At 58.6% G+C, this 68,906-nt stretch overlaps 2 protein-coding genes and 1 non-coding gene across 6 annotated transcripts; 1 reads left to right on the forward strand and 2 right to left on the reverse strand.

The window, feature by feature from the left end:
- Positions 1 to 4,985: 4,985 nt before the first annotated feature.
- UQCR11 (ubiquinol-cytochrome c reductase, complex III subunit XI) lies at positions 4,986 to 8,024 on the reverse strand. Its single transcript, XM_065875089.1, has 2 exons — positions 7,975 to 8,024; positions 4,986 to 5,106 (listed from the first exon to the last, which is right to left on the reverse strand). The coding sequence occupies exons 1-2, from the start codon at positions 8,022 to 8,024 to the stop codon at positions 4,986 to 4,988; spliced, it is 171 nt and encodes a 56-aa protein (XP_065731161.1).
- Positions 8,025 to 14,913: 6,889 nt separating this feature from the next.
- On the reverse strand, positions 14,914 to 49,018 carry TCF3 (transcription factor 3). Of its 4 annotated transcripts, XM_065873106.1 has the most exons (19): positions 48,778 to 49,018; positions 46,744 to 46,875; positions 43,730 to 43,802; positions 29,825 to 29,898; positions 29,587 to 29,665; positions 26,798 to 26,870; positions 25,383 to 25,507; positions 24,654 to 24,703; positions 23,337 to 23,439; positions 23,085 to 23,254; positions 22,862 to 22,994; positions 22,394 to 22,452; positions 22,214 to 22,292; positions 21,354 to 21,427; positions 20,836 to 20,997; positions 20,659 to 20,761; positions 17,973 to 18,102; positions 15,508 to 15,734; positions 14,914 to 15,292 (listed from the first exon to the last, which is right to left on the reverse strand). In XM_065873106.1, exons 2-19 carry the CDS (start codon positions 46,813 to 46,815, stop codon positions 15,150 to 15,152), a joined length of 1,929 nt encoding a protein of 642 aa, XP_065729178.1. In that variant the 5' UTR covers positions 46,816 to 46,875; positions 48,778 to 49,018; the 3' UTR covers positions 14,914 to 15,149. The 4 variants fall into 4 exon arrangements, with proteins under 4 accessions (XP_065729178.1, XP_065729175.1, XP_065729177.1 ...); XM_065873103.1 differs by lacking the exons at positions 15,508 to 15,734; positions 48,778 to 49,018 and adding an exon at positions 17,574 to 17,809 and having other exon boundaries at positions 15,150 to 15,292; positions 20,836 to 20,994; positions 25,383 to 25,512; positions 26,803 to 26,870; positions 46,744 to 46,815; XM_065873105.1 differs by lacking the exon at positions 48,778 to 49,018 and having other exon boundaries at positions 15,150 to 15,292; positions 25,383 to 25,512; positions 26,803 to 26,870; positions 46,744 to 46,815.
- An 18,178-nt stretch (positions 49,019 to 67,196) lies between these two features.
- On the forward strand, positions 67,197 to 67,303 carry LOC136121810 (U6 spliceosomal RNA). Its single transcript, XR_010655812.1, has one exon. It is a non-coding gene; the product is annotated as a U6 spliceosomal RNA (small nuclear RNA).
- Positions 67,304 to 68,906: the final 1,603 nt, after the last annotated feature.

The raw sequence follows: 68,906 nt of genomic DNA on the forward strand, positions 1-68,906 counted from the left end.
ATCTTTTCATATGCCTGTTGCCCTGTGTTTAATTTTTTGAGGAACTGCCAGACTGTTGTCCACTGTGGCTGCCCCATTTCCCATTCCCACTAGCAGCGAACAAAGGCTCTGATTTCTCCACATCCTCCATTGTTATTTCCTGGGTTTTGACAGTCGTATACCCATGGACATGTGGTGTTGGATTTGACCTCATGGTTGGATGATGGAAATGCAACGCCTCCACCTCAAGAACCAGCCCCGCCGGTCTCACTTGCTTCTCAGGGAATCTGAACCCCTCGGGTCCAGGCTGACCCCAGAGCATAGACAGTGGGTCTCTGGGAGTTACTTGGCCCGAGCCAAGGACTGTCCTCAAGGGACTGGTCCAGAGGCCTGACCGGGAGGGTGGCCGTGACCCAGGGTGCTGGCGGCAGACGCAGAGATGAGAGGCCAGGAGGCCTGAATGGGAGGGACGGGGGCTGCCCAGCTCCTCTCCCGTTGGGCTGGGCGCTGCTCCTTTGAAATAAACTCTTTGCCTAGGCCTGCTGGCCCAGTCCCCAAGCAGACGCCTTCTCCTGCCTGTCTCCACAAGGTGAAAGATAGAAATTAAACCAGGAGGGGCCATGTGAGGACCTTGAAAAGACTTTCGGAGGCAGGGTCTCTCTGCCCTGCAACTGCTGCTATCGGGGCCAGTGCATTCTCTGTGGGGTCATCCTGGGCACTGCGGGGTGTGGAGCAGCATCCCTGGCCCCGCCCACTCATGCCAGGAGACCCCCCCCCTCCCCCAGTCGTGACAACCACAGCTGTCCCCAGCCAAGCATTCCTGCAAGCTAATATGAGGCATTCATGGCACTTACCTTGGGCAGAAAATTTAGTGGGCGCCAAAAACTTCAAGATTAATGGCAGTTAATGCAATATTTTAACAATCCGAAATGAATGCAAACAATCCATGATGAACAAAATGTCAAAAAATTTTTAAATTTTATTGAAGTATAGTTGATTTACAATGTTGTGTTTAATTTCCGCTACACAGCAAAGTGACTCAGTCATACATACATATTTTTTTCATATTCTTTTCCATTATGGTTTATCACAGGATATTGAATGTATTTCCCTGTGCTATATAGTAGGAACTTGCTATTTATCCATTCTATATATAATAGTTTGCATCTGCTAATCCCAAACTCCCACTCCATCCCTCCCCACCCTTGGCAATCACAAGTTTTTTCCTCTGTGTCTGTTTTTCTTTTGTAGATATGTTCATTTGTGTTGTATTTTAGATTCCACATATAAGTGGTATCATATGGTATTTTTCTTTCTCTTTCTGACTTACGTAGTATGACAGTCTCTAGTTGCATCCCTGTTGGCTTCAAATGGCATTATTCTTTTTGATGGCTGAGTAGTATTCCATTGTATATGTACCACAATTTCTTTATCCATTCATCTGTCGATGGACATTTATGTTGCTTCCATGTCTTGGCAATTGTATATAATGCTGCTATGAACATTGGGGTGCTTGTAACTTTTCAAATGATAGTTTTGTCTGGTATATGCCCAGGAGTGGGATTGCTGGATCATATGACAATTCTATTTTTTGTTTTTGTTTGGCCACACCATGCGGCTTGTGGGATCTTAGGTCCCCGACCAGGGATTGAACCGGGGCCCTCGGCAGTAAAAGCACGGAGTCCTAACCAGTGGACTGCCAGGAAGGTCCCTATTTTTAGTTTTTTAAGGAATCTCCATACTGTTCTCCATAGTGGCTGCACCAATTTACATTCACACCAACAGTGTAGGAGGGTTCCCTTTTCTCCACACCCTCTCCAGCATTTATTATTTGTAGACTTTTTAATGATGGCCATTCTGACTGGTGTGAGGTGGTAACTCACTGTGGTTTTGATTTTCATTTCTCTAATAATTAGCGATGTTAGGCATCTTTTCGTGTGCCTATTGGCCATCTTTGGAGAAATATCTATTTAGGTCTTCTGCCCATTTTTCGATTGGATTTTTTTTTGTTATTGAATTGTAGGAGCTATTTGTATACAAAATGTAAAAAATTTAAATACAGATTGAACAGTACTGTGCTATTTTAAAGTGAGACAAAATGAGGAAGATATGCCCTTTATACATTTTTAAAGCAATATTTACTGAACACCAACCTAGTACAAGACATTGTAGGAAGATATTTTATTTAGTTAGTTATTTTTTAATTTAATTTAATTTAATTTTAATTTATCTTATTTTTTGGCTGCTCTGCGTAGCATGTGGGATCTTAGTTCCCCGACCAGGGATCGAACCCACACCCCCTGCATTGGAAGCACAGTCTTAACCACTGGACCACCAGGGAAGTCCCCCTTTATACAATATGTTTTTATGTAGTTTTTTTTTTTAATAAGTTTATTTATTTTTGGCTGCGTTGGGTCTTTGTTGCTTCGTGCGGGCTTTCTCTAGTTGCAGTGAGCAGGGGCTACTCTTTGTTGCGGTGCGTGGGCTTCTCATTGCGGTGTCTTCTCTTGTTGCAGAGCACGGGCTCTAGGCACGCAGGCTTCAGTAGTTGTGGCTCGCGGGCTCTAGAGCACAGGCTCAGTAGTTGTGGCGCATGGGCTTAGTTGCTCCGCGGCATGTGGGATCTTCCCGGACCAGGGCTCAAACCCGTGTCCCCTGCATTGGCAGGCGGATTCTTAACCACTGTGCCACCAGGGAAGCCCTCCATGTATCTTTTTGAATTAGTTTTCATCTTTTCCAGATATATGCCTAAGAGTGGAATCACTGTATCATATGGTAATTCTATTTTTAGTTTTTAAAGGAACCTCCAAACTGTTCTCCATAGTGTCTGCACCAGTTTACATTCCTACCAATTGGTATAGTGTTAGGAGGGTTCCCTTTTCTCCACACCCTCTCCAGCATTTGTTTGCAGACTTTTTAAAAATATTTATTTGGCTGCTTTGGGTCTTAGTTGTGGCACGCAGGATCTTTCGTTGCAGGCTTCTGGTTGGGGCACACAGGCTTAGTTGTCCCACAGCATGTGGGATCTTAGTTCCCCGAACTAAGATCGAACCTGCAACCCCTGCACTGCAAGGTGGATTCTTAACCACTGGACCACCAGGGAAATCCCTTATTTGTAGACTTTTTCATGATGCTTTGTGCTTTCCAAAGTGGCATGGCTTCCAGGAAATAAGCCATAGGTGTAAAATGTTTGTGCAGAAAAGTGTGTAGAACATGCCACTACTTGTGTTAAAATATACAAAGCTGCTGTGGACTGAAAGTGTCTCCCTGAAATGTATATGCTGACACCCTAACCCCCAGTGTGGCTGTATGTGGAGATGCCCCCCCCCAGAAACAATTAAGGTTAAATGAGGTCAGAAGGGTGTGGCCCTGGTCCCCTAGAATTAGCATGTCCTCAGAGTCCCTGGAGAGATCACTTGCTCACATCAAGGAGAGGCCACGTGAGGATGCAGTGAGAAGGGGGCTGTCTGCAGGCCAGGAGGCGGGCCCTCGCCAGGAACCAACCCTGCCAGAACTGAGCTCAGACTTCCAGCCTCCAGAACTGTGAGACGTTCATTCTGTAGCTTAAGCTGCCTGGCCTGTGTTTTGTTGTGGCAGCCCAAACAGACTAATAAAATAGCTCTTCTTCACAAATAGAACGTTTCTAGAATTTTCCAGAACTTGGCAGGAGTTGGAGGGAACTGCCTGTATGCAGTATATCCTCGTGTACCCGCTCATTTTTGTATCCCCGGTGATGGTTTAACACGTCTACAGGTTCTGATGTTCCTCCTTCAAGGCACAGAGCCTAATTCTCCTCCCGAATAAGGTGTGGAGCAGGAGATGGCCTGAGAGTCCTGAGTAGGTCATAAAAGGCACAGAGGCTCTTCCCTGCCTGCTCTCGGGCCGCTGTGTAGTAGAGAGGCTCAAGCAGCGTCTGGGAGGCCCACGTGGGGAGGAGCCATGTGAGGGGGCCTCCTGGAAGCCCCGACTCCCCACCCCACCCTGGTGCCACCCTTCATCATGCAGCCGATGCCACTACTGCAACCTCATGAGGGACCCTCAGCCAAGAACCCCCCAGACAGATCACTCCCAAATTCTCACTGAGAGATAATGAATGTGTGTCTTGAGCCCCTAGGTCAAGGGTAACTTTTTAAGGCAGCGATCGATAAAAACCCCGTGCAGATATTATCCACTAAACATCTGAAGTAATCAAACCATGTCTGCCAGCCGCTGGGAAACTGCAGATTTGCAGTTTTGGAGTTGAAAGGCTCCCCGGGTCATCTGGGCCCCTGGGCCTGCAGTCAACATAACCAAGCCCCAGCATGAGCACACGCAGGCCAGCAGGTTTCAGGGTGAGGTTTAATGCCATGTGTGTTCACACACCAAGGTTATTTCCACCAGCGTCGGAAACCTAACTCGCGCCGTGTATTTCCTCGAGGTCAATCCCAAGAGCCTGGGCCGTTCCAGATGCAGATGGAAGGGGGCAGCACCACCAGACACCTGGAGGGGGAATGAAGCAGGGTGAGCAGCAGAGGCTGAGCGCCCAGTAAGAGCACTGACGCCGCCGACAGGCTCTAACACCAGATCTGGCTGTGCCACTTAGGAGTCTGTGAAATGGGGATGCGTGTGCACTCTGGGCTGTCAGGTGGGCAGCACAGCGCCGGGCTCGTCAGTGCTCACAGCAGCCCGCCCAGGGAGGCCAGCCTCCACTTTCCTGTCTGTAAAATGGGGCATCCCTCCGCCCCACCCAGGGTGCAGGCTCAGCCTCCAGGACTGAGCCCCGAGGGGCAGCACCCACTCCCCAGCCCCACAAACCGAGGCTGCTGGCTGGCAGCTCTGCGCCACCAGGCAGGAGGCTAGTGCAGGGCTCCGCCCTCAGGCAGGGTTCTCCAGGTGTGCCCCCAACACCTGCCGGCCCAGCCCTGGACCTGCGGGGAACACTGCTCCTCTGCTGCTCAGGAATCCCGGGCTACACCAGCCGACAGCTGCTGAAACTTACCGGAGGGGTCCGAGGGTGATGGGTTTAATTAATCGTCCTTCTTGAACTTGCCGTTGATGTAGGGCACCCAGTCCAGAATCAGCCGCCAGTCAGTGGCCCACACCAGCCCCATGGCTCCCACGGTGCCCCACATGCCCACTGTGGGTAACCTGCAAGAACGGGGGTCAGGCCTCACCCTCCCGGTAGCGTGGCCGGATCCCCCCCCATCCCAAGCTGCCATTTATCAGGTGCCCACACCACCCCCACACACCTGGCCCTGCCCAGCTTTGTGGACACATCCTGCTGATGACCCCGAGGGCAGGCACCAGGCAGGTGACCCTAAGGCAACTCCATTCCCATCTGCTTTCATATTAGGATATGCATGGGGGGTTTTTTTTGTTTGTTTTTTTAGTAAATTTATTTATTTATTTTTGGCTGCACTGGGTCTTCGTTGCTGCACACGGGCTTCTCATCGCGGTGGCTTCTCGTTGCGGAGCACGGGCTGTGAGCGTGCGGGCTTCAGCAGTTGTATCACGTGGGCTCAGTAGTTGTGGCTCGCGGGCTCTAGAGCGCAGGCCCAGTAGTTGTGGCACACGGGCTTTGTTGCTCCGTGGCATGTGGGATCTTCCTGGACCAGGGCTCGAACCCGTGGTACCCTGCACTGGGAGGCAGACTCTTAACCACTGCGCCACCAGGGAAGTCCCTGATTAAGGTTTTATTTGAGGAATTCCACTAAAAAAAAAAAAAAAAGCCCAAGCTTGTAAAGCATAAGGATATCTAAACTTTGCAGGTAGGCACGTTAATGTGGTTTGCAGCAGCTCGATCCCTGAGACAGCCGATGGACTGAGGGAGGTGTGAGTTATCAGGGTCCCTGTCTCACAGATGAGACCAAGGCACAGAGAGGGCAAGCCATGCCCCCGAGACACACAGCCCACCGGGTGCAGAGCCGAGGCAGGGACTCCAAGACCACCACACTCCACATTTACGTCCATTGATGGGCAGGGTCCAGGACGGCCCCAACAGTCCCACCTCCTGGTGTTCACACCCCTGTACAGCCCCTCCCCTTGAGGTCGGCAGGATCCAGCCACTCGCCTCTGATGAATCAAATATGAGAGATGACGGGCTGTCACTTCTTTCGTTTTGGTTTGGTTTTCTTTGGCCGCACCACATGGCTTACGGGATCTTAGTTACCCGACCAGGGATTGAACCCAGGCCCCGGAAGTGAAGGCGCCGAGTCCTAACCACTGGACCACGAGGGAATGTCACTTCTGAGATGGACTTTTAGAGACTGGCTCCGTCAGGGCATGCTCGTTTGCTCTTACCCTCTCTGCGGGGAGCCAGCTGCTAGTTTGTGAGCTGCCCTGTAGAGGGGCCCCTGTGGCAGAGGATTGAGGGTGGCCCCCTGCTGCAACCACAGGTGTGACCTGGAAACACATCCTCCAGTAAAGCCTTCAGATGAGACACTGAGCAGGGGACTCAGCTGTGTTCCAATTCCTGACCCATAGTAACTGATAATGAATGTCTGCAAAGCTGCTGCATTTGGTGGGCTCTTTGTTATGCAGCGACAGAGAACTCTCACAGGCTCCATCGCTGGTCTGTGCAGGGGCAGAATTTGTGCATGGGTGCCCACTTCACCGGATCGCCATAACCTATGGGCCTGGGGTGTTGGGGTGGAGAGATGGAAGCAGCAACACCCTCTCCCCAACCTGCCTCACCAACGACACCCCCTGCTCCCTGGGGAGACCCTGGGGAGAGGCCCGTACAACTCAACTTTGCGCCTTGGTGGGGTCCCGGGTTATTGCTGCTTTTGGAACAGGCTCTGGGGCAGGTGTCACGAACAGAGAGGGAATCTTTCCTCTCACTGCCCAACAGCTTTGAGGGGTGTTGAGGTCAGAGGAGCCTGCCCTCAGGGAGGCCTCCACCGCCCGCCCCCCCTCCCCCGCCCCGCCCCGCCCCTCAATCATCCTGGCCACTCCCCTTGGGGCCCGGTGGAGCTCACAGAGAGGGAGGTGGCCACACACCTGACCTCCACGGGGCACCGAAGGTGATGATGCTGCTGACAGTCCCTCGTGGGACTTCGTTACACCTTCACCACCTCTCCTCCCCCTCCTCACAGGAAGACGCCCGGAGGAGCTGAGTGCAGAGTACCCAGCTGGTGAGCGCGGATGCTCCGAGACTGAAACCCCACAACTCCACAGTGTCTCCTGGGGGAGAGTCCCGCTTCCTGGCCTCAGGAAGCCAGTGTGGGTGGGACAGGACTGCACCCACCCCCTTTATTACTTTACATCAACCCCATGCCATGGAGCACATCGGTTTAATTTTTTTCTGGTCCACGACCTAGAGCGTCAGCAAGGAAAGTTCCGTTTATCGCTGTGTCTCCGGCACCCGGCTCAGTGGTAGGTGCGAGCACACATCAGTTGCTCAGTGGGTGCTGCTGCCGACTGAACGAAACCCTGGATGAGGGGGTCGCTGCTCTGACCACGCGCAGATGGGGACGGACCGACAGCGCCCGGAGGCTCGAGCCGCCCGCGGTAGGGGCTGCAGGGGCCGCTGGCGGTCCCACCCGACGCCAGGGACGGACTTTCGTCCTGAGCCTGGGTCGCCCCAGCTGTAAAGCGCCACTGTCACTGTCCACCCGAAGGTCCCTGCCGGGGCTCAGGGACACGACTGCGGAGTACAGGCCCGCTGTTTCTCAGCGCCTCACGTCGTGTGCTCCCCAATCCCGGCTGCCACGTGGGGTCACCCCCATCCCACCCGCCTCCCACGGGGGTCAGTCAAGGACAGGCGCAGCCCTCGGCTTCACAACAACGTCAAACAAAAGCAAAGCCAGGAGCGCACAGGGTCAGTTTCCAGCCCCAGGAGCTGAGCCGGGGATGCTGGGCGCGGTCTGGGTGGGCACCATCGCGGCCCCCAGGCAAAGCGCCTCAGGATCGGGGGCCAGCCACTCGCGGGGCAGACCGCGCCGCCGCTCTGTGCCTCAGTTTCCCCATTTGGGACCTGGGAGGACAAGGGGTCCGGGGCGGTAGACGCATCCTCACCAGTTTCTGGCCAGCTGGCGGTAGCGCGGGCCCACGAACCGTTCCAACATAGCGGCGCCGTCTCAGCTCAGGGTGACCCTGGCCCCGGCGGCTCGGGCGCACTGCGCAGGCGCGGCCCCCTCAGCGCGCAGGCCCGCAGGGAGGCCCCGCCCCGCCGTGCCCGGCCCAGCCCAGCCCAGGCGGGCTGACCGCGCGAGATCCGGGGACCGCCGCCGCTGCGCGCGCAGACTCGGAAAATATTTGCACTCACTTCCGGGGAGGGTCTGAAGAACGCAGACTAGAGTGGGCGGGCCCAGGAGGCGGGGCTTTCTGACCACGTGACGTGAGTACGCGGGGTCTGCGTCTCCGCTCCGGCGGTCAGAGTGGCCCCAAGCTGCGCAACGTCCAGCGACTGAGTGTGGCCCGCGACATTTGACTGGTGAGTTTGTGTCCTTATTACGTGCCAGAACTTTATTTACAGTTAAAGAAACAGGCCAAACGGAAGGGTTAAACCCAGAGTCGCACAGAGGGGAAGGGTGGGATTTGAACTCCCTTTTGGAGGAATTAGGCGTTGTCACTGGACTCGCTGTGTGTGGGACCTTGGCCAGATGACAGCGCTTCCCCGAGCCTCGGTTTGCTGGCATTTTGTTGTCTTGTTGCTCAGAGGCTCGGTGGCAAATTGTTTGCACGTTTCGATTGGGAGTGATTCCTCATTCCGGCAGCAGAGGGAGGCCTGGTTCCTCGCGCTGTCAACATTCAGGATGCCACCTGTTAGGTGATGGACCCAGGACAGGTGGGTTCTCCTCCCTCGGCTTTCCGCCGCCCCAGGCTCGCTCGGGCTCGCCTTCTCCTTTCACCGCCTCCGGGGCCCCAGCGTCGAATGCAGGCTTGGAGATGCGGACTGGACACCGTGGGGTTTGTCTGCCCAGCCCAGCCCATCCCATCCTGCTGGGATCGGCCCCTCGGCACCCTCCAAGACTGCGGTTCCCAGAGGGCTGCAGGTTCTCACCTAGCCCTGGCTTCCGACCATGGGGTTGGTTGGAGACCATGGTCTGGGCAGGAGGGGTGCTCGTTGCTATTGAGTTGGACATTGTTTCTCCGCTTTTCCAGTTGCCCTGGGATTTTTGAGCTTGGGATCAGAGAGGACCTGAATTAAGTCTCTGTCCTCGATGGAAACTTAAAAAGTGGGATGTAGGGGCCACCCTGGAGATTGTAGAATCTGAGACAGAGATTAGAAATCATGAGACAGAGAACAGACCTGCGTGAAAAGATGAGCAGAGGTGGGCATAGAGGCCTTGGGGCTGCAGGTCCTGGATCCAGCAGTTTCTGAAGCTCTGCCGCATTGTTCCTTCTGCTTAATGCATTTCAGCTCACGAGGCAGAATGCTTTTCATTTCAAGTGATAAACGAAGAACAAAAACTGGCTTAAGAGAACAGAAGGAAGTTCTGTGGCATGTTAGATGGCTTCAGGCACAGCTGCATCCAGGAGTCTAGCAATATCATTATGAATCTTCTATCTCTCAGCTCTTCTTTCCTCTGTGTTGCCCTTACTCTGTGGTGAACTCTGAGCAGAGGCACCCAGAAACTCTTGGTTGACATTACAGCAACCCTTGCAGGAAGATGGCACCTCTTTCCCAATAATCACAGAAAATGCCCCTAAGCTGGTTCTCATTCGCGTGCTGTGGAAACAGGGCAGAGTTGGCCCCTCTCATATGAGGATGTGGGCTGAAATTGGAGGAGAATCCCCAAAAGAGAATACCAGGATTCTGTGACCAGAAGAGATGGTGGATAAGCAAGAACGGTTGGCCCCCCTCGCACCCTGCTGGCCCTCTGCCCTGGCCTCCTGGGTTCCACACAGGATCCCTATCTGGCCCTCAGGAAACGGAAGGACTTTTTCTTGTTTTCATCAATGTGAAATTCACATAACATACAATTAACCATTGTAAAGTGTAGAATTCAGTGGTCTTTAGTACATTCACAAGGTTGTGCGACCACCACCTCCATCTAATTCCAGAACATTCCATCACCCCAATAGAAGCCCCGTCCTCATCAGCAGTCACCCCACCCTCCACCCCCTTCCCAGCCCTTGACAACCAGGAATTCAACTCTCTGTCTATTCATCTGCTTGTTCTGGACGTTTCCCATCAATGGAATCACACCCTGTGTGTCCTTCTGTGTCTGGCTTCTCTCACTGAGCATCGTGTTCTCAAGGTCCATCCACACTGTAGCGAGTGTCAGGGCTTCACCCCTTTTCATGGCTGAGTGATGTTCCCCTGTGTGGAGGGACCACATGGTGTTTATCCGTTCATCTGCTGGATTCTTTTCTTTTACAATTTTTACAACTTTACTGATGTATACTTGACCTACAAAAATGCACGTATTTAAAACATACAACTTGGTATTTTGACATATGTGCACACCCGTGAAACCATCACGCTGTGGAGATAATGAACACCTCCCCCTCGTCCCCTGGAAGTTTCCTCCTGCCCCTTTGGGACCCCACCCACTCCCCCCTCCAGCCCCTACAACCACGCTACTGTGAATTAGTCTGCATTTTCTAGACTTTTCTACCGAGAATCATAGAGTATATTCTCTTTGGTGTCTGGCTTTGTCCACGCAGCGTAGCTATTTCGAATCATCCGAGCCGTTGTTTCTGTCAGAGTTTCATTCTTTCTGCTGCTGAGTCGTGGACCATGGCGTGGGTGGACCCTTGTGTTTACCCACTGACCTGTTGAAGGACATTTGGGTGGTTTCCACGTCTTGGCGATGGGAAAGGGATCTGCAATGAGCAGTTGCATCCAGGTCTTTGTGTGGACGTGTGTCTTTGTGTCTCTTGGGTGGATGACTGGGGTGGACTGGCTGCTGGCTGACTTGTAGGGGAGGCTTATGTTTAACTGTAGAAGAAACTGCCAAACGCTTTTATTATTGTTGAGGTGTAATTGATGTGTAACATGTTAGTTTCAGGTGCACCGCCAAAGTCTTTTCCAAAGTCCTTGTATCCGTTTGTGTTCCCACCAGCGAGGTATGAAGAGTCCCTGTTGCGTTTGGATGTTTTGCCGTTTTAAAAAAGGGCACAGATGCTATTAATTTCCCGTGGCTGCGTGACAAATGACCAAAAGCTGGGTGGCTTAAAGCAACAGGGGTTTATCCTCTTCCAGTTCTGGAGACCATATGTCTGAGATCAAGGTGTCACAGGGCTGTGGTCCCTCCGGAGGCTCCAAGGGAGGGTCCTTTCTGCCTCTTCCAGCTTCTGGCCCCTGCCACCCCGCCCCCACCCCACCCCGGCATCCCTTGGCTTGTGGCTGCATCCCTCCAGCCTGTTGTCACGTGGCTTCTTCGTCTGTGTCTCTTGTCTTCTGTCTCTTATAAGGACACTTGTCATTGATTTGGCGGTCACCCTAATCCAGGATGATCTTGAGATCCTTAACTTGATTACATCTGCAAAGACCCTTTTTCAAAATAGGGTGCCCTTCACAGGTCAGGACGTGGGCCTTTCTTTTGTGGTTCCCATCACCCTGGTGCAGCCCGGCACCATCTGTCTCAGTCAGGCATGTCCCTTCCCTCCCTGGCCTGTGGGTGTCGGGGCTGTTCCAGGACGGGGCTCTGCGCGTTCTCTGTCAGCCCTGGAGGGCCCGGTGGGCATCCAGCAGATGGGGAGCCGCAGGCTTTGAAAGGCTTGGACTCAGGAACACACCTGCGACATCACTGGCACTGTCAAGTCACACACACGTCCACCGCCCCAGTTTCCCTGTGCCCAACCCCCTGCCACCAGATTTCTCTGACCTGAGTCAAGCAGATGCTCCTTCAAGAAATTTTCATGGAGCCAACCCCTGCTGGGGCAGAGAAGCGACGCCTCCCCGGATAAGGATTTTGGCACCTTTAAGATATTTTTAGACACCTGTACACCTGTATTGAGATATAATCCACACACCATACAATTCACCCATTCAATGTGCATCAGTCATTCAGTGGGTTTTGGTGTATTGCATTATTTATTTTAAAATATTTATTTATTTGTTTTATTTGGCCGCGCCAGGTCTTAGTTGAGGCATGCAGGATCTAGTTCGCTAACCAGGGATAGAACCTGGGCCCCCTGCATTGGGATCCAATAAAGATGTTAAAATAAATACATACATACTAACTCAGGGAGTGGCCTTCCGCCAGGAGCCAGTCAGCTTCCACATCCCGGGAGCCCTTATTCCAAGTGCAGGTCCCTGGCTTTGCCCGAGGAACTTTGCTTCTAGAACAAACAATCACCGTGGCCACCTTTCCCAGTGTCTGCGGCCTTGCTCACCACCCCATCAAACCCCGATTGAGGGCTGAACTGTGTCCTCCCCAAGAGGACATGTTCAAGTCTTGACCGCCCCCCACCCCTGCTACAGCCTGTGAACGGGACCTTATTTGGAAATAATGTCTTTGCAGATGTGATTGGTTAAGATGACGTCATGCTAGAGATTTTGCAGCCCTAAGGCAATGACAGGTGTGTGTGTAGGAGGGACACCTGGACACAAGACACACAGGGAGAGGCCACCTGAAGATGGAGGTGGAGATCAGGGTGATGCGGCTGCAAACCGAGGCACACCTGAGGCCCCCAGAAGCTCGAAGAGGCGGGAAGGACTCTCCGGGGCGGGGGGGGGGGGGGGGGGGGGGGGTCAGGAGGGAACGCGGCCCTACCACACCTGGACCTGGGACATTAGGCCTGCAGAATGTGTGAGAACAGATTCCTGTGGTTTCCAAGCCCCCTGCCCGCCCGCCGAGCTGTTTTAGCTGTCCAGATGTGCAGTGAGGATAAGTCCACAACACCCCGGGCCATCCTTGGTGGGATGTACTCAGGCCACCTAGTGAGCCCCTACGCCGACACCGACACCGGGGGCACCACCTTCCCAACCCCTCTTTTCATCTGTAAGCACACAGCAGCTGAAAGATCCAGGGACAGCAGAGTATTGTCATAAAATGTCACATTTATTGCTACAGTGCTGTTATGTACAGGTCTCCAAATCGACTTTAGAGGATCGTTATTAAAAATCCCAAAGAATTCAGCCAGCTGTGTTGACACTTATATAAAATTATTCTACTTAAAAAACTTTTTTTTGTTGTTTTTAAAAAAATCAGTTATCCTGAGGCACTCAGAGCACAATTTTCCCTGTAATTGTGGTTCTTCCCCTCCCCCAAGGCTACTTTTTCCCGTGCTGGGTTAATCTCATTATATATATATAAAATATATAAAACTTAAATTATATATGTAATACACAGTTCAAAAGCTTGTGGGCCTCGGGGGGGCCGCAGAGGCTTCTCAGCCCCTGCCCATCTGGGTCTGTGGGTTAGGCCCGAGGCAGAGGGAAACTGAGGCAGGTTCCCCAAAGAGAGACAAGACCCACAGACCAGGGGAGTCACCAAGGAGAGTCCCCTGATCGGTCTTAGGGGCAGACCCCAGGGGATACCAGGGACCTGGAGGTGGCCCCGGCCCCAAGCTGGGATGTCCCGCTCTTGCTGGCCTTGGGGTTCCCTCAAGCTTCCCGTGGGGCACCCGGCCCCCGGCCGTGGGGAATTCCAGTCTTGACGAGTCAGGCCGCCCCGGTGCTCGGGGAGTGAGGGGGTTTTGGGGGAGACACCTGGGATGCTGGTAGGGTGGGGTGCACGCAGCCAGCCTAGGGGTACGTAAGGCCTCTCTGCAGGGGGTAGAGGGCAGGTGAGACCCCAGCAGGCCTGACCCCACACCCAGGTGACACGTAAGGTGACCAACCGCCCTGGACTTTGTTTAAACCTGGGACAGCCCAGGCCGAGTGGGTTCCCCTGAATACACGGGAGAGAGGGCTACTTGGGGAGGCCTGGGAGCTGGCGCCCAGGGCCTGAGAGCAGCTCAGCCTCCTGGTTTGCAGTGGGGCGTCAACCCTGACAGACACACAGCCTGGGGGCCTTTCTGGGCAGGGGGATCCTGTAACTTCCCCAGTCCACACCAGGAAGGCCACTCGGGGAGCAGGGGGTTTCTGTGCCAGAGTTCAGAGAATGAAGAACGGGGTGTTTAGGGAGGCCCCCCAGCACCACGCTCAGCAACACAGGCCGCGGGCCCAGGAATGCTGGTCCTCACAAAGTCCCGTCTGAGAGAGGCCCCAGGACTTGGAGGGATGTGGGGCTGGCAGGCCGCAGGCAGGGGCCTGGGGGACCCGAGCTGCTTGCGGGCAGGAACCTCGGCTGTGTGACAGGGGAGCGTCCCTGCCTCCTTGGAGGTGCCCCAGCAGGGTGTCCCCCTTCCTGAGGGAGGGGAGCAGATCTGGCAGGGGAGGCCCCCACCAAGCAAGGGCCCACCTGCTACTTCGCAGGGAGCAAAACCACAAGAGCAAGCCCCCCCACACTAGAACCTGAACTGGACAGCACCTGCCACCCCTGCTCCAGTGGCTCCTGGGGCGGGGGCACCTCAAGTTTACACGGGGTCTTTTTAAAGTTTTTTGGCCACGCCACGTGGCACGAGGGATCTTAGCTCCCCGACCAGGGATTGAAGCCCTACCCCCTGCATTGGGAGCGTGGAGTCTTAACCACTGGACCACCAGGGAAGTCCTGGGGTCTTTTTAATACAACTTTTAATAACCTTGTTGATCATGAAATGCAATGCTCATTTCTAGAAACAGCAGCAAAAATAGCAAGACACACGAGACTTTTATACAAAAAAATTTGTTGCTTAGAAAACATACGCAAAAAAAGCTAAAAAAAAAGAGACCAAAGGCTTCATTCTTACTAATTTTCTTCTACATTAAAAAAAAAAAAAAAAAACTCTCATAACTAAGTTTCCTTTTATTTTCCTTAAAAAAAAAAAAAAAAAACCTCTCAGGCGTAGGCACAAGTTGCTGGTTGGTGGCTGCCGACCAAACTGGCTCCGCACAGCATTTCCCTCCTGTGAACGGTATGTTTGAGTCTTCACGTTTTATACTTAAGGCATTCATTTTCTTGTCTGACAACATGTATATACCAAAAACAAAAACAATGCTCCTTGCCGCCCAGGCCTGGGCAGCAGGGCCCAGACGCAGTTTCAGGATCCATCAGGCCAGAGGCCTGGCGGTGGTGTTGCCTCCGGAGCGCCCAGGGCGATGTTGGCTGTTGGCTCAAGGCTGACCACGGGCTGCGTGGGGTGGGGACCAGGCGCCTGGCGTGACTGTCCCAGGTTAGACCAAGGTGGGGTCACTCGTCTGGGCGGCGTTCCTGTCACATGTGCCCGGCAGGGTTGTGGGCCTCGCCCAGGCCTGGGTGGGCGGCCGACAGCACCATCTGGGCATCTCCGACCACGCTGGACACCTTCTCCTCTTCTCGGCGCTTCAAGCAGGCCGCTTTGGGGTTCAGGTTACGCTCTGGGGGGAGGGGGAGAGCACTGTGGGAGAGGGTCCCCGGGGGAGGAAGAACTGGGGGGGGGGCCCGCACGGCTGCTCCATCTCTCGACCTGTCCCCGTCCCCGAGAAGGCCATTTGGGCCGGGGATCTACAGAGCTGGATGAGCGTCGGGGGGCGCCGGTGGCTCAGGTCCCCGGTGGGCAGGAGGGCGGGGCGGGGCCGGCCCGGGCGCCTACCTCGCACCTGCTGCTCCAGGCCCAGGATGACCTGCACGGCCTGCTGCAGGATGAGCAGCTTGGTCTGCGCCTTGTCCGACTTGAGGTGCAGCTGGCACATGCGCCCCAGCTCCCGGAAGGCCTCGTTAATGTCCCGCACGCGCACCCGCTCCCGCGCGTTATTGGCCATGCGCCTCTCCCGGTCCCTCAGGTCTTTCTCCTCCAGGGACAGCACCTCCTCCGTACTGCTGGGTCACAGCACCGGGGCCCCGTTAGTCCTGAGCGGGGGTCGTGGGGAGGGCACCCGCTGGCTGCGAGTGCGCATGCCGTGTGCCTGGCAGGAGGTGGGGCCTTGACCCCCACCCGCGCATGTGCATGGAGCTGGGCGCAGCCCTTGCCCCCGCCCGCTCGCCGTGCCCAGGACTGGCCAGGAAACAGGGAGGCCCCATGCCCCCCACCCCCAGGATGACGACCTTCCCCGTTCAGAGCAGCTGCTTGCTGGGTGAAGGAGAGCTAGGCCTGGGGCTCCCAGAGCTCAGGACACTGAGTCCACAGAAGCAAACCAGCTCACAGCCTGCAGACCCCTCATGCCTGGGCGCCACAGGACTGCACCTGCCCCACGTTGGACCCTGGCTGCCTGAGAGCTGGGCCTGGAGTGGCCGCCCTGAGCCCTGCCTGGAGGACCCTGAGGCCTGGCACTTGTGCTGTAACCGCTGGGCGGCGGGGCACAGTGTTGAGTCCCCCCAACGAGTCTGGAACAGGGGCTCAGAGAGCTGACCACGGGGTCCACACCCCAGCTCAGGCCCCCCAGGGGCGCAGCGTGGGGCTCTGCACGAGCAACCTCTCCATCTGCCTGTTTCCCTGGGAGCCCGTCCTGCCCGCCCACCCTGCCCTCGGGCCTGAGCGACCCCCGCGGGTGGCGGCGGCGGCCGGAGCTCAGGACAAGCGTGCAGACCAAACTGACAGACAGGCCTCGGGGCCCCTTTCTTCCCTCAAGTCCCGATGGGGGCCGTGAGGAAGGAAAGGCCCGGGTCGCAGCCCTGCCGTTTCAGCGCTCGGGCGCAAGTGCGAGGTAAGGAGGGCAGCCGGTGGGAATGAGGAGGTGGGCGGCCAGGGTGGGGGAGCACGGGGGGGCAGAGAGCAGAGAGGCGGGCGGACGCGGCGTGACGCCCATGCCGCCGTGGGGACGCGGAAACCCCAGAGCTCAGGGGACAGTGGGCGGCAGGCCAGGGCCCTAGCTCCGGTCCAAGCGACAGCGCTGCAGGAGAGAAAGGGTTAATGGGGCAGCGGGGGTGGGGTGGGGGTCGTTAAGGAATCAGCTGGAGGGAGTCACACAGCCTCCCTGACCCTCACTCAGCCTTGGGGATGGGGGGTGAACCCCACCTGCAGGTGGGGACCGATGGGCTCAGGCGCCCCACGAAGTGTCTGCTCAGAGCTAGAGCGACAGTGACATTCTCTGGGAGCCAGGGGACACGAGTCCCTGCCAGCCGGGCTCTGGGCTTCCTCAGAAGGAAGGGCTGGGCAGGTGGAGTCTTTGGGGTCTGAGGAGACAGTTCTGTGCCAAAGTGCCCAGGGCTACAGGGCTAGGGATCGAGAGTCTGTTCCTCTCACTTGAGGGGACAACGGGATGGGACTTCCCTGGCGGTCCAGTGGTTAACACTTCCCCCGCTTCTACTGCAGGGGGTGCGGGTTCAATCCCTGGTTGGGGAACTAGGATCCCGCCTGCCAACGCAGCACGGTCAAAAAAACCCACTGGAGACGGCAATGGGGCCTGGCTAGGCAGAGGGCCCACGGTCAGGAGGGACATGGTCACTGAGGAGGGAACGGCCACTGCAGAGGATGGTCACTGGGGGGATAGTCACAGCAGGGAAATGGAAAATGGTCGCTGAAGGGGGGCTGGTCACTGTAGGAGGCGGAAAGTCAGCAGGAGGAGGTCACTGCAGGGGTGATGTCACTGCAGGGAAAAGGTCACAGGGCAAGGGAAGAAGGTCACAGCGGGGGATGTCACGCAGGGGAGGTGGGCTCCAAGAAGGGAGGAGGGGAGAGCGAGGGCAGCAGTGGGGGAGGGGAGCGGCGCCCCCACTGACCTCGCACCTGCTGCTCCAGGTTCAGGATGACCGACACGGCCTGGTGCAGGATGAGCAGTTTGGTCTGGGGCTTCTCACTGTTGAGGTGCAGCTGGCACATGCGCCCCAGCTCCTTAAAAGCCTCATTGATGTCTCGGACCCGCAGCCGCTCCCGCGCGTTATTGGCCACCCGGCGCTCCTTCTCCCGCTCAGCCTTCTGCTCTGGGGGGAGAAGGTCGTCCTCGTCCTCGTCCGGGCTACGGGGCCAGGGGCCAGAGGGAGACAGTGAGGCAGGGCCGGGCAAGGGCCTGCCGCGGCCTCGGGAGCCGGCGCCCCGAGGGGCCCCCGTGCGCACGCGCAGCCGGCGCCCTAAGGGGGCGCGCGTGCGCAGCCGGCCTGTGGGGGTGGGGGGGGCGGCACCTGGTCCGGGTGCGCGGAGCCTTGAGGTCCTTCTTCTCGTCCTCGGCGGTGTCGGCCGCCACGTTCTCTCCGTCCTCCTGCTCCTCCCGCTTGATGTCGCCAGGCCCTGGGGCGGCGCCGCGCCCGAGATCTGCAACGGGCCGGAGTCAGGGGCCTCCGTGCGCAACGGCAAGCCACCCAGAAGCCCACCGAGAGCGGGACACCGGCCTCACGCCACACGCGGGCACCCGTTCCAGACCCCACGGACCGAAAGGCCTTCAGAAGAAAGTGCGCCGAAATGTCGTGGCCACTCAGGGGCGGAAAACTGTTTCCTAAAACGCTAAGGAGCTGTCCTCAAAAGAAACAGAAATCGATAAACTTGAATATATCAAAATTGAGAACTTCTCATCACCAAGAAAATAAGCGGCTGCGCCACTGGACAGAAGACGCCGTCACGTACAAGCCAACAAAGGGCAGGTCCCCACGATCCCAAAGAACTGTACAAGTCAGTACGGACGTGATGGAGAAGCCCGAGGGGAGCAGGGAGGGCCCCCGGGAGCCTGCAATCTGTGTCATCGCTTCAGGAAATGCTGAAATGCTGCGGGTCTGAGTATCGCTTATGGGTGTGACCGCTTTGGAAAACACTTTTTCCGCCTTATCTGGAAAAGGCAGGCACGTGTGTGCCCAGCAACCCTCCAACCCAGAATCACACCCTCCACCAGGAGACACGCTCGGAAGGTTCGGAAAAGCGCCCACGCGTGGGCCCAGGTTGGGGTGGGACCTAGTGTCCCGTGAGGCCAGGGCTGGTCCTTGCATGGCAGCTGAGCAAGCAGTCGGGTGGGAAAGCCACCCAGTAGGACAATGACCCACAAAACCCCCAGGCCACATAAAGAGACCCGTGGCCGAGGGCACACAGCTGCTTGAAACCACCATGTGGCCGCGGGACTGGCCTGGGCTCTCCCGCAGCTGAACCGCAGGACGCGGGCAGTGATTAAAAGACCAGCTTGGGGGCTCCCTCAGAACTGCTGCCACCAGGCCGGGGCGTCCTGGGCCCTGTGGGGGCTGAGCGTCATCCCTGCCCCTGTAACAGCCAAAGATGTCCCCAGACGCCACCCAGGCGTGCAGTGACAAAATCTGGACACCCAGTCAAGAGTCAGGCTGGTTCTGGGGCTGCAGGGTCCTCAGGCGGGCCTGAGGGTGTGTGGTGGGTTCAGGGGGGCCTTGCGGTCAAATGCGCGCAGCACGTGGCACAGCGCATTTTTCACCAGGTAGATGGGGGCGGGGTGGGTGGAGTCCTGGATCCTCCCCAGGCCTGGGTCTCACCGGCTGTTGCAGGGTCAGCATTAACCGACCCTGGGACGGAACCCTGTGACACCCAGGGCCCCAAACCCCAGTGGGCATGCGCAAGCCTGCCCGTTACCCCCTTCTATGGCTAACCTCGTGCCAAGTGACTTTGCCCCTCTCACTACTGCTGATTTCTCTGCTTCCCCGGACAGTTAACCACCCAGAACTCCACCAACGCCGCCCCACTTGCCCTGATGGGGCCCTCAACTCAGCATCCAACGTAGTGCACCCTCCTCCAGGCCCCTCAGTGCCCGCCCCCCCGATCTGCCCGGGACCCTGCCCCGCCGCCTAAGACACTGCCCCACCTGGGACCTGCCCAGGCTCCCCACCATCAACTCCACTGTGTGCCAAGGACCCTGAGACCCCACCTACAGACCGGAACCGTACCTCATCCTCCACATCTGCAAATCCTTCAAAGCACCTGGAAATCGCCCACCTCTGCCCCTCTTCGGCCCCTCACAGGCCAGTCCACAGCATCCACCCACACCATTCCTCCTGGACAAGCAGTCCCCTCTGCCCTGTTTCCCACTTCCAACCCAAGCCCCCCACCCAGTCTGTCCTTCCAGCAGCAGCCACCAGAGGACGTCTATGAGCACCTGAGCAAGGCCTCGCCCCTCTTCTACCGACAGCCCTCCAGGGCCCCCACCTCCCTGGGGTAAAAGCCCAAGTCCTCCCCAAGGCCCTGCACAACCTGCCCCATCCCCTACCCCGTCCCTTCCCTCCTCCCTCTCTCCCCCTCCCTCACTCTGCTCCAGACACACGGGCCTCCTTGCTGTTCCTCCAACACACAAGGCACAGCTCTGCCCGAGGGCCTTTGCACGTGTGCACCCCTCCCCCCCACACACACAACTTTCTCCCCAGCACTCATCCTGACATGCTTCCTTCACCTTCCAGTTTCCGCACAAGTCACCCCCTTTCTCTGCCTGATCTGTTTTGTTCCCTGGTGCCGAGAAAAGTGCCAGACACACAATGGACACTAAACATATGCCTTTTGGGACTCTCCCGATTGACCAGGTGAATAGAGAGAGAGGTAGCAACCCACCCCGGAAGCAGCAGGGCCCCTCCCAACCCCTGTGGGATCCTGGCACCAAGCCAGGTAGGGCTTTGGTGATGTGGCAGGGGGCATCTCCCCCTCTCCGCACCAGTGCCCAGTTACCCTGGACCTCAAGTTTCCTCAACTGGAGATGCGGATCGACAGTCCCGGGCCCACAGGCCGTCGGGAAGGTTGGCGGGTGGCTCTCAGTCCCCGCTTTCCGGAGGAGGAATGCGGCTCCAAGGAGGAGTGACACCTACTGGCGGGCCCACGGCATGGGCCACCCTGGGGTGCAGCCACCTCTGCACAGGGGACGCAACAGGGACTTACCGCTGTAGGAGTCAGGCGGCCGGGAGAGGTCGGGGAGGGCCACGTGGTTGTGCACGAGGCCGCCACTGCTGGAGAGGCCGTCCTCCGAGTGGCTGCCGCCCACCTGTGGACGAGGGGGGTTATCAGTGCTGGCCTGGCCCCAGCCGACGCCCCGGCCTGCCCTCGCCCAGCACTCACCAGGCCAGCATGCCGCCCGCCCAGTGGCATGACAGCGCCAGCAAAGCCTGAGGCCAGCGGCCCGTGGCCAGGCAGCAGTCCGTGCACGTCCCCTGCTGTGCCCACGGCGTGGCTGCGGAGGACGTGGATGGCCTCGTCCAGGTGGTCCTCCATCTTGCTCTGCTGTGGGGTGGACAGGGGTGAGGGGCCTGGGCCGCCGGGACCCCATACAGCTGCCAACAGCATAGCTGCCCGTCACGGGCCATAGGCCACGGCCACAGCTTTGGCCACCCACCAGCTTTGGACCCTATTCCCAACAAATTAGCTGAGAAGTTTAACCTGGTCAAGGGGCACCTGTCCTGTCGCACATTCTGCTGTTTCCATGACACCTGAGACCTCTTACAGGATGTGGCTCTGTGGCCATGGCAGACATGCGAAGCCACCCCCCACCCCAAACGGGTGTCCCTGTGTGTTCACAAGCACCTCTGCTCCCTGCGCTCCCACGAGGGTGCACCCTGCCCAGCCCCCAGGACACTCACCAGGCCGTGGAGACCCCCATCGTAGCTGGGCGATAAGGCACCGGGGGCTCCTGCTCGAGGCCACTGTGACGTCCCTGGAAGGGGCAGATGCGCGTGAGTGGGGGCTGGGGGGGGGGGTCGGTGCAGCCTGACCCAGGGAAGGAGAAAGGCTGGGCTGGGAGTCTGCGGCTGTGATGCCCAGACTGGCCACACAGGAGCTCCCACGCCCACAGGGCAGTCTAAGGGACCCACGTCTGAATCTCAGCCCAGCTGGCCCGACAGCTCTGCCAGGCTGGGGTGTGAACCCAGTGGGCAGGTCACATCTTTGAGCCTCAGTTTCTCCAACTGCAAAACCCACAGGGCAGGCGGCCCCTTCCAGTCCCGCCCCACCGGAGCCCCAGAGGCACCGTGCAGGCCTGTGTGCCCTCTGGAGACCGTGGCCCTCACTTCTCCATGGCCCCTCGCTGAGCCCTGGGTGCACCCTCTTAGGGACAGGGGACCCGGCCCCCTTGGCAAAGCCAAACATGAGGCACACAGTAGGTGCCTAACAGCTTCTGGGGTGAATTAATGCCAACATGCCCACGTCCTGGAGTCCAGGCAGGAGCCTCGGGCCGGCTGCTCTGCTTCTTGGGCATCCCAGGCCCCCCCGCTGGATCCCACGTGCCCCTAACGCTCACAACATGTGGCCTGCCGCGTCGCGCCTCCTGACCTTTGCCTCTGCTGTGACCTAGGAGCATTGGCTTGGAAGCCCCCCATCCTCTAGGGAGCCCTCCCCGACGGCCATGGGAACGTGAGCTCTGAGGCATGTGGTCTGTCCAGCTCCCCGCCCACCCGGGGCTAGTCAGCAGACCCAGTCCCCTCCCCCAGCATGCTGCACAGACCTGCCAGGCCCTGTGGGGAGCCCACGGGGGTGGAGGGGCTGGATGAGAAGTTATTGCTTGACTGGTCTGGGGAGTAGATCTGTGACGGGGACAGGGAGAGAGAAAGGGCCACCACGTGGCTGGTCAGGAGTCAGCCTCCTGGGTCACCGACCCAGCCACCCACCACGTGCCGAGTCTCACCGAGGCCAGCGCCTTCCCAAGGGCGTCCCCAGAGCTGCCGGCCGTGGTTCCACGGGAGCCTGTGGGTGGAGAGAGGTGAGGTCCAGCCTCTGGGATGCAGCAGCCCCAGCACCTGGGCCGGGCTTGCTCGCCCCGGCTGACGGGGAGCTCCCTTCTGCACGCAGCTGCCTGCACGGATGCCGCAGCCTGGCCCTGGGCAGCCCCGGTCTCAGTTGGGTGTCTCCTGACGCCTCACCACGTGCCTCCACAGTGCTCTGGGGACAGGCAGGCTGCGGGGCTCAGGGTGAGCAGCCCCCTTGCTGCGCCTCAGTTTCCCCAAATGAACAGTGGGACCTACTCATCGAGGAACCACTTTGAAACGTCTGAGGGGGCCCGAGGAGCCCGAGCCAGGCAAGGGGGATGCGGTTAATGATGATACCCAGGGCTGGATCCTGAGCCCACCGGATGTGTGGGGTGAGGGGGCCGTACCCAGGAGGCTGTCGGCCCCGCTGACGGGGGGTGTGTGGCTGGAGACGCTGCTGTAGGCACCCGTGGGGGCCGAGGAAAAGGTGGACACAGCCGGGAGCCCGCCGTTCACCTCTGCTCCGTGCAGCTGGTAGCCCTGTGTGCAGGGGACAGGGTAGGAGGGGTCAGACGGGGCACTGCCCACACACCTCCCCCGCCCCGGCCACGGCCACCCCACGGGGCCTACCATGCGCTCGTGCTGGTGCAGGCCGCCAAACCCACCGCTGCCACTGCCGCCCACGGAGCTGCCGCCACCTGCCGGGAGGGGCAGGGGGGATGAGCCCCCGCCCAGCATGGGCCCGAAGCCCACCTGGCCTGGGGGGCTCCAGAGCTCGGCCGAGGGGTGCAGGCTGCCGTCTGCGGAGAGGGGAATGGTGAGGTGGGCGGGCAGAGGGAGCCCGGGCCCCGCCCCAGGCAACCCAGGCGAGCCCTCAAGTACCTGCCACGTAGAAGGAGGCAGGGTAGGTGCCGCTGGGGGTCTTGGTGGGTGGGTAGGCGGTGGTGTCCCTGCTGTAATCATCACCTGAGCTGGGTGGGTACACCTGTGCTGGGCCAGCGGGCATGGTGAGGCAGGAGGGGCCGGGCGGGGTGGGGACCGGCCAGCCCCCGCCTCGCAGCTCCCCCTGCTGGGTCTCCCCCTCCACCTGGAGGGCTATCTACCCCACCGCCCACTTCCCTGTGCTTCTCCAAACCTTCCCTCTAAAACCGCACCTCGGCCCCGCGTCTGAGGCTCTGCTCGTGTTACCACCTCTCTCTGCTGTTCCTCCTTCACCCCCACCTGCTGCCCTCCCCACAGTCCCAGCCTTGCGCCTGAGGCCTCTGTAGACTGGACCCCCAGCCCAGACTGCCTTTTCCCTCCTTAATCCAGTAAACTCCTATTGATCCAGCAGAGCCCAGCTGTGCCGCCCCCAGCACTGGAACCTGCCTTAACCCCAGCCCTGATCACACAAGACCTGGGGGCCTCAGAGGCAGGGTCCTGGGTGAATATTCTGCCCCAGCTGCCCCAGAGCAGTAAGACAACAAAGGCTTTCAAGGATCAGCGCCGACCCTGATCGCCTGGGCACTGCAGGAAAGTGCTGGGGTCAACTGGCTACGTCTGCCCCGGCACTGGAGCAGAAAGCGGGGTTCAAGTGCCGAGAGATGGTAGGACAAAGTGGGCTCGGGGGCCTCTCAGCTCTGATGTTCCAGGACGTGACATCACGAGCTGAGTCTTAAAACAGCCTCTGGGCCTACAGCCTGGTACGGGCCAGATCAGCCTCCGGGGCTCAGCACAGAAAGCAAGCAGAGAGGGTGGTGGCCGACCCGGGGAGCCCAGCAAATTGCCTTTTCTCCCAACGTGATTAAGTCTCGGGAGCACGTGCTGGGAGCCACTAACGGCTCAGCACCATCTGCTGGGCCTGGCAGCCCGCCAGCCACCAGGCATGGGGTGAGGACAGAGGGCAGCTCCAAGCAGGGCGGATGGGGTAGGAAACCCTCTAACTGGCCGCCAGGATGCCCACCCACTCCCGCTTCCAGGACCCCGTTCACACCCTTTCTGAGGCGCCTCAGCCAGAGGAAACCACCTTCTCTTAAAGCAGGAGGGACCCAGGCTAGACCCAAGGAAGGACTTCCCGACCACCTCAGGGCTGGGGCCTCAGGGAAGAAGTCCAGCTGAGCCCATGGGGCTTTCATCAGACCCCACGCAGGGCCGGCCCACCCTCGGGAGGGGGTCACGAGAGGCACCCGGCCTGTGGGGCCCGTTTGTCCCACAACTCACCGAGGATGGGAGACCCGGCGGCACTTTCCGGACCTTCTTGGGCTGCGTGTCTGTTGGGACAAGAGGAGTGAGCACCCCCGGCCAGGCTCCCGCCCTCACCACTGGGGCCCTTCCCGCTTGGACACTCCTGTCACTAGGGGGCGGGAGACAGTCCCACCCTGCAGCTCGGAGAAGAGACCCCCAAGCTCCCCTACTAAGAGAATGACTTAAACCAGTCTCAGGCCCATGTGGCGAACTCAGGGGGCGGGTGTGTGCCGGGAGCCGGGTCGCAGGGTTCATGGACACGGGAGCCGGTGCCTGCTCTGCGAGCCCCAGCTCCTGGCAGTCGCCCGGTCGCCGAGTCCTGGACCTGCAAGCTCCCCCTCGCCGAAACTGCTAAGCCCCAGCCCTGGCTTGGGCGCCTCCACGGTTGCCAGGTGCCGCTGGCCTTCCGGCTCCAGTGCGGCCCGGACGGGAAGCTGGGGTCCCGGTCCCACTCGCTGTGGGCCTGCGTTGGCACCTGTGTACTTCTGGGTGGGTGACTTTAGCATCACTAAATCAAAGCAACCTCGCTAAACGAAGCGTCTTTCGACAGAACCGCACGGTGCGCAGGGTGTGTATGGCTGGGGAAGCGACCAAGGGCTGTGGAACCCTCGCCGCGCCAATTCAGCGCTGCCCGACCTCACAGGACGCGACTGCCAGGACCCACAGGGACCGCCGTCCCTGCCGCCCCGCCACCGCCCCACTCACCCAGGCCGCCATCCGCAGCTCTCCGCCGAGGGTGACCGGAGTAGGAGTAATAGTGGGACCCGCCTTTGACGCCCGAGGGGGACAGCGGCCCCGGGCTGCTGAGGGCCAGCTCGCTGGGCAGGAAGCTGGCCTGAGGGAGGGGGAGGGTTAGCAGCCGGTCCCCTGCCCAGCCCCCAGGCCATTCTGGTTTAAAACAACAAAGGCAAGAGTGAGGGCCCAGGCCAATGGCAGGGTCCTGGGATGACAGTGACCTGGGGCATAGGTCCCTCCCTGCTGACACCGCTGGCGTTTCTCTTATCTAAGATACCACCGATTCATTTTCATGAAGGAAAAAGAGGGGGAGAGAAACACCCTCAAGCCTGAAGATGTATTGCTGTCTGGGCGCTAAACGGGCACAACTATGCTTCAGGTGTCAAGGGAATCTGTGTGTTTTACTTCGTACGTATCCCCCCCCCCCCACCCCCCGCCTTTCTTTTCTTAAGGTAAATGGTTTAATCTCGCAGACATGCGTTTGACATAGACTCTCTTCCCAGGAAAGCAACAATGACTGGGGTTCGAGGCGCAGTGCTGCAGCCTTGGCTTTCCTGTCTGTGCAATGGGCATGTCAGACGTTCCATGGCTCAGGGGCATCGTGGGGACAGATGGGGCCATGCAAGTTCTGCCCCTGGCCGATGACCTGGGGCCCCGCGGGCACTCAGTGGCTGTGACCCGGCTGAGGCCCAGTGTGCACACAGGCGGTGCTGCCTGCAGCAGGGCCTAGCTGTACCCTGAGGTTCCAGGACTGCAGGCAGGGAATAAGGCCCTCGGGCGTGGGTCGGGAGAGAGACCAGGTGGGGCAGGACAGGAGGCCACAAGGGACCACTGTGCCAGGCAACTGGCCCGTCAGCATCCCAGTGGGGTGGCCACGGGTGACAATCTCGCCCAGGCCGGGGACTGTGCCGAGGTTGGACCACAAGGCTGGGAGCACGGAGAGAGGGTCAGGCCTCGTCTGCCTGGCTGGCCTCGGTTTCCCTGTCTGCCACTTGGGGGCAGGCGGGCGGGCAGGTGTCTCCTGGAACCCCTTCAGCTGTGCACAGGGCCCCACAGGCTGGACCCCAGCCTCCCCTTTCCCCATCGACAACCCACCCGGCCTGACCCAGGGACCGGGCCTGTTTCAGCGGCTGCTGGAGAGTGACCAGCACTTGGCTGAGCCTTCCCAGATCAGGAGGCAATTGGGACGAATTTGTTTCAAATTAAAACTAGGGAATACAAGGTGGGGTGAGAAGTCAAGCGGTGACTATGGCCCCCACTGGGAACCTCCCATCCCTAACCACCTGCGCTGCCCCCTTGTCTGGAGACGGGGGCTCTCCAGGCTCCAAGGGCCACTGGGGGCCGACGGGACCCACGCCCTCCCCTGCCCACCCTGCAGATGCAGCCTCACCTGAGTCAGGCTGCCGACCCCTGCGTCTCTCCCAAAGGGGGTGTACGTGCCCCGCTCGCCGCCCTTGCCTGTGGAAAAGGAAGGAGGGTGACCCAGAGGCCGGCACATGCCCGCATACAGCAGGCGCTCCACAAGTGCACAACACTGAAAACCGTGGTGGGACACTGGTCTCCCCATCAAGTGGCGAGGGGCTGAGGGACAAGTGGGGTTCCAGCCAGACGCTATCCCCAGATGACCCGCAGAGGATTCTGCAAACCCGCCAGGGCCCCCATGTGCCCCATCCCCAGAGCGGGACAGCACCGACTCGGCTCCCCACCCCTGCCCTTCTCGGAGCTTTGGTTTCCTCTGTTCAAGGTCATGAGGTGTCAACTCCCCAGGGTGCTGGGTTCCCAGGGGACAGGTCGAGGTCCCTGGTATCTTGCAAGTTTCAGCACCCAGGCCCTGGGCTCCTTCCCCAGCTCCTGGACAGGGTCAGCTCACGAACAAGCATGTGACATCGCTGGGGATGCTGATTCAAGCCACTCAGTGCGAAGGAGCCCTTCCTCTGTGTGGGTGGGCAAGACCGAGCTGTGGGGGGACAGCCTGCCCGAGAGAGCAGCTGGTATGAACAGACTCCTGCAGCTACACAAACACCTGGATCCAGCCTCGCCTGAAGCAGGTCCCTGGATCCATCAGTACCTGAACAATTTCAGTTTGTTTCTGGCTTCAGCTGGGCACCTATCCTGACTGAGGGTGGACCTTAACCAGCCTTACCGTGAGCAAGAAATCAGAATGCTTGACTGACTAATTTGGTTTATTCTCAAATTGGGCAGGGGGGGGGGTGGGGGAATTCTCCCCTTTATCCATTTATTTTTTGAATATTTTTACTTATTTTTTGGCCATGCTGCGCAGCTTGTGGGACCTCAGTTCCTCGACCAGGGATCAAACCTGTGCCCTCGGCTGTGAAAGTGCCGAGTCCTAACCACTGGACCACCAGGAAATTCCCTCTCCCCCTGATTTTAAAAGGACAATTTCAAGCGGACTCTTGGAGCAAATGCTGTTTAGGGGGCAGGGAGAAGGACCACGCTCCTACCAACACAGCAGATGCCCCACAGGCCACGCCCACCAGCTCAAGCTCAGGGCAGGCGACACGGGGCCCATTTAGGGATGAACAAACCACAGCCTGGAGGCCACAGGGACTCGCCCCCAGTCCAGAGGGTGCACTCCTCCCTCCCTTCCCAGGGTGGCTGTGGGAAGCAAAGCTGGCCGGCCCAGCCAGGGCTCTGGGCTCCCCACTGCAGGGTGGGGCTGCTGTGGTTTGACCCTGCGTACAGCAGGCACCAAGCAGGAGCATCCTGAAAGGAAGGCTGAGGGAGGCAAGGAGAGAAAGCAGAGGTTCTGGGAGGGGACCTGTGAGATCCACGAGCCCTGTGGGTATACAGCGGGTGCCCCAAGCCATGCACCGGGCCTGGGCATCAGGGTATGAGAGGGGCAAGGAGGACAGACACCAAGAGCAGACCCACCAGGTCTCATCAAGGAGCTGGACCAGGTTGGGGGCCCCACGGGAACAGAGCGACCCTCGCCCCCTGGGCCTGGCACTCACCGCCCGCTGCCCCACCATGGCTATCGCCAGCCCCAGTCCACAGGCAAGAAAACCAGGGCCCAGGGAGGCCGAAACTGCGCCCACCTCCCCACTGTCTCACTGGGCCTGGCCTGGGATCCCTGCTGCACTCTCTGAGCTCCTCGGCCACTGGGGCGTGTGGCGGGTGTGTGACACAGCTGGGCTCTGGGCCCTGCTGACCAGGCCCGGCCGTGGGAACTGCCCATGCCAGGAAGAAGCCGGAGGAAGGAACAGCAGAGGGGAACTGGTGTCGTGGCAGGTGCAGAGGCCACCCGGCCAGCCCTCACCTCCCGGTCTGGGAGATGCACACAGACTCCCGCTAGACACAGTGGGTGCCGGACACTGTGCTCCCCCTTCCTGCCTGGGACTGCACCCAGGCCACGCTCGCCCGTCTGGCTCCTTCCATGCGCCAGTCCACAAGGGCTGGACCCCAGGCCCTCCGGCCTTGGCTGCCCCACTGGTTGGTTGGGCCCGGCAACGAGAGTTCACCCTCCTCCCCCAGCAGCCACCAACCCCGCTGCCATGCACCTCGGCCTGGGAACCGCTGGGGACAGTGCCAGAGGAGCCTACCTCACCCAGCTGTCATGTGCAAGGACCTCGTGTCTCACGAGCACCAGGAGTGCACAGCCCAGGCCCTGAGGCGGGAGCTGACTCACCCCCCGACCCCTTTCAACCTCCAGAGATGCCAGCTTGGCAGTCACCCCAACACTCCCTCAGAACAGGGAGGGCCCAGGCTCAGCAGGGCCAGCGCTCGGACACCCAACCAGGGCCTGAGGGTCCCAGAGGCCGGGTCCCTTCTCGCTGAGCCTCAGTCTGCTCATCTGCGAGATGGGGGTGGGCCTTCGGGCCTAGGGAGCCAGGTGAGTCCTTACCACTGGCTACGCAGAAGGCGCTGAGAATCCCCATCCCCACAGGTCGGGAAACTGGGGCTAGAGAGGGGACCCTCACCCAGGTCCCGATGCTGATTCTCACGGTCAGGATGCCGGTGCTCTGGGGAGAGCAGGAGAGGGGGCCGGCCTCAGACTCGGCCTCCCCAGGTTGTCGGGACTCCGGAGTCCACTTCCCGGCAGGCACCTGGCTGGTCCCCACCTGTGTCCTCTGCTCTGGGTGGCCATCCCGGAAGCCCCGGTGCTCGAGGACCGAGTGGGCACGGGGGTGGGGGCAGGGACCACGTGGACACTCACCTCCGAGCCCAGGTCCCAGGAATGTGGACGAAGCGAGGGTGCCGTGGGACTCACTGAAGTGGGCGCCATCACCGTAGGTCTGTAGAGGGGACGGGCGGGGATGAGGGAGGCTCAGGGACACCTCTGGGTCAGGATGTGACCGCGCCACAGAGCCCAAAGCACCTGTAGGCCAGGCCGGGGTTCTCCTCGCGCTCACCCACCCCCACCCCAGGGTCTCAGGCCTCCAGGGGCTCCTCACCCGGCTGGGGTCGAAGGAGGAACTGTTCTGCTCGCCAGTGCCCCACGAGCCCGAACTGGGCCGGTCCTCGAGACCTGTAGGGCAGGAAGGCAGGGTTAGGGACCCGGCCCCTGGCCGCTCCACACCAGTCGCATTGCCTCGGGGAGCCCTCACTCGACCTGGGAAGCTTTCCAGGCCCCTCCCGACCCAGCTTGGTGCTGGAGCCCGTCCAGATGCACCCACCCTAGCACTACCCATGGTGACACCACTGCCAGCGGCAAGCACCCCTGACACACCGGCACTAAGCAGACCTCTGGGTCCACGGCCCAAGAAACAATTCCACCACCAGCTGCTGGCAAATTTGCCATTGCTGCTGGCACACTTCTACCCACCCGTCCAGCTCCCAGCCCACACTGGACGGAGCCCTCACTTGCACTCTGGGCTTCCCTCCCCAGGCCCAAGTCCCTCCCTCTGGCCCAGGCTCATGAAGGCGTCAGGGAATAGGAATGAAGGATATCTCTCATCTCGAGAGTGGGAGCCTCCCCCTTCCCATCTCTGGCAATTCGAGAGGCGGGGCTGTCCCTTTGTTGAAGTAACAGCGGCAGCTGCCACGGACTACCCGCCAGGCACAGGCTGGCGGCAGGGAAGGAGAAATCCAATCCGGTAAGATAGGCGGGGCCCGGGGAGGGGGGGGGGCCCAGGTGTGGCAGGGTTAGCCACCGTGGGGACAAGGACCTTGGATGGATGGTGGGCAGGGCAGGGCCCTTATCTCCCTGAACACTCGCCCAGGGGCCCAGCCCAGGACTGGGATCTTCCCAGCAGGCAGGCACACGGGCCTGCACCCTTCCCGGGCGCGTGGGCTCCAACACTGTCCATCAAGGGCCACGGGGCTCAGGGCCTGCACAAGCGGAACGGGAGCAGTCCCCGGGCCCCTCCCACCTGTGCCTCAGTTTCCCTGCTCTTCAGATGGGGTCACAAACACGCCCTACTTTGCAGGGCTGGGGGTGTCCACGTACGAGTCTGAGTCAAAGCTGCCCAGGCCAGGCTGAGCCAGAGAGGCCGTGCCCAGCCCTGCCATCTGTGCCAGGGGACGTGCCCCACCCCACCCCCGACCCCACATGGTGGACATCCTGAACACCCCAGCCGGAATCCTTCACCCCGCCCTCCTCTGCGCATCTGTACCAGAAATTTCTTTCAAATTGCATCCTTCTCTTTTGGTGCCTCTGAGTTAATCATTCCCCTGGGGAGTTGGTGTTTAATTGGTGTCTGATTTGCATAACTATGCATATTAATCTCCCAGTCTGATAAATATTCATATACCTCGGTTAGATTCCGTTTTCTAATAAAAAATTTCCAACGTGATTACAATGCGGAGCCGGGGGCTGCCTTGGTGGGCAGGGGGTCAGACGGAGCTCCCATGGCCTCCACAAATCCATCTAACATGTGCCGCCAGGCTTGGGGTGTCTGCACCCCAAGGTCCTGAGTCCCCGCTTGGGCTTTGGGGACGAGATCAGCTGGTGAAGGGGGGTGACCCTGGTAGAAGGGCCAGCACCCGAGCCCCCGTTTCCCTCCTCGGCCACTTACTTGTCATCCCCTCGCTCTCCGGTGCCCGCCCGTGAGCTGGTTCCGCTCTGGGTCCCCCACCCCCATGGGCATCCACCACGGGCCCCAGAGTCACCAGGACCCTTGAGCAAGAGAGCAGGAGGCCAGGTCCCAGGCCAAAGCCAGGCCTTCCCACCCCCCTACCCCACCACCGAGGGCTGGCAGGGTGACGGGCGCTCCTGAGGCCGACACCCAGGGACCCCTAGAACTTGGGCCCCACAAGCTTCAGGTAGAGGCAACCAGGCCCTGCTCTGCCCTTTCTGGTAAAACCCCCCCTCACCCAGCCCCAGCCTCCCCGCTGCTGGAGACCAGACGACAGAAAGAGGGATGGGCCCTCCCCCACCGCTACCATTAATAGTTATTAACCCCCCACTGGTTAATTATGCATTTTAAACAACCCAATCATGAATATTCATAACATCTCTTATTCACGTTCTAATTAAAATGTACTAATAGAATGAGACGTTGCTGTCGCAACATAATTTTTTTTCTTGAAGTGCTGGAGGTGAAGCGGTGGCAGGGCAGCCCCCGGAAAGGTCATCTCTCTGCTCAGACCCAGCCCTGACCCCAGGAAGAGGTGGGAGATGGACAAGCAGAGGGCTGCGTGTGCCCAAGGGCACCACCCGCCCCTGGGAATTTCAGATCTGATCCGAGTCAGCCTGGGTGACAGAACGGCCCAACGTGAGGGCTGCCGCCAGGATGACCGATGTGGCACAGCTGGACGCGCCCAGCCTGGGCTCCAGCCGGACACCCCCTTGGCTGGATGACATGGGGGGGCAGGCCCCCCTGAGGGGCCTCCGTCCCGGCTGATTCCTCCTGGGCAGGTGTGCCAACTGTGACTGGACCAAGTCTGGCCCTTGCCTACTTTTGTCAGTAAAGTTTTATTGGCACATGGCCACGGACGTTTGTTCCCTGTATACAGCGGTGTTGGTTACAACGCAGAGATCAGTTGCGATAAAAGCTGTCTGGCCCTTCACAGGGAAGGTGTGCTGACCCAGGCACGGAGAAGATTCCGGGAGCCAGTCCCTCCGTATGAAGTAGCCAGACTACCAGACTTCAGCACCTCGAGTGTGGAGAAGACATGGTCACAGGGCCTAGGCATGGCCCTGCACCGTCCCCACCACAACCCTGTCGCGTAGCCATGGTCGTCAGGGGCTTCGTGCTGCAGCCCCAGCTCTGTCAGCACCCCCCCACCTGGGTGCCCGGGCTAAATCCCAGAAGCCGTCCTCTCCCCTTCCCTCACTCCACTGCCCCCCACCCGTGGTCTCGGATCAGAGCCTGGCTCGGCCCTGTGTCCCCTGGGTCAAGCCCCATCCGTACAGCAGTGTCCCCCCCACCCCAGGTTCCCTGCCCACACTCCACCCCAAGCAGCCTGATGGAGCTTCTGGAAGCAAAACCTGCCTCTCCTCCCTCCCTCTAGACTCTCCCATGGCTCCCCACTGCTCTCAGGGTAAAGACTAGACCCCTCCCTGACCGCCCTTCGCCCCCAGCTCACTCTTCCCTGCCCAACAAGTGAGCAGATCCCCAACCCCGACCCAAGCTCTGCCCCAGTGGTCCCCACACCTTCATCGCCCGTCAGGGAGGTTGCCTTGCTGGCCCCCTGTCCCCAGCACTGCCTGAACAGGGCTGGCCCCCAAACAACCTCGACAAATATGTTTTTGGCCTCTTCACTGCTCTGATAATTATCTAACCCATCACAATGTCCTCCGGCGGTGCCATCCTCCTGCAGTCACAGGCAGCTACTACGGGACTGGCGGAAAGAGCTCTCCCCTCGACGGGATGTTAATTAACGCACGAGTAGATGACCCTGTGTGGCTAAGCGGCTGCTGTGCTGGACGTGTGGCCCCTCCAAGTAAAGACTAAAGTAGCAACAGCAATAAAAATAACCACCATGCACCATGATCACATCTGAGAAAAAATTAACAGCACCTGAGAGCAGCCGTCCGCCGGTCCTCACGTTAGTGTTTCCTTCCTGCCGCTATCAGCTCCCCAAGGCTGTCAGCTCTCCCTCTGGCTTTTCCCCCTTAGAATTAAAATCTCCGAGAAACGGGATGGTGGCCTGTTCAGCAGCACCTGGGGTCTCATGAGGGGCAAGCCCAACACAGGTGTGAGTCAGGAGAAAGTCCTTCCTCAAGTGGGCCAGGGCCTCCCTGCACCGGCCAGTGGGGTCCTCACCTCTCTTCCTGTGATGTTTGGGGCAACTTCTGAACTCTTACATCACTTCAGACTTGAAGGAAAGCTGCGGGGAGATGCACGACATGCCCCAGACCCTCTCATGGCTTATATGCGCCCCCTTTTTCATTCGCCCCTCCGTGTTCACAAGCAGCTATGCTTGTCTCTGGCCTTCAGAGTTTCAAAAGTTGCTAGGAATTCCAGGGCGCCAGGGAGCTCCTGCCAGAGGGAGCAGGTTCCAAGTGGCTGGAGGAAAAGTGCCGGAGCGGCTCACAGCCCTTGCCGTTCCTGCCCCTGAAAGTGGGGGTGGGGAGACAGGGGACCTGGAGCTGCGCCCAAGCAAGCGGATCTGAGGCTGGAGAGGAAGTGAGTGGAGGGCACAGCCCACCATTTCCAAGAGCAGATGGTCCCCCAAACCAGGGCTTGGCTCCAACCCAACCTCTCCTGAACCCCCGGAGCAGCAACCCCCAACCCCAGAGGCTTCCCCAATGGGCAGAGCTGGTCCTCAGGTGGGGGGCCCACAGATGCGTGGTAATTCAGAGGAACGGGGTCCCCCAGCTGCAGAAACTGCCCTGCCCCCTCCCTCCTGTGAATTTCAGATTCGTGACTAAAGCAACAGCAGAAAGACCCCATCCTGCTTCAGTCTCAAGGGGAACCCCTCTGTCCAACGGCGAGGTTGGGAGGATCTCGCCCACCCCACCGCTCAACCAAGTATGAGCTCAGAATCCCAGCTGGGACCTCCCTGCAAGAAACAGGCCCGGGGGAAACAAGCGCGGAACACAGAAGATGGACATTCACAGATTTAGGATTTATCCCAGAAGCATATCTAAGACCACCACCATGCGCCCTCAAGGCAACTGCAGAGCTTGTGGGTGCCATAGAATAGAAGGAAGATAAGGCTTCAGGGAGAGAGTAAGAGCCAAAGCAGGAAAAACTAAGAAGTTTCTGCTGCCAATTCACAAGAGATTTTAAAAGCAGCGTCAGGGGCTTCCCTGGTGGTGCAGTGGTTGAGAGTCCGCCTGCCGATGCAGGGGACGCAGGTTTGTGCCCCGGTCCGGGAGGATCCCACATGCCGCGGAGCGGCTGGGCCCGTGAGCCATGGCCGCTGAGCCTGCGCTCCGCAACGGGAGAGGCCGCGGCAGTGAGAGGCCTGCGTACTGCAAAAAAAAGCAGCGTCAGAGGCGGCGAGGCAGAAGTGACAATGCAGAAGAGGTGATCGAACAGAAGGGTGGGTTCTGGAGACGCCCCCAAACACCAGGGAAGGGGGGATTCTGAGACAACAGACACGAGGGCCTAACACGAGCCCAGACACTGGAGCCGGCATCCCGGCATCCCAGGAGGAACAGGAAACACCCAAACCTCGAGTTAGAGAAAAACCCGCGCGCGCACGATGACACAACCCGTGGGGCTGGAGCTGAGGGAAGGAAGGCAAGGGCCCAGGAATTCCACCCCCAACCCACTGCCCCTCACAAGAGGCAGGAGCCAGGTGCACATCCAGAGCCGCACCCCTCCCTGGAGAACAACCCCAAGGGAGGGGAGTCCCAGCACAGACCCTGCGAGTCTGGAGGACGCAATGGTGCAGGGATGCTGAGCACATCTGGGCCACACGTTAAGTTAAACTAAGTGGAATTTCGACGCCATCCCAAGAACGGGCACCAGAGCCCGCAGGTGTCGTGCTGCTTCAGGCACTTCCTGTGGTTTATCCCACTGAACCCTTAAGTGGCCGCCATCAACCTCACTTCCCAAATGAGGAGACTGAAGCCTTGCAAGTGGCAGAATGAACACAGTAAGGACACGTGTTTCTCAGCCGGACACAAACATTGCGAACAAAGAGAAACAACATTTCTAAAGAGTGGCAACGTATTTATACCAAAACAGGAGGGTTGGGGAAGAACGCTTTCCTGCAGGACAAGATGGGACACTTCACTTCTGAGGCGGAAGGAGCCAGACTCGGGAGGCTTCAGCACATTCCCTAAAACCATTAGAACCACCAGCAGCACAGCCTTCCAAACCCAACCCAAGAAAAGACACCAGGCACGACTGCAAGGAAAGAGTATAAAGACGGGAAAACCTAAAGTAAGAGCATGGAAGGTATAAGACAGATGCAGACTCAATTGTTTTGAAAGCTGAGAACACAGCACCTATAGAAAACAGGTCTGGAACGAGTGACTCAGGAAGACAATCCGATGCACACAGATATACCAAGCAACACGAGTGAAAATGAGGGGCCGTCACATGCACAGAAAAGGCTGAATTCAAGGTGCAAGCTCTCACGTGGAATAGAGGGTGGGTTTTTGTCAACAGTGGGCTGGACCCACAGAGAACATCCCACCGCCCTGGGGCCTTGACACTGAACAAATTAGAAGTCTAAACGTGATGGGCAGGAGAAGACGACCTCACAGCTCCATGTCAAAGTATCCCTCAAGCCCTCAGGAATAGGACAGACATGGCCCCCGTTACAGGAGAGTAGGAACGCCCTGCATCTCACCAACAGCAGCACAGCCCAAGCCACGTTGACTTTGCGTCGGTGACCTACAAATTAGCCAATCGAGGAATAAACACTCCACGGCCAACCTGGAAACCGGAAATCTCTGAAGAACCTGACTCAAAGAGAAATGTGCTTTAAAAATTATTACCAAGGGCTTCCCCGGTGGCGCAGTGGTTGAGAGTCCGCCTGCCGATGCAGGGGACACGGGTTCGTGCCCCGGTCTGGGAAGATCCCACATGCCGCGGAGCGGCTGGGCCCGTGAGCCACAGCTGCTGAGCCTGCGCGTCCGGAGCCTGTGCTCCGCAACGGGAGAGGCCACAGCAGTGAGAGGCCCGCGTACCACAAAAAAAAAAAAAAAAAAAAAAAAAAAATACCAAGAATCTATAAAAAAAAAATAACGAAAATACGCATTATTGAAACCAACAGGATATGGCCAAAGTGGTCCTCGGAGGGAAATCTATAACCCTCAACACGATTACTGGGCAAGAGAACAGCGATAAACAAACGGGCCTTCTATTCAAAAGTCAAGAGAAAAAAGAAAACCAAAAAAATGGGAGGAACTAAAACAGAAGTAGTGGGGAATTCCCTGGCGGTCTAGTGGTTAGGACTCCACTCTTTCACTGCCAGGGCCCGGGTTCGATCCCTGGTTGGAGAACTAGGATACCACAAGCCACATGGCACGGCAAAAAAAAAAAAAAAGGATAAATTAACTAAATTAAATAGAAGCAGTGAAGAGAAAAGCAGCTAATTGATAAAGATCGATTCGTCAATGAAGCAGATTCCTTGGGAAAAAATCAATACAGACACGAGACAGCTGGGTCCAGGACAAGGGAACAAAAAGAATAAGTAGATTCAGGACTGAGACATGGATTCATAGGCTCCGGACACACAGGCTCAGCGGCCATGGCTCACGGGCCTAGCCGCTCCGCAGCATGTGGGATCTTCCCGGACCGGGGAACGAACCTGTGTCCCCTGCCTCGGCAGGCAGACTCTCAACCACTGCGCCACCAGGGAAGCCCAGATTCCTGTATCATTAAAGAATGCAATATGAATCATTTTTAAATGTGCCTGAAACGGATGATTTTTTCCCCCCTAACAAAATGCTAGAATTTACAAGATGAGTGGACAAAATCGCAACAGGCCAATCGCCGCAGCAGAAATGAAGCAGTTGGGGAAAGTGTCACATGCAAACAGGGTGGCAGTCTGCTCCCCAGTGCCCAGAGAATGGGGGGCCCCACTTGCTGGAGACTGTTCCAGAGACACTGGTGCAGAAACATGGCAGGGAGCCACAAGAAGCCTCAGTGCCACACGACATGGGAACGCAGGCAAAATGCAAAACGGATGCTGGCAGATCTGGTCTGGCAGCTAATCAAGGATATGGACCAAACCCAAAATTCAGGGAATATCTGGGTGAGAAAAACCATTAATGGACAGCGTCAGGACGTGAGGAGGAGGAAACCAGGGGCCGTCCTAAGGTACCCAACACACCACAGTGATGCCAATCACTTGCGTGGATGGTCACATAGGACCAGAAGGAAACGCCCTGAACATGATAAACACAGACAGTCAGAGAGATCTATCTTGAATCAACAGCCAGGATCAGGCCCGGTCCTGCTGACAAGAAGCCAAACAGCACACACCCAATGTGGTTCTACGAACACTTGCTGATGTGAAAAGGCACATGGCCTCCGCACCAGGATGGAAGAGGCCTGAGGATGATTTACCTGGAAAACCAAGCCAAGGGAAGAATGCAAATAATTAGGGGATGTCAGGAAGCAACCAGGTAGAAAATACGGTAAAAAAGATCCCCAAACCACAGCATGGAAAATCCTAAAACACCTAGAAACAACCCTCACTGCAAAAGTATGTGAGCAAATTAAGAAAGAAAACTATAAAATGGCTAAGTGCCTTATGCTTTCATTTTCAAAGTTTACCTTAAAAACTTAATATTAAGGGTCAAAACTTAAGGAAGAAGACACCAAGTTCTTAAAATACGAAAATGCAGTACTATAAACACAAACAGTTCTTCCGAAATTTACCTATGAATTTAACATAACATCAAAATCCCAACAGGTAGGTTTGTTTTGGAGGGATGTGGGAGGAGACATAACGGTTTCTAAAGATCATGAAAAAGAATCAGCATGTCTGAATATGGGGTGGGGGTGGGGGACCCTGAAAAACAACAATTGCAGACTATAAAAACACCACAAAGCTAAAGTAACTAGGGGACTTCCCTGGTGGTCCAGTGGCTAGGACTCCACACTCCCAATTCAGGGGGCCTGGGGTTTGATCCCTGGCGAGGGGACTATATCCCACATGCCACAACTAAAGACCCCACATGCCACAAATAAAGATTCTGCATGCTGCAACTAAAGACCCCACATGCCACAACTGAAGATCCTGCATGCCACAACTAAATATCCCACATGTGGCAACGAAGATCCCACACGCTGCAACTAAGACCCCGCACAGCCAAATAAGTAAAAGAAAAGAAAAAGAAAAAAGAAAAATTTAGTAATAATTCTAAAAAGCTACAGTAACTGACACCGGGTAGTACTAAAGTAACAGGAAGGTAAAAAGATGAGACAAAAATTCATGGGTAAATGGCAATTTAGGAAATGCTTTAAGGCATTTCGAACCACCAAGAAAGGTTTTCTTGAGTTTATTCTGTTGTCCTAGAACTTCCTAAATTAAATATGCTTACTCCATTTCTTTTCATTGTATCTGAAGACTGTCAAAGGCTATGATTCTTCCCTAAATACAGCTTTAGCTGCACCTTGTAGCTTCAGTGTGTTTAGATTATTGCTGATTTCCGTCTAGCCTGTTTTAATTTCCTCTTTAACCCAAGAGGTAAACAAAAAGGAATTTTGTTATTTCCAAGTCATTAAGCTTTTTACTTATTTCTACGCTTTTTGGTCTTTCACTTCCAGTTTTACCACATTGTTCTCAAAGAATATGGTTTATATTTTGGTCACTTTTTTTTTTTCCCGGTCACTTTTTTTGTTACAGGTTTTTTTTGTGCACAGTATGTGACCAATTTTTATAAGAACGGTATGATCTCTTTTACAAGGCATGGCCTTTAAAGGTAAGTGCTTCTAACTGGAGGTGCCCCTCAGAATTGCCTGGAAGCTCTTACAGGCCCCATCCCAGGCTTTTTATCAGTGTCTCTGGGTCCAGGGCCCGGGGATGTGTGTTCTGAGCAGTCCCACGGGTGAGCTGGATGTGTGCCCTTGGCCAGGAACTGCTGCATAAGCTCAACCTTGATCACTTCACTGTTGAGGTTCTCCACCTCCCACTTATTTTTCACTTTTTTGCTCTGCCAAGAACTGCAAAGGCATGCTTTTCTGCCCTCCAGCATCTTTTCCCGTATATTCCTCAACTTGATGGAATGAGGTACAGGCACATTCATGACTGTCACATCTGCAATGCAGAATGGACTGTGTCATCTAATTCCCCAGGATTTTGCAGAAATGGCACCAAAGCTAGAACAACATAGAAGACTTGACAACGTTAAAGCTGAAACCTGTAAAGTACTGAGGCAAATTAAAAGTCTCCATCATCAACAACGGTTATAAATGAAAACTTAGGGAAAAGGCTGCAAATCACAAAAGACTAACATCCTTCCTCTATAAAAAGCTCTTACAAATCAGTAAGTGCAGCACAGTGCAGCAGTACAAGACACTACAGGGAAACAACACTGGGTGGCTAGCTGAGATGGTTAATAAACGCTGAATTTCAGCTTCATCGTAAGTAAAATGGGGATGACGATCGCCCTTATTTCACCAACCTGTGAGGAGTGAGGACTCAGAATAAACTATCCAGGCTCAGTGCCTGGCATACAGTGCTCAACAAACGTTGACTTAAGTTGTTGTTGTTAAGTGTTACTGTTGCTGTTGTTTTAAAAAGTTCCCCAGGTAGCAATAAAAAGGAACAAGCTATTGATCCAGCCAACAACTTGGAGGGATTTCCAAGGAACTGTGCTCAGTAGAAAAAGCCGATCTCAGAAGGTTCCATGCTGTACGGTTCCACGTATGTAACATTCTCGACACAACAAAGTTGGGAAGATGGAAAAGAATAAATCAGGGGTCGTCAGGGTGAGGGGTGGTGGGTGGTGGGTGACAGCAGGTGGGAGGTCATGAGGCGACAGAACGATTCTGAACAGACCATGGTGGTGGCTTCATGGCACTACACACGGGATAAAACCAAGCAGAACTACGAGCACACAAACTTGTGCACGCAGATCTTGTGAATAAACTACGATATCCAAATAAACTCTTGTAGATCGTACCAAGGTCAGCCTCCCGATTTGGTGTCATGTGAGGAACTTGCAGGACTGACAGCTGGGGAGGCTGAGGAGGGGCGTGTGGGGCCGCCCTGCACATTTCTTTGCAACTTCCTGTGAATACATCACTATTTCAAAATAAAAAGTTCACTAAATCCAAGGAAAAAAGGGGGTAGTGATCAGAAATTCATCAAAAAATAACTCATCTGGCCAATCTGCTTTTGGAAAGATAATTGCCCATGATTAACGTGTAAATGCCCATTGAAATGGCACATGTGGAGGAGGGTGGAAACAGCCGGCACTGGGACGCCAGAGGGACATTCTTACTGTGGACGCAAGTCCACGGCTGGCAGTTCTAACCGGGAACTTACTCTGAGGCCATAACCGCACAGCTGTGCTGAGCCAGGGTAGATGCCGCCTTGCCTACCTGTTAGGTTTGTACCCAAGGGCACATTACCTTTAGAGTCACACAGACCAGGAAAGCTGCGAGACAGGAAAACAGGGAAGACGTCGTCTCCTCCGGTGTCAGCAGGTGTTTCCCCATATCTCGTGGGGCCTCGGACTCTGTAGGTTGTGGCAGAGGACGTGCTGCCACTGAGAGATCTGTGCCTTGGGGTTTCCCAAAAAGGAGGGAGTGGAAAAATCATCCCCGTTCTGCAGTCTTCTGCTCTAGATGACGAGGAGAAATCCTCTGGCCTCGGCGCCTCCCTGACAGAGTCTTTCAACAGGGACGGCACAAGCAGCCCGCACACCCCACATGCTCAGCTCCTCTTCCCAAAACCTTCGGAGACCCCTCCTCAGAGACCCGACCCCGCTGGCCTGGGTTGCTCCTCTCCTAACATGAAGTGCCCTTTCGAAGTGAATCTAAAAGAAGCAAGTTGACTCAAAGGAATTCTAAGTAGAGAGACACTAGGCCAAGACGTGCAAGGAGGGTGAAAGGGAGAATGTGGCTGGCGTGACCTACTAGCATTCAGAAACTCCTGTCCCCTTAAAGCGACACTGCCCGTCTGCAGGGCGGTGACCCATCTTACAGATGAAAAAAGCTGAGGCTCAGAAAGGGGGTGACTTCCCCAAGCCCTATCCCGCTGTTGGACCACCAACCTTTCCACCCACCCCCACCTTCCCCTGGAGTCTCCAGCTCCACCAATGAGGGAGTAGGGAAATGAGCTCAGAGCTGGGAGAGCCCCCCAAAGGGACCAGTCTCAGTTCCTGTGGCTCCCGGGTCTGGCGCTGCGAACCCCTGCACCCCCTCAAGGCAGACAACGAGATGGGCCCCACGCCTCAGTTTATAAGGCACTTTCACGCCCAAGGACTCGCTGAACCCTCTGCCGATGGGGAGACTCCCATTTTACAGACTAGGAAACTGAGGCTTGCAGTCACACCACCTGTGTCAGGTGACACGGCCTGCCTTGTGCCTGAAGTGGCAGCAAGGAGGGAACCTCTAAGCTCAGGTCTTAGGGCTCCCGGTCCTGTGCCCCCTCCCCCACCCCAGACAGCACTAACTGCTCAAATGAATTGGGGAAAGGGGTCCCCAGCTGTGTGTCCAGAACTGGAGACCTCCTGGGCTGGACCAACCACACCACAACCCTCGTGGGGAAGAAGAAAACTCAGCCCGATGTGCAGCGGGACAAGGCTGGACCCTCCCCACCTGAAGCGGCCAGGGCAGGGCCCTTGAGCAGGCTGCGGCTGCAGAAACCACACAAAATCAACCTGCAAAATTCACAGGGGTCCCACTCAGGCTGGGCCAGGCATGGGGTGTCCTGGAGGGGCCCCTTCCTTGGGGGCTACTGGTCCCAAGTGGACACTGGGCAACAGGAGAGAGCAGGGGGAGGACCTGGGGGAAGATGAGGGAGGGACTGTGCCACCACCTCTGGGAAGCCTGCCGGGGCCTGACCCTCTGCCTGAGGCAGGGGAGCAGCAGCACCCCCTGCTCCCCAGGGCTGTTTTGGGAATGGGGAGGCAGGGTGGCCTGTGGGGATTTCCACACTTCAGGGAGGACTCTGGCCAGCCCTGAGGCCACTTCCTCAGGCGGACAGGAAGGCCAGCGTGGGGCAGTGGGGTCAGCAGCACGATGTCCCTCCTTTTGCAGGGGGGGTGGGGGGAGTACAAAGCACCCTTGAAACCCCCTCCTCCTCCAGCCAGAGCTCACCAGACACCCTGATAGAATCTGGAGAAGACAGACCCTTCCATGTTGGACCCCAGAGACGTGGGGGGACACGGCCCCCATCCCAAGACCCCAGAAAGATACTGAAGTCCGTGCAGAGCTCTGGCCTGCCCAAGGGGTCCCCCATATCCTCCCGACAGCCAGAGTGGGCTCCTCCCCATGCACGTGGCTCCTCTCAAAAGCCCAAGTTCACAAGGCCCTGCACGGCCTGCCCTCCCCTCCCTCCTCTCCTCACCCCTCCTCCCTCTCCCCCTCCCTCACTCTGCTCCATCCACACAGGCCTCCTCACTGTTCCTCCAACTCGCCAGGCATGGTGCTGCCCCAGGGCCTTTGCGCCCCCAGGCCTCTGCTCAAACATCCAAACATCTCTGTGGAGACAGCCCCTACTGTCCTCCCCACCACTCTGCAGCCTGACCCCTGCTCTATGCTCCTTGAGGCCATGCCACCTGTCCTCCCTGGGCCATGTCCTCTGTACTCAGTACCAGGCAGGGTGACCAGCTCATCCAGGTGTGCCTGGGATGACCCCAGTTGGAACGTTCAAAGTCCCAGATCCCAGGAACACCACCCCCCCCAGACCTCGAACAAACCAGGCCAGGTGATCACGCTAGTGCCAGGTCTCGTCAACGATCAGCACCTAATACATACTTGAATGAAAACAGCGAGGGGCAAAGCAGGATTTGGAGAAAGCTGGGGTTCCATATCACACCCCTCCTGGGCCTCAGGTTCCCTCCCTGGGGATGGACTGGACACCCAGAACCCCACTGGGGCCAAGGAGACCCTGGAGGCTCAAGTGCCCAGCTCACCCAGGCCCTCGTGAGTCACAGAGAGTCCCCCACACCCGGACCAGGGGCCAGGCTCTCGGGGCAGGGTGGACGGTGACACCGTGCTGACCACGGGGCTCCCTCCCTTAGCCCCAAGGCAAGTCACACAACCACAGCGGCAGCCGCTTCCTGGGGTTCCCTTAGGCTCACCATCCCCCCACCGCACGCCCACATGGGCGCCTGGACCTCCGCCCCGGGCCCCTCACCCCCACTCCACCTGGCGGGCCTGAGCGCTGCCCCCAAACACCTCTCCCCTTAGTGCCTAGTCCACAAGGCTGCGATCGGCAGGCAGCCCCACCCCGCGGTCGCCCCCCCTCACCCTCCACGGGCCCACCCTTCACACGCGGTGATCTCCTCAAGCAAACAAGAAGCCCCCAGGCAGCCAGCGGGGTCCTACCTGAGCTTCCGAACTGGGCCCCGGCCAGGGAGGTGGGCCGGCTCTTCCCATTGGCCACCGGCAGGGGGAACATCTGCGGGGAGAAAGAGGGGGTGAGTGGGGGGTGCACAGCCAGGGCCACAGCTCTGCCGGGGTCCTGTCCCCCAGGAGGCCCGAGGCGCCCCGAGGGCCCTGGCAGGAAGAGGCTCCCCGGTGCCCCTGCAGAGCAGGGAAAACTCCCCTGTTTACCCCTGTATTTGTTTTACCGGGGATGAAATAACATGAAGGCATTTGATACAATGTATCCGCTTAAAAGTGATACAAAGTTTTCTTCAAGTTTCGGCGTTATAAAAAATGAGATCATTTACACTCCCAGATGGATCGCTTGTCCCACCCGTGTCCCAGCCGCGGACCCCGACCTTCACCCTAGGAGCCCGGCATCCACCTCCCCACGAGCCCCGGACCCCGAGCGGTGGGAGTGCAGGGAGGACAGCCAGGCCCCACCACCGGGATGGTGAGCGGGGAGGCCCCCACGAGCCGGGCTCCGGGCTCAGAGCTGCACCCTTCCCGGCCAACAACAGGGCGGTTCTCCCGGGTGGGCGGGCACCGAGCGTGAGTGCATCGCCACAACCCCCCCCAACTCGCTCACCCAAACCCCGTGTTAAGTCCCTCAAGATTAAACAGCTTAGCAGCACTAACTGGGAAAACCCAACATCAACAAACCCTCGTGCTGCAGAAGAAACAAACCGTGACCCTGCCCTGCCCCAACGGTCTGAGTTTCAGAGGTTCTTTTGGGGACCAAGCAATTTTGAGTGGCCACAATCAGCATTAAGGCTCTGTGGGGAGCGGCTGACAAGCAGGACATGGGGGTGTGCGTTCTGTGGGCATGACTCGGGGCAGCAACACAAGCCCTGGGAGTGACCCAGGAAAGGGGGTCCTGCCCCCACACCCTGTTCTCCAGAAGGGGAAACTGAGGCCACAGGCTGAGCTGGCAGGGTGAGTGCAGACTCGGGGCAGGTGTGCACCCAGGCACACCCAGGACTCAGGTTCTCACGGGGTCTGTAGTCCCCTCCGGGGCAGGGCTGTGCTCACCGCACCCAGGGCCTTGGCCTCAAGGCGGGCCCCTTTCCTGCTGGGGACACTGAGGCTTGCGCTGGGGGAGGGGCAGGCCTGGGGATCAGGAGCCTGAGGGGGGCGGTGCTCAATTCTGTTTCTGTTTCGCCCTCCAGGGTGCCAAGGGCCGCTGACGTGGCACTTGCCGCGGGGTGGGGTGGGTGGAGGGAACTGGTCTGTGTCCTGCGGGCACTGAAGGTCTGTGATCAGCCCAGCCAGGCCCCCACACCCCCCTTGGAGCCTCAGTATTCCCTTCTGTGAAACGGACGCAGGGTTCGCACCGTGTGGGCTGTTATGAAACCCAAATGCACGTGGGCATCGTGGGCACGTAAGGGCCTCTGCACGCGCAAAGCTCAGTGGAGCACGGTCGGGCCACCAGGCAAGCCCACGGCACCCTCCCCCGGCCCCTCGCCCTTCAAGGCTGTCGTCAGACCCAGGGACCACCTGAGGCCCACACCCCCTTGGAGCCACCAGCCTAGCAGGCGAAGCTCAGGGCTGGGTTTACCCAGAGGACACACACTGGGCACCTTGCACGCTCAGCTTCGCCTTCCTCATCTGTGAAATGGGTCTGAGCTGGGGGGCAGGGGCGTTTGGACCCCCTGGACAGCAGGGGGTGGTGGGCAAGTGGTTGAGGCTGTGGGTGTGGGGGGGGGGGGCAAGATCAGAACCTGTGCCACCCCCTCCCCTGACCCCCAAGCCGGTCTGTTCTGGCCCAGTGGTCTGTGACTTGTCAGTTTAACAAAAAAACAACTGAGCAGCACCCCTGATTCCTCAGCTGGGACGCAAAAATAAAACGGGGCTTAAAAATACCGGCATGGCCCTTCCGGAGCCGCGGCCGCTCCGTCCCGTGGGCTGTGTTTTTCCGCAGGGCGGATGATGTCGTTTCAGTTTGGGGACTTTTGTTTCGACAGACCTCAGTGGCCTGAGCCTCATACCGGCAGAGAATTAAATTCAGACCGAAAGCATCCTCCCTGAACCCATTTCAAACCAAAATAGTGCTCACTGGGGGAGGGGTGGGGGCAGGATTTAAGGAGTCCACACACAACTCCTGGGTTTGTGAGGAAACGCAGACCACCCCCCCTCCCCCCGACACAGGTGGCCCACTGCACAGACAGGCAAACCAAGGCCCCCAGCCCTCCAAGGGACGGTCCAGCTCCCAGCCTCCCTGGGCCCGTCTGAGCTGTGTGACCTCTGGAAGGCAGTACCCTCTCTGAACCTCCATCGGCCTGGCTGGGGAATGGGCTGTGTCAAATGGAGCACACCGCCTGGGAAGTGTGAGGACATCCCCCTGCCCCCCCCACCCCGTAGACCCACGGCACTGGCTCTCGTGTCAATAAACTGAGGAATCACACGTCCACTGCCTGTGACCTCTCCTCATTTACAGAAGGTCTCCACAGAGGACACCTAGACTATGGGCACCCACCATCTTGGGCACCCACCATCTTTGGCACCCACGAGAGCATGAATAACCCCGATCACACAGTTTTACAGGTCCCAAGGCAAGGTCACTGCATGCCCAGAGCCAAGCTGGGGCCTCACAGCCGAGCCTCCCCAGAGAAAAGGTGAAGGCCATAGGCAGTCCCTCCCTCGCTCTGGACCTCAGTTTCCCCAACTGCAAAGTGGTGGGTTGGACCCACTCTGTGCCTGGGCAAACAGCTGGGTGACGACGGGTGCCTCTGGAAGCTGACAAGGGCCCCAAACCTGCACCCCGCCGCGGGGGTGTCAACCCATCCATCCAAGGGCGCCCCAATTCCCCTAGCCCCACCTGGGGCTCTTTAACCCATAAGAGCTTGAGGTCCAGATGCTGGCAGTGTTTTTGGCACAAGCTTCTTTCCCAATGTCCGGGGGGCGCAGGAGTGTGGACAGCTGGGCATGCGGGGGGCAGGGGGGAGACGACGGGGAGTATGGAGAGGGCCGCTCACCATGCTGAAGTCTAGGAGATCACTGAGCTCCTTGTCTGTGCCCACGGGCGCCATCCTCTGTGGCTGGTTCATTCTCCAGCAGCAACGGGGAGCCAGGGGCCGGGGGTGGGCTCCTCAGGCCTAGAGACAGCCCTGCAGGGTGCCCGCAACGGATGCAAGGAGAGGTGAGGGGTGGAGAAAAGAAGAGCTATGAGTGACAGTGGCCGAGGTGAGCAGATGGGAGAGAGCTCTTTAAGAGCCCCTCTAACTGCTCTGGATCTGGGTCTTCCAAGGCTGCGTCCCTCCCAGACTCTGAGACGTGGGGGTGGGGCAGCCAGAATTCAGGGACTGGGGCCCCTAGAGACCCCTCCCCAGAGCCCTCAGGGAGTTTGAACAATGGGGGGGGAGCGCAGAGTACATTCCCTGAACTCCCTCTGCGACCACCAAGGAATCAAGTTGCAAATTTTAAACTGGATGCGGGGTGGAGTGGTCCCTTCCCAGCTTGGCCAGAACCCGCCCCTCTCCCCGCCACCTCTCCCATTTCCACCCACCCTCAGGCTTTCCACTGGCCCCACCCCAGGAAGGGGGAGGGGCGACCCGGCCCCGCCCCAAGGGAAATTTGGTGACACCCCCCCCAGCAGCTGTCAGAGCACGTTGAAGGCCCGGTCACCCCCAAATTCAAAGCAAAAGAAATCCACAAGACGGCGAAACCCCCTTCCTGCTCCACAACTAAATAGGGGGGACGCCCCGCGCAGAGACCTACCCGCAAAGCTTCCCACTACACTTAACCTCCTCCCCCCATAAAAAACAAGCAAATTCTGGAAAATAAAAACCAAAACACCCTAGATTGTTTTATTGTCACGATGTATCCGGGAATTATTCTTAAGCAACTCTGAAAACATCCCTTGCCTGGGGGGGGGGGTGTCCCAAGACCAGGGTTTCCCCCCACCCCGCATGGTCCCTAGGGGCTCCATTCTAGCATGGGGAGGATCCACCTGCCGGGCCCCATCCCACACCCAGAAGAGAGAGGAAGACAGGGTCTCCGTCCCACAGTCAGACAGTGAAGTCCCTCCAGCTTCTCTTCCCCGAGCCCCAGGTGAGGGCGGGGGTCGCGAGCGAAAGGGGGTTCCGAGATCGAGGGAGACCCGACCTCAGAAGCGGAGAAACCCCCGCTTTGTTTGCCAACTGGAGACGGGTGTGAAACGGATGCCCCAGCGCACCCCCTCCCCCGCGAAGCTTTTTCTTTTTTGGAAAGCGTGTGAAACTGACTTTTTTTGAAGAGTACGAAACCGCACTTTTTTGTGGGGTGGCTGAAACCGACTTTAAGGCAGATCTGGGGGGGCTAAACAGGCTTCTCTAGGAGAGCTGAAACACTTCTGGGGTGTCACGAGAACTTTTGGGGGCTCGAAGGGGACTCGAAGAACGTGTGAAGCCACCCTGGGAGCAGAGAAGCAGAAACGTCTTCCTCTGGGGGGGGAGGGGTGGGAGGAGGCCCGGGAAACCAATCCCCACCCCACCCCCCGCAGCCGGTGCGGGCGGCGTAGCCCGGGAACCCTTTGAAGCTCGGGGCGCAGCCGCTGCCACCGCGCTGCTCGCCCCGAAGCTGCCGCCCGTGCCCGCGGAGCGCGGAACAGATGGGGCCCCCGGCCCGAGCCCGCAGGCGCGCGGCGCACCTTCCCCGCAGACAAAAGGACGCTCCCTCTCCCTCACTCGCTCCCCTCCAAACTCCGCCGCCGGGCGGGCCCCCGGGGGAAGGGGCGCTCGCGGCCTCCGCGCCGCTGCCCCGCCGCGAAGTTGGGCGGCGCCCCCCGCGTCCCCGCCCGGCTCCGCAAACTTTCCCGAAGTGCCGGCCGGCGGGGGCGCGCGGGCCCGAGCGCGCACTCCACGTCGCCGGCCCCCTCCAGCGCGCAAAGTTGGAGAACAATGACTCCGGCCGCGCCGCCCCCAGCCCCCCGCCCGCCCCCGCCCCGCGTCCCCGGGTCCCCGCGTCCCGGCGCCGTGCGGGGAGGCCCGGCCCGCCGGACACGAAGCGGCGGACGGTCCCGGCGTGCTCACCTGCTCGGCGTGGCCCGGCCCGCAGCGCACGGGGGGCGGCGGCATGAACGGCCCCCCCGGACAAAGGGGCGTCGCGGCCCCGAAGGGCGCGCGTGGGCGGCGGCGCGTGGCCCGGCTCCCCGCGTGTCCGCCCCGCGGGCCCTACGTGGCCGGGGCGCTGGCGGAGGCGGCGTGCGAGGACCCCGCGGTGCCCGCCGGCCGCGTCGTTGGGCTCGGTCCGGCCCGCTACGCCCGCGGCCGCCGCCGCTGCCTCATCTTCCTGCGGCGGGAGACATGTTCCGCCCCCAACCCCGCGCCGCGCCCCGCCTCCCGCCCCTGCCAGGCCCCGCCCCGCGCGCGCCCCGCCCCGCCGCCGTCCGCGGATCCCTCCGCCGTTGCCCGCTCGCCCGGCCGCTGCCGTCCGCCCCACGCTTCCGCTGAACGCGGCTGAGGTCCCGCGGAGTCAGGAGAATGGAGTGGGCGCGCCGGCGCTCTGTCGGCCAACGGCGGGGGTCGAGGGCAGGGACTATCTTCCAGCGCGGAGGCGCACGTGGTCTCAATGCACTGCCTGACGCAAGCGAGTAGGGCAGTGAGATGGAAAGATAAGGCAGAGCGACCGGGGCCAATCGGAGAGTGCGAAAGCCTGATTGGCGGGGCCCTCGGCCTTTCGTAACTAGGCCCCGCCTCCGCCCCGCCTCCTTCGCTTGTCCCAATGAAGGAAGAGGCAGGACTCTCTGAGCTAGAGGCCGCGAGAAGCGGTAGGGGGTGGGGCTTGCAGTTTTATTTTCAGGTTTGCGTGGCCGCCCGCACGGCCGTTTTGGCTCGGTCGTATCTGAGTTCCTAATGCTGGACCCCGGTGCTGGGTGTGGCGAGCGTTTCAGACCCACCCCCCGCCCCCCGCCCCGGGAACGAATCAGACTAATCTTACCTGCCAGGCCACCGATGCCAGCTCTGTTTTAGGGTCAGAGAGCCCCGCGTGTAACCCGCTCTGTGCTTCTGACTTGCTGGTTGCCTTTGCCTGCCTGAGACTCAGTTTACTCATCCGTAAAATGGGATTTGGACCTGAGTTTGGGCTGTACTATGGCCGGACCAGGGCTTCTGACTCTCAGTGGTCTGAGAGTCCACTTAGATCCCAAGGCCCCCCACACACAGCCAGGGGCTCTTCAGCTTTTGGGAACCATAGACCCTACAGAATAAAAATAATAATTAGTATAAATTAAAAGAACACAATCTTTCGTGGCCCCCTGTGTCCGCAGAGAGAAAGCTACACTCCCTTCCAGGCTGGGAAGAGGCCACGGGTACCCCTGGCCCACTGGGCTCCAGCCTCAGCGGCCTCCTCCTCCTCCTCACTATTCCAGAACCTGCCACGCTCATTCTCATCTCTGGGCCATTGCCCTGGCTGTGCCCTCTGCCTGGAAGGCTCTTCCACCCCATCTGCAGCTCTGAGTTCCCACAGTTCAGGGCAGCCCTCGGTCCAGGGAGCAGGGCTGAAAGAAGGGAAGAAAAGTGGGGGTCCTGGGGGGAGGGGGGTGGAGAAGACCCCAGGGGCAGGTGGGGAGCTCATGGGGCTCCTAATAAAGCCTCTTCCTGCTACAACCAAACTGGGCTGACCTTCACCCTGACCCCGTCTGGGCCAGAGCGCCTCCATGTGCCACAGGTCTGGGGAGAGGCCTGAGGGTCTTGGGGTCGGGGTTCAAATCCCTCATCCCTCCCAGCATCACTGTGACCTCGGCCAAGTTCTTGCCACTCTCTTGGCCTCAGTTTCCCCATCAGGAGAATGGAAGGGTGTACTGATGGGCACAGAGTAGGTGCTGAGGACACGTGTGTTTATCCTGCGGCCTCTCCCCACTGTAAGACCTAGGTGTCCGAAGTGAGGGTCCCCTCAGCCCACAGTCTTTCCCTGGACCAACCATGACCGCACAAGTCCATGGTCTGCTCTGGCTTCCTCCTAGCCTGAGGGGTTTCTCAAGGACCAGGCTGGGGCTGAGGCCCCTCCGGGACCCCAGCCTCACTCAGATCGGGCCAGCACCCTCTCCCCTGACAATGCTAAGGTTCTAACCTGCATGGGGCCAGTGTTCCTGGAGTTGACACACCCACTGAAGTAGGGGAATGATCCATTCATGGGCCATGCAAATACTGAGCACAGATAGTGTGCCAAGCTTGGTGCTGGACATTGGCGCACATTGGTGACTGTGACCTGTCCAGTCCCTATCCTTCAAGGCAAGATGAGCCATCAAAGGCTTCCCCCCCAGGGCATCCCCCCCAGGGCTTCCCCCCCAGGGCTTCCCTGGTGGTGCAGTGGTTAAGAATCCGCCTGCCAATGCAGGGGACACAGGTTCGATCCCTGGGCCAGGAAGATCCCACATACCGCGGAGCAACTAAGCCTGTGCACCACAACTACCAAGCCTGCACTCTAGACCCCGAGAGCCGCAAGTACTGAGCCCGTATGCCACAACTACTGAAGCCCACGCACCTAGAGCCCGTGCACCGTAACAAAGAGTAGCCCCCACTCACCGCAATTAGAGAAAGCCCGTGCGCAGCAACAAATTCCTAGCACAGCCAAAAATAAATAAATTAATTAATTTTTTAAAAAGGCTCCTCCCTTTAGTCCCAAATGTGCTCTTTCCATCCATATGTTTGGCTGTCAGGTCCTCACACCTGAGTGATTAAACCCATTATACAGATGAGGAAAATGAGGTTTAGAAATCTCCTCCCTGGGGTCCAGTCCACCCTGGGGCTCACACCTGCCAGAAGGCCCTCCCGGCACCCACAGGCCGCCGTTGTCTTCCCTGGGGAGACCCAGCTTGGGGCTGAGTCACCGGGAGGAGCAGCCCGTGGGGGCCCCACTCCGCCACAAGCTCTGCCCAGCCCCGAGGCCCGGGTGTGCCCTACAGGGCCCTGGCATGGGGACAGGCAGCCAGCAGCTGGTGCCAGGGGCCCCTCGAGGCCAGCCACAGCCCACCCCACCCCCCTGACTGCGGCCTTTGTTCTCCTTTGGGTGCCAGCCGGGCAGGCAGGCTGGAGCCAGGGACCTGCCTCCCCACCTGGGGCTGCCTTCCCTCCCCCCAAGCCAAACCTATGGTGTGTTGCCGGGGTTGGGGACCCAGAGGAGGAGGAGGTCCCCATTCCTGGTTGAGCAAAATCATGCCAAGGACAGATTCCCACCAGTGAGTGGGGCAGCTGGGGACAGAACATGGGGATGGTGGTGGAAACTTCCAGAAGACAGTAGTTGTGCAGGCCACGGTTGAGCACGGAGAGAAAACAGTTGGACTTAGGACTTGGGGGCCACCCTGCTGACATCGTGCTTATTTGTCTCCAGAGTGGGCACCTTCTCCTGGGCTGTGAACAAGCCCACCCCCAACACTCTCCCACCCCCACCCTGCCCCTCCCTGCTTTTCTGAAGCCCGGGAGGAAGGGAGGGGCCCTTATCAGTCAAGCCAGACCCCACACACAAACCTAGGTTCATGGTCCCGAGGGAAGCAGGGGGCGGCACTGCCTCTGGAGCTGGGGGCTTGGTAAGCCACCCCCGTGGAGGGGCCTGGCCCCGATTTGTCCACGGTCACCATGACCCCCACCCCAGACATCATCGGAGCTCATTCATGCATTCATTCATTCATTCTCCCTGGCTTCTGGGAGAGAGGTCTCTGCAGGGCCTGTTGCTCGGGTCTGGGGCCAGGGGCTCTCGCTGGATACAGGGTGGGGGGCTTCTTACCCTCTGCAGAGGAGGGAGGAGGTGCTGGCCGTGGCGGGCATAAAGTGGACGATGAAGCAGCACTGCTGGCCACTCTCCAAGCCTGCCTTCCCTGGCGCTCACAGCCGTGAGCATAAGGAGGGGACCCCGTCCCTCCACCTGAGCTTGTCCTAGGGAGCCAGAGGGCCAGGAGGGCTGGGCGGGGTGGGTGCCTGGAGCCTCAGCCTCGTCCTCCCCATTGCCGGGGCATGAGGAGGGGCTCTAAACTTGCCCTTCTCTGCGGTGGGTTCCCTGGGGCAGCGACACTTGGATGTGACCAGAAAGATGAATGATACCAGCGGGTGAAGAATAGGAAGCACTGGGAGTGGGGGGGCTGCACAGGTTACTTCAGGAAGCCATGAGGCTGGAGCCCAGACCATTGGAGGGAAGATGAGCGAAGGTCAGGGGCGCTGCGTCTCCATGGTGGGGTCACTGTGGAGCCTCGTGGGGATCTGAGCAGGAGAGAGAAGTGGTCAAGTGGTGCCATTTGGAGGCTGCAAGTTCAAAGGGGAGGAGGAGGGATGATCTTTAGGGGAGAGAGGGGCTGGCCGTGGTGTGGTGAACTGGGTGGGCTGGGGGTACGTTTGAGGGGTAACAGAAGGCTTGCCTGGGGTGGAGGTGAGGAGGCAGCCACCTATGGGCGCTGGGTGTGAGGCCTGGGACCTCATTGCCTTAGTAGTGGTGCCCTCCTCTGAGCAGGGCCGTCTCAGGGCCAGTGACAGGGATGAATGGGGCACAGGAAGCCCACGTCCCAGTCCCAGCCCTGCCAAGGCCCCAGGGGACAGAGCCCCAGGGGACAGAGCCAGGGCTTGGCCACGAGGGGATGCACGAATGAATGAATGAGCGCCGCCCCAAGCTGAGCCCCAATTCTGCTCTGAGCCCCTACCCTGGATCAAACCCTGAGACCAAGCTGAGCCCCTGGCCCTGGCCCAAGCCCGACTGCGCTGAGCCTTTCCCACCCGGGCCCCCCACCTGCCCCCTCCCCCTGCCCTGTGCCCATCCGCCCCGGGGGGCTGGTGCCACCTGTCGAGGGCTGCCCTTCCTCCTCCTGGCCCAGTGCCCATAGCTCCTGACTCAGGGGCCCCGGGGGCCTGTCCCACCACATTCCGGGGCGGCCTGTGTCAACATTGGGCGCCTCCCCCTGGACTGGCCCCCAGGCATTGTTCGGCCCAGTTCTGGGGCGGGGGTGGGGGTGGGCGAGGGGGGCAGGGCAGGGGACCGGGGGGCCCGGCCTGATTTCTGCTGCCCACGGCCCCACCCACAGGGTGGCCCCACTGACTTCTGCCTGCGGCGGCATGGGGGTGCTCCCGGCTACCCAGGGCACACTGGGGAGACACCCTCCTCCCCAGTGCCCTGCAGCTCCCCTGAGCTTCATGCGGTGGGAACCACCCATTGCTCAGATGGGCAAACTGAGGCTCTGGCCCCTGCCTAAGGCAGGCCAGCCTCCCATACCTGGTTCACCTGTCCACCCAAGCTCCTTCACCTGTTCCCTGGTGCCTTCCAGGAACAGGGGGACATCCTGGCTGCCAGCACCTTGCCACACTAAGGGGTGTGGGTTTTACTCAAGGGTGCTGGGGAAAGCCAGGAGGGCGACGTGGTTTCCTTGGGGACACAGGAGCTGAGACTGAAAGGCTGAGGGAGGGTGATCAGGAAGAGGGCACAGCTGGGGCCAGGGCCGGGTGTGGCCTGGGGGATCAAAGCTGTTCCCTGGTGTGCACTGAGGGCCCTGGAGAGCCCTGGCACTGACCTTGGTCCCGGCCACCCTGTCTGGAGCTGGGACCCCTTGCCTGCCCCTCCCCAGCCCCCCGTGAGTTTCCAGGCCTTTGTCCTGGCTGTGCCCTCCTCCCGGGTCACCCTTCCTCTCACTGTGCCTGGCTCTCTCCTCCTCATCCTTCGGCCCTCAGCTTGGGTGCCACCTCCTCCAGAAAGCCTCCCCAGCCCGCAAGGCAGGCCAGGCCCCCTGCCTGTCTTATAACTCCTGTCACCATTCATCCGTCTTTTTGCCGTTTCTGTCACCCCGTCACTCGCGCCAGATTAAGGGCCCCCGGGTGGGGGCCCAAGCTTCCTTGCTCACTGTCACGCCACGAGGCATGGGGCATCCCAGGTGCTGTGGAGGCCTGGAGGGTGGCAGTGAGGCAGCCGAGGTCCAGCAGGGCTCCTGGTTCCTAGGGACAGGTTTGGGGCCAGACAGGTGGGTGGCCAGGGGAGGACCCGGAGCGTGAGGACTCCTCCCAGCCCCTCAGCCCTGCTCGCCAACAGATTTGAGTTCAAGTCCCACCCCCACCCCACCCCGAGTCTTGGCTGTATGACCCTGGGCAGGGCTGGACCGGGTCATCTCCGGGCCCCAGGAACTGCTCAGTGGCACTTTCCCTGCAGGTATCATCTCACTGAATCTCACCTCAGCCCTGTGAGGCAGTGACCATACGGCGCCCGTGCTGTACATGGTAAAACTGAGGCCCAGAGGAATGCAGCCACATGACCAAAGCCACCTGACCAGGCAGTGAACTCAGCAGGGCTCCATGCTCAGGACCATCTGAGGGCAGGGTCCCTGGGTAGGTGCTTACAAGGGGCAAGTCAATGGGGTCGCCCATCAGCATGATGCAGTTTTTCTGCCCAGCATCTCCTGCAATCTTTCCACCTGGCCCCTACTTGTCCTGTGCAGCCAGCAGGGAGCATGTGTGGGGTGGGATCTGTTGACTCAGCTGAGCTCCCTGTGCTCCCAGGATTGGAGGAAACTCTGAAAAGGCTGGCCTCCCATCTCCCCCCACCTCCTTACCTTTGGGGGTGGAAAAGGCACAAAAGCCAGAGATATAAAGGGACAAACATCTTCAAATGTGACTCCATAAATATGCTTCTGAGTTGTAACAAACCGACAGATGAGGTTAGATGAGGTGGGACATCTGGGGAGAAAATATGTTCCACACCGTAAGAGAATAAGGATTTGGGTCCTTCGTATACAAAGAGTTCCTACAAATCAATAAGAAAACAACCAAACAGAAAACTGTGCAAAGAAAAGAACAATTCACTCACACATGAAGACACATAAATGGCCCCTGGAGAGACAGAGAAAAAGAAGCTTAGTCACTCATGACTGAAAAAAGTGTAAACAAATACGCAAATAAGAAACCACTTTGGGCTTCCCTGGTGGCGCAGTGGTTGAGAGTCCGCCTGCCGATGCAGGGGACACGGGTTCGTGCCCCGGTCCAGGAAGATCCCGCATGCCGTGGAGTGGCTGGGCCTATGAGCCATGGCCGCTGAGCCTCCGCGTCTGGAGCCTGTGCTCCGCAACGGGAGAGGCCACAACAGTGAGAGGCCCGCCCACATACCGCAAAAAAAAACAGAAGTTCTGAATCCCTTTGAATTCCCTCCCCTTCCAATTCCAGCCCTAACACTCAGAAATCTAATAAAAATGAGGGTGTTCATTAGAACAAGGTTTGTGGCAGCTAATACTCAGAAACAACCCAACAACCCATGCCGGCAGCCGGGGATGCGTGAGAAAATTCCAACGTGACTGAACAAGGAAAACCATCCTGCCTGACAGCAGAGGGAGTTTGCACACCTGTCCCGAGCCAGAAGGACATCTGAGGTGGACTGTTCAGACAAAATACAAGTTCGAGACCCATGGTGCCATTTTGAGAGTAAAGTTTTTTGCGACGCAAAAAAGTGTGTATTGAAGAAATACAGGCGGAGGAAATGCCCCAAGGGTTCCGCGGTTCCTCTGGGTGCGGGGTGGAGGGGGAACTTTCAGTTCTTACTTTATATTTATATTCAAGAGGTGGGATGAGCTGAGAGGTTGGATTGTATTTCTGTGCGAGTGTGTGTGTTCTGGTATTTTTTAACTTAAAAGAAAGTTTCATTTTCAACTCATGGCTGAAGTTGGGTCTCTGAAGAGCCATGGGATGGGGTGGGGTGGGTTTCCACTTGGGGGATCCCTGACCCCCTCGGGGACCAGGCTCACTGGGCATTCCCTGGAAGGAGCAGGCTTCCAGCTGCCCCGGGGTCCTTTGGGGGGAAAGCCGGGGAGGTGCCCCAGGGAGGCCCCCCCGACAAAGGGCGACCCTGAGACTAAGCCAAGTACAGGGAGCACTGAGGAGAGAGTCCAGCGTGGGGTACTTCCCTACTCGGGGCCCAAGTTCTCACCAGGTAAAGTGGACTGGTGAGCACGCCACCCACCAGGGGCGAGGCTGGGCTGCCCGGTCTCCGGGCAGGTGCTAGGGGAGCGCGGAGGGGGGGCCCCCTTCCCCGAGGGCAGGGACAGCCCCAAGCACTGCCCAGAGGAACTGGGTAATGCGGGGTGATGGAGCATCCCCTCTGAAGGTCCCTGTCTCAGTTTCCCCCTTTGCATGGAGCCTGGAGAGTGGAGGTCCTACCTCAGACCCTCGGAACCACCCAGCTCTTGGTTTCTCTGGCTTGACCTCCCCATCACCCTGCTGTCTGGGTGGGGCCTGGCCCCTCACTGCTCCTTGGCTTCCTCCCACTCCCAGCTGGCCCCAGGCGGTCCGTGACTTCTCTGTGCCTCACTTATAAGGTCTGCAGAATGGGCACAGAGAAGAACGAGAAATTCACCCACCAGACCAACCAGCTCCTAATTCCTTCCCCGCCTGGGGCCTGGCTGTGTCAGGCTGGACGATGACACCTCCCAGCCAGGGCTGGGGTCCCGGCAGGCCTCAGTGGGGAGCGATCTGGAGAAGGAGCAAACTGGGGGCAGAAGCACCGACTGTGTGTGCTCTGACCTGGCTTCCCTCCAGCCCCTGCAGCGACACTGGCTTCCTCTTCCCTGCTCCTTGGACACCACGCCTCATTCTGACCTCAGGGCCCTTGCACGGCTGGTCCCTTGGCCGGGAGCACCTCTCTCCCTCACTCTCCAGCCTATTATGCTGGCTTCTCTCACCCCGCCCCTCGCCCCACCAATGCCCAGGACTGTCTGATTTGCTTGCTCAGTGCCCCCACCCCAGTTCCTGCAGGGCAGCCCCCAGGCCTGGGCCTGGCACGCGGTGGGCACCCACTGGGTGGAGAGGCTGGGGAGGATGGTGGTCCCCATTTCACAGGTGACAAAACCAAGGCTCAGAGGGAGAGGCCTGAGGTCAGGCAGAGAGAGGCACTTAGGAGCCCCCGCCCAGGCAAAGGCATTTCCTCCCGCTCAGGGGGCTGCGGGGTCCTGGGGCAGCTGGTGGGGCGCCTAACGGGCCTGCTTGTGTGGCAGCGGCAGCTGGGGCTCTTGGGGCCCAACCCCCACCCGGAGTGCAGGAGGGAGGGCGGGAGGGGGAGGGGGAGGGGAAGGCAGCAGCTGGTGGCTGGCCCTGCGCCAGCTTGGGGCTCTGCGGGGAGGGGCTGCACGGGGACTGTCTCTCTGTGTCTCTCTCTCTCTCTCTCTCTTTCGGTCTCTGTTTCTCTTTCTCTCTCTCTGCCTGTCCCCCTCTGTCTCTCTGGGTCTCTGTTTCTTTGTCTCTGTCTCTGTCTCCCCTCTCTCACTCTCTGCCTCCTCCGTCGGGGCTGGGGGCGGGGCTGGCCCCATTTCAGAGTATTAGAATCCCCCCTTCACTTAGACCCGCCTGCATGACTCCATGAACTGAAGGACACCCGGGCCTCTGTACCCTCACTGTGGTCTCTATCCCTCCCCAGATGGGGAGCCTGGGACACACCTCTCATGGGCTGGGGGACCCCGAGCAAGTCTCCCACCTGTAGAGTGTTTGTGGGCACCCTCTCTGGGCCAGGGCACGGGGGTGGGGGTGGGTCACAGCCAGCCTGGGAAGAAACAGTCACCAAGGAGCCACTTTATAGACATCTGAACCTGTCGGGGGTCCAAGCTGGGTGGCCCAAGAGGGCCCCGGGGAGAGGATACAGAGGCCAGGAGCGATCCTGGTGGGGGCCCCAGCCTATGCAAAAGCCCTGAGGCCTGGGGCCACCCTCAGCCAAGTTCCTGGGTCCCCACCCCCAGGTCTCACAGCAAGCTGAGCTGGCTGACCCTGCCCACTGTGTCCGTACCCACCCCCCCCCCCGGCCCCCTAGGGTGTGCAAGCAGCAAGGAGGACACTGCAGAGGCAGGGAGCTGGGTGACCCTCCCCCCCCAGGACCCTTACCACCCAGGCCACATCCCCCGACCTCTGCCAGCACCTCCCTGACAATAGAATCCATCAAGGCAGAAATATCCTCTGGGGGCTGTGGCTTAATCACCCCCTGATTTGCATTTTTGCATATTAATGCAGGCAGAGCTGCTAATTTTGCCGCATTATGTTAAAGGTGCAGAAACTCTGGAACTGCTGAGGGGTGAGGATGGGGCATTCCTCACTGGGCCGGGGTGGGGGTGGGGGCTGGGTCTCTGGGGACAGGATCCCTGACCCTCGGGTCACAGGGACCATGTCCCCGAGGGGTCTCCGGGTCTCTGCTCCTGAAACTGGGGCATCAACCCTGGCGGGAATGGGGATTCTGCAATTTTCTGCAGGTGGCTCCATCCTGAGCATCCCATAATGGGAAAGTTGAGAATTTAGGATCAGACTGCCTTAAAACCTGAGGATTCTCTCATAGACCCTGGACGCAGCAGTCATCCCCACTTCCTGCGTTCAGGCCAGAAGCCCCGCCCCCACCCCCACTCCCTGCAGCCCCCGTGGTGGGTGCTGTGCGCCCCACAGTTGGCCCCAGGCTCTCTCAACCTAGGCTCAGGACGCCTTCCAGTTCCCACTTGCCCACCTCGGGGTCTTAGCACATGCAGTCCCCTCCCTCCCCGCGCCGGGTGTGCTCCTCCTTTCCCTACAAGGTCACCTCTTGAGCGGTCCTCTGAGCCACCGCACGTGTCCAGCCCTGTCACCTCCAGGTCCCCATCACGAAGCTGGGAAACCGAGGCACAGAGCGACGAGGCCGCGTGCTCGGGGTCACACAGGGTCCTCCCAGACCGCTCCCCTCCCAAGGGCCGCGGGGGCGGGGGCTGGACCCTGGGGACTCGGGGTCCTGGGATTCAGGCCCGAGGTGAGCACTTGGGCGCGTGCTGCCACCTGGTGGCGCCCCGAGGTGGGGCTGCCGGTTTTCCTCCGGCATCGGAGCCCTCACCCTATGGAGACCACCGCGCGCTGGGGGACCCCGGGAAGCCCCCGGGTGCGGGGATACCGAGCCGGGCCAGACTCCCCGGACCCGGGCGTGCGGACGCCAGTGGGCGGGATGGAGAGGCTTCAATGGTGAGAAAAGAAATGGGGGCCCGACCCGGCTGCCCTGTCCTTACCCTGTCCAGACCCCTCCCGCCCTGCTTCTCCAAACCTTCCCGTCCCATTCTCACCCTAAGCTGACCACTTTACGCCCACGCTGACTCCCGGCCTGACCCGGTGGCGCTGGGGTCTTCCGGTCTGGGCCCTCCTCTGCGCTACCCGGGACAAACGCGCTGCCGGGCCCGGGCCGCGGCCATTTTCCACTAGGGGGCGCCCGCCGCCCAGAAACCCGCAGGGCGCCTGCTGTGAGCGGTCACCATCTGCGCACGAGCGTGCCCTGTGCCCGTGGGTTCTGAGTGCTCGCGGCGTTGCGACTCGCGCAGGTAAGTCCGCGCGTGCCCGGGCGGGTCCTCGCACGTGTGAGTACGCTGTGCTCGCGTGTACGCAGCCCTCAGCTGTGCTCACGCGCTCGGTCCTGCTTGCACGCTGGCGTGTCTACGTTGACGTGGGTGCCCACACGGGCTGCAACTGCTCGTTTGGGTATAGAGTGCTCAGCTGTGTTCACATCTGTACGTGTGCCCTGCCGTGTCCATGCACATGCACGCACATTTGTGTTTGCACCCGTGAGGCGTGTTTATGTTTTTTCATGCGTGTGCACACGTGCTGGCCATTCCCAGACGTCCATGTTTCCTTTGTGCCTTGATCTGTCTGCCTGCCCTCCGGCATGGTCACACGTGTAAGTCCCCACGTGCTGCCTGGCATATCCGCATGTCCTGGCAAACACGTGTCCACATATTCTGGCATGTTTATTGCGTGTTCACACATGTGCACTGTGATGGGGCACATGAACGTGTGCTCAGGCATGCTCATGTGTATATCTGTGTACACACCTGTGATCACTCAAAGCCACAGCCCACACTCGCCCCCCCCCCCCCCCAGACCCTGGTCCCAGCAGGAGCCCCTCCTACCATTTCAGCTGCCTGACTACCGTGAACCCGTCCTCGTCCTCCCCGAGGTCTTGACACCCATCCCGCTCCCTCCCTGCTCTCTCTATGGCCTACCCTCGATCTCCTCCCATCAGCGGCCACAGGCTCCATGTCACCTGCTCCAAACTCCCAGCTTCTGCACAGGGAGCTTCTGGCCGAGTTGACACCTGGGCCTTTGCTTTGGCTTTTGGCCCAGACCTCCCCAGGACTCTGCTGGCATGTCCCCGGCTTGGCGTCACCTCTGGCCAGCACTGGCCCCCACAAGGTCCCCCACCCCATTTCTTTCCTTTGTTGCCCAGGTCTTGGTGTCGGCTCTTGCCTCTCCCCCATGATGACCTGTGCTCTGTGAAGTCACCCCTCATGTCCAGCACCCCATGGGCACCTACCTGAGAAACAGCTCAGAGGCCCGACTGTCTGAAGGACATGCCCAGCAGTCCCCATGATTATGGGAAATCTATGCCCGGCTCTGACAACCAGCCACAGTCCGCCAGCCTCGGAGAAGTGCCACCATCATGGAGTCTGCCTGATACCCCAGCCTCCCACCCCTTCCTCTCCACTCACACCACTCTTCCTTACTGTTCCCTCTCCACCCCTCAAACTCCTATTCATCCCGTGGGGCCCTGTGCCATTGGCCCCTCTTCTAGGATGCCTCGCCTGGTCTCCTGGGCGTGCACGGATGAGAGGCCACCATGGCGGCAGGCTGACCCCGGGTGGTCCAAGCCCAGTGTGCACACAGAAGGCCATCAGTGGTGCATCAAAGGTGGACTACAGGGAGGGTGAATGCCGGTTCCCGGGCCACCCCGCAGCTGTTGGTAGAGCTGACACGCTTCCCAGGAGGCTCTGATGTGCGCCCCTCCCTCCGTGCCTCTGTCCTTCCCTCTGTCTGTTCATCCCCTCCCTCTATCCCTACCTCCCTCTCTCTGTCCCTCTGTCACCCCCAGCCTGGCCACCCCCGCCCAGCCCCCAGGGGCCATCTCCTTGGCAACGGTGGCCATGGGGTCGGGGCTCCATCAGTCTCTCACCCTGGCAGCCCCGACCCTGGACCTGGACAGTGACAAGGAAGTGGGGTCAAGCCTGGAGCGCGGGGTGGGGGGAGGCTGCAGGGTTAGGACAGGGGTCCCTCAGCCAGGGTGGGGGTGGCAAGGTGTGGAGGGGGAGAGAGGGTCCCTGGGGGTAGGGTCAGCAGGGTCAGAAATCAAGCAAGCCCTGGGCACACACTGACTCCAAGTCAGGTCCAGGCCTGTTCTTCTGAGCACTCACGACATGTGACCTGCTCCTCAGCCCAATTTACGGCTGACAACAAGGCCCCCTGGCCGGGCACTGGCCAGAGCTGGCCCTGGAAACCAGGGCTGTGTCCACAGCACGCTAGGCAAGTCCACATTCCAGCTTCTGACCCGGCTGCCATCACCGCTTCTAGAAGATTCCACTGTCACCGCTGCTAGACTATTCCACCATCACTGCTTCTAGAGTATTCTTCCATCACTGCTTCTGAAGAGTTTACCCCCAGGGGCCTTTAGGTTTTTCCCTTTCCGGGCAGGGGAAGGTCCCCAAACACACCAGGAGGAATTGGCTGTCTCCCTTCCTCAGCTGTGGGGGGCACAGCTCCGCAGAACAGGGCAGAGGGGTTGGGGCCACAGGGGGCCCGGTGGCAGGTCGATGAGCCTGGCCTGTGAGGACATTGATTGCTAAGTGCGTTTGTATAGATCCTGAGACAGGTAGCCCTGGCCCGTGGGGACGGGAGGCAGGGCCAAGGGAGCCTCGGGGGATCTTGGGGGGGCTGAGTGGGGACACTGTGTCTGGGGGCGCAGCAGAGCACAGAAGATACCTCAGCCTCACTTTCCCCATCGGGGAGATGCAGATGTGGAGGCGGTTTGCAGTGGGCCTCCCGGGCCCCCTTTTCCAGAGGATGAACCTCCAGCTCAGAGAGGTCAGGCTGCTGGCCCAGGACCACACAGCCTGGGGGTGGGGGCCCGCAACGCGCTGTGCTGACGCAAAAGCCTTTCTTTACCCAGGGCCTTCCCACCCTGCGGCAGGTACGGGGGGGGGGCAGCTGGGGACCCCCTCCCCGCCTGCCGGGCGGGGCCGCTGGCCCTTTAAGAGCCTCGTTTTGGCGCGGCCTCGGGTTATCGATCGCAACCTTGGAAACACGATTAGATTATATGGGCTGGGAACAGCAGCCTGGCGGGGCCGCCCCGGGACTGCAGGCTTCTTGTAAACGGCTCCCCGAAGGGCACTGGGGCTGGGTCTCGGGGCCCGGACGCTGGGGGCTTCCCGGGTGCAGGAGGCCATGTGCTCCCGGGCGGGACGAAGGGGTGGATAACCGGTGCCCCCATCTTGTGAGTTTGGAAACTGGGGCGCACAGAGGGGTGTGCCGTTGTCCAGCCACATATATTGAGCGCCTCATGTGCGGGGAGCGTGAATCCAATAGTCACTATATAGAAAAATATAATCAATTGGTATTATTACCATCAATAATAACTGTGGCTTGTGCTGTCCCGCTGTCCTGCGAAGGCTTTACACGCGTCCTCTCGCATCACTGCAACAATTGGTGTGGGTTGGGGGAGCCCATGATCGCATTTTACAGACGGAGAAACCGAGGCCTGAGTTCTCGCAAGCCCGAGGGGCTGAGCCAGAACGCGCAGCCCCCGGCTCATTCCTGGGGCGCCTCCCCGGCGGGTCACTTGGAAAGGGTCGGGAAGGGACCAGTTTGGGGCACAAGCCCTTCCACCAACCCTACCCCGTTCTGCACCTGCAAAGGCCTCTGGTTGGTGCTTGAGCGTGGTGGGCAGGACTGAAGGCAGACTTACCCCCCACTGTGGGCGGCGGAGGCGGCGAGTGGGGAGGACAGCGTGGGGAGGACTGACGGGCCTCCGCGCCTGTGCGGGGCTGGGGCGCCCCCTCCACCACCAAATTCTGAAGCTTGGGGAGAAAGCTCCGCTCACCCGAGGCCTTCCCACGCGCGTGGACCGGGCCGCGCAGGCAGCGCGCAGGACCCGCCTGGCTCACACACTCCTCTGCGGGTTGGGGAGTGGGTGGGAGGGGCACGCCAGAGCACATGCGGACTTCCTTGACCACCTACTGTGTGCGCATGCGGGACCCTGCCGGCCCTCACGTGAGCACACCTGCCAGGATACGCAGCGAGAGCTGATTCCTACGTCCACCCACGCTCACCCTGGAGGCTCCCTGAGGCCCACTTCCAAATGCTCCGACAGTGAATGTTTGTCGATTGGCTAAACAATAGTGCTTAGCAGTAATGGTAATAGCAGTAAATTAAATCCAAAAGGCTTAGGCTGGATGTCGCCTCTTGCTTACCCTCCCAGCCTCATCATCCCGCAAACCTCTATCATCCAATCATTCCCAACATTTATTGAGTGCAGACTGTATGCTCCAGCTACCGCCTTCGTCCCCTCAACAGCCCTGTGAGGCAGGAAATATGACCCATCTGGTCTACAAAGGAGGAAACAGGGTCAGGGAGGTGGTGGGGCTTTATTGTAGAGCCCAGAAGATGAGTTCTAAACCCAGATCCATCTCTACCTGACCCTCGGGTGATCTCTGAGGAAAGGGGCTTGATCGTGTATTTCTGAGGTTCTGAATGTGGGAAAACTGAGGCCCAGAGCAAGGGAGGCAGTTTAGACAAAAGTGGGGACCAGCCAGGTTTGGGCCAAAACCACACAGTGTGACCTTGAGAGCTTCACCAGGGACGGCACACAGGGAAGGGGCCTGGCATTGGAGGTGGGGGGGTCTGAGTAGAGGGAGGTCCCAGGAGGGGAGCACGCCCACAGGCGATCCCAGACCAGCCAGCCAGAAGGGCCCTACACACAGCAGGAGCTTAATAGATGCTCCTGCATCTATTAAGGATCATCTGTGCAGAGATGACCATGGGAGGGGCTGCCTGGGGGCTGGGCAACAGGAGGGCTGGGGAGGAGGGATCCACCCATGTCCTCCCAGAGTCTTCCCTGCACACCCCAGCACAGGGCTCCCCCAGGGGCCCGCCATGTGCCCTTTCATAGCCCTCCATGTCTCTACATCCCTCTGTCTCTCCCTGTCCCTCTGTCTCCCTGTCTCTCTGTCTCTGTGACCCTCTGTCTCTCCCTATCTCTCTGTCTCACTCCACCCCTCTCTCTCCATCTCTGTCTCTGGGCTCTGCTGCAGTCACATGTCTCCCCACCTCTAAGCTCTGGCTCACCCCCTCCCAGAAGCCACTGGCCGTGGCCTTGCTGGGTGCCCCAGTGCTGAGCTCCCAGCCATCAAGAGCCTTGTGGGGGAGGTGGGAGAGGCTGGCCCAGGAACTCAGGGCTGCAAAGACTTGAGAAGCTCCACGGACGCCCCCGCCCCTCCCAGAGCAGAGTCCGAGGCCACTGGGCTGTGTGGCCTTGGCAGGACCCCTGCCCTCTCTGGACAATGTTACCCCACTGTAGACCCCCAAAGGGCTGGGTCTCCAGGCAGTTGAGAGGAGACACGCAGGGCCCCATCCCTCCCCCTGGCTCAGCCCTCACCTTTACGCAGGCTGGGAGAATCTGTTTTGGGCTCTGTCCCTGAGCCTGTCCCTGAGCCCTCCCAAAGGGCCAGGTGCCCGTGGTGAGCGGACGCTGGGTGGAGGGAGAGGAGAGAAGAAATGAACCCAGCAGTCCTTCAGATCTGACCCCCTCCCGCAGGGACCTCCCCTCACATCCTGCTAGGGAAACTGAGGCAGCAGCAGGACAAGGGTGCCAGAGGAGGGCCGATGCCCCAAGTGTTGGGCGTCCGTCCCCTTTGCTGCCTCCAGGCCTGGGTTTGGAGCATCCCCGCCCCATAGATCCGTCTAGATCCACCCCGAGGGGCTGCAGGCTGAGGTGAGCAGGGTGGCCTGGGCCCAGAGGGGAGACAGCCTTCCAGGCGGAGGGAACAGCAGGATGCAGGAGGTTCTGTGGCCCATGGTGATGTCTGGGGTCTTTTTCTGGAGTGCACTGGGGAGCCGCAGGAGGCATTAGAGTGATACACGGATGAGGAAAGAGTCATGCTTTTAAGCAGGCCTCCTGGCCGCTGGGAGGGAAGGGACGTTGGGGGCAGGCGGGGAGGCTGGGTCGAGGCTGCTCCAAGGACACGTGGACACCTGAGCTAGGGCAGGGATGGGGCGACGGGCCAGGTTTGCCTTCCTGCCCAGCCCCAGAGACACAGAGAGGAGCAGGGCGACCAGGGAGGGTCCCAGGGCCAGGAAGGGGTGCAGGGCAGTGGCCATGGCCCTGCAGGTCCCTCCGAAGCAGTAATTAAGGGCTCCCAGCGTCCCCGCGGCGTGATGTATGTGTGCCTTAACTAATCATTTATTAGGTCACTGATGGTTCGTCAATATTAATTCATTTATTTAAACAACTCGGCTCCGTAATGAAGATGTTGCCTGAGAGGGGACGCCAGTGGGCGGCAGGGCCAGGGTTGCAGACAAGGGGCTCAGGCCCAGGTCTGGGGGTCTCCAGGTCACCAGGAGCCAATGTCTGGGTGAAACAACCCAGCGGGTCAGGGTTACACCAACACTCCTGGGCCGACGGGGAGACTGAGGCCAGAGCAGGAAGTGAGCTCCCTGGAGGCCCCAGAGCAATCGGGGAGGGTGGTGAGAACTCAGACTGACCCCTCTGGACACTCCACTGCTCACCAGCCCTCTTCCTGCTGCCTTGCTTCTGGAAAGCAAACACCAGCCCAGCCAGCTGGCCACGGGCTAAAATGCTCAAGCGTGGCTTTCTCCTTACGCACGCTGTGCCCGCTGCCTGGTGCATCCTTCCCAGACTCCCTGCCTGCTGGCGGACTTGGACTTGTCAGGGGAACATTCAAGAACAAAAAATCAGATCACATCCCTCCTCTGTGCAAGAGCCATCTATGGCTCCCCAGTGCCCTGTGGAGAAAATCCAAACTCATCTGTCTCTGTTGACCTCCCTGACCCTCCCCACCCCAAGGGGCCTCCTTCACGTCTCTAACACCTGTGACTCTGTCCTGGTGATTTGTTTACCTGTTTGTCCTCTGTTTTCCCTGCCAGCATCACCTGTTTGAGGGAAGGGACCCTGTCTGTCCCAGAGTGTGGGTGACACTCAGCAAATGCCCCCCCAACAGCAGACACTTTGGGGGCCAGAGTCTTGACTCCGTGGCCCGTGTAATTTCAGCATAGCTGCAGCTGCCTCTTCCCAGCGAGACTGAGGCCTCCTATGTGCTTCTGGAGGGACTGGAGGTGAGGGGCAATATCCCTCCATGACCTGATGGATAAGTGCCCGTCATTTGTCCTTGACAGTGACCATTCTGGGGTGTGTCCTTCAAGATCTTTCCTGGGTGGGCTCCTGGATAACCACCCTCACTCAGCCCTGGTCTTGGGCTCAGCTTTTGGGGAACCCATGACTGGAGTTTCTGAGGTCCAGGAACAGAAAATACACATCGTGAAGCTCTCCCACTTCCTTGCTCCAGATTCTGCCCTTTTTTTTTTTTCTGGCTGCACCGGGCAGCTTACGATATCTTAGTTCCCCGACCAGGGATTGAACCCGGGCCCTCGGCAGTGAGAGCGTGGAGCCCTAACCACTGGACAGCCAGGGAAGTCCCCAGGTTCTGCCATTAAAAAAAAAAAAAAATCTAGTGCTCGCTTCGGCAACACATATACTAAAATTGGAACGATACAGAGAAGATTAGCATGGCCCCTGCACAAGGATGACACGCAAATTCGTGAAGTGTTCCATATTTTTTCCTTCTCAAACTCTTCCAAAATATAGCAAAGGGAGGAGCACTCCCAAACTCATTCTATGAGGCCACCATCCCCCTGATACCAAAACCAGACAAGGATGTCACAAAGAAAGAAAACTACAGGCCAATATCACTGACGAACATAGATGCAAAAATCCTCAACAAAATACGAACAAACAGAATCCAACAGCACATTAAAAGGATCATACACCATGATCAAGTGGGATTTATTCCAGGAATGCAAGGATTCTTCAATATACGCAAATCAATCAATGTGATACACCATATTAACAAATTGAAGGAGAAAAACCATATGGTCATCTCAATAGATGCAGAGAAAGCTTTTGACAAAATTCAACACCCATTTATGATAAAAACCCTCCAGAAAGTAGGCATAGAGGGAACTTTCCTCAACATAATAAAGGCCATATATGACAAACCCACAACCAACATCGTCCTCAATGGTGAAAAACTGAAAGCATTTCCACTAAGATCAGGAACAAGACAAGGTTGCCCACTCTCACCACTCTTATTCAACATAGTTTTGGAAGTTTTAGCCACAGCAATCAGAGAAGAAAAGGAAATAAAAGGAATCCAAATCGGAAAAGAAGAAGTAAAGCTGTCACTGTTTGCAGATGACATGATACTATACATAGAGAATCCTAAAGAGGCTACCAGAAAACTGCTAGAGCTAATCAATGAATTTGGTAAAGTAGCAGGATACAATTAATGCACAGAAATCTCTGGCATTCCTATACACTAATGATGAAAAATCTGAAAGTGAAATCAAGAAAACACTCCCATTTACCATTGCAACAAAAAGAATAAAATATCTAGGAATAAACCTACCTAAGGAGACAAAAGACCTGTATGCAGAAAATTATAAGACACTGATGAAAAAAATTAAAGATGATAAAATAGATGGAGAGATATACCATGTTCTTGGATGGGAAGAATCAACATTGTGAAAATGACTCTACTTCCCAAAGCAATCTACAGATTCAATGCAATCCCTATCAAACTACCACTGACATTTTTCACAGAACTAGAACAAAAAATTTCACAATTTGTATGGAAACGCAAAAGACCCCGAATAGCCAATGCAATCTTGAGAACAAAAAAGAGAGCTGGAGGAATCAGGCTCCCTGACTTCAGACTATACTACAAAGCTACAGTTATCAAGACAGTATGGTACTGGCACAAAAACAGAAAGATAGATCAATGGAACAGGATAGAAAGCCCAGAGATAAACCCACACACATAGGGTCACCTTATCTTTGATAAAGGAGGCAGGAATGTACAATGGAGAAAGGACAGCCTCTTCAATAAGTGGTGCTGGGAAAACTGGACAGGTACATGTAAAAGTATGAGATTAATTCACTCCCTACACCATACACAAAAATAAGCTCAAAATGGATTAAAGACCTAAATGTAAGGCCAGAAACTATCAAACTTTTAGAGGAAAACATAGGCAGAACACTCTATGACATAAATCACAGCAAGATCCTTTTTGACCCACCTCCTAGAGAAATGGAAATAAAAACAAAAATAAACAAGTGGGACCTAATGAAACTTCAAAGCTTTTGCACAGCAAAGGAAACCATA

This window comes from Phocoena phocoena, chromosome 3 (genome assembly GCF_963924675.1).
Source record: "Phocoena phocoena chromosome 3, mPhoPho1.1, whole genome shotgun sequence".
Lineage (NCBI taxonomy): Eukaryota > Metazoa > Chordata > Mammalia > Artiodactyla > Phocoenidae > Phocoena > Phocoena phocoena.

What these genes read in the sequence shown, in the direction of transcription:
- UQCR11 (XM_065875089.1), bottom strand. Translation starts at nt 8,024, where the DNA reads ATGTTGGAACGGTTCGTGGGCCCGCGCTACCGCCAGCTGGCCAGAAAC. An exon ending in CGCCAGCTGGCCAGAAACTG is followed by an intron (nt 5,107 to 7,974) that starts GTGAGGATGCGT and finishes CCGTTCTTGCAG; the next exon opens with GTTACCCACAGTGGGCATGT.
- TCF3 (XM_065873102.1), bottom strand. Translation starts at nt 46,815, where the DNA reads ATGAACCAGCCACAGAGGATGGCGCCCGTGGGCACAGACAAGGAGCTC. An exon ending in CCTCCTTCGACCCCAGCCGG is followed by an intron (nt 29,666 to 29,824) that starts GTGAGGAGCCCC and finishes TCCCCTCTACAG; the next exon opens with ACCTACGGTGATGGCGCCCA. An exon ending in GCGGGCGGCATGCTGGCCTG is followed by an intron (nt 20,762 to 20,835) that starts GTGAGTGCTGGG and finishes CCTCGTCCACAG; the next exon opens with GTGGGCGGCAGCCACTCGGA.